At 41.5% G+C, this 63,866-nt stretch overlaps 1 protein-coding gene across 1 annotated transcript; it reads right to left on the bottom strand.

The window, feature by feature from the left end:
* Window positions 1–3,465: 3,465 nt before the first annotated feature.
* Cwh43 (cell wall biogenesis 43 C-terminal homolog) lies at window positions 3,466–59,926 on the bottom strand. The gene is made up of 16 exons (XM_008851561.1): window positions 59,884–59,926; window positions 58,092–58,283; window positions 53,519–53,639; window positions 52,415–52,569; window positions 49,575–49,776; window positions 48,137–48,231; window positions 40,178–40,435; window positions 37,284–37,409; window positions 34,907–34,986; window positions 29,911–30,016; window positions 28,119–28,254; window positions 25,310–25,459; window positions 23,110–23,254; window positions 19,008–19,069; window positions 15,355–15,510; window positions 3,466–3,673 (listed from the first exon to the last, which is right to left on the bottom strand). Exons 1-16 carry the CDS (start codon window positions 59,924–59,926, stop codon window positions 3,595–3,597), a joined length of 2,106 nt encoding a protein of 701 aa, XP_008849783.1. The 3' UTR covers window positions 3,466–3,594.
* Window positions 59,927–63,866: the final 3,940 nt, after the last annotated feature.

Genomic DNA, 63,866 nt, shown 5'->3' with positions numbered 1-63,866 from the left:
AAGAATCCAAGTGCAACCGATTAGAACTAATAATAATCAGATGCATACAGATTAGAGATGCATGCGCCAACATCTCAGTGTTAGTAGCAAAAACAATGAGTCTTTCTGCAAGGAACAATATATTCTAAAATGAAATGGAGATCTTTTTTAAAGTTTAAAGCCTCATTCAATTTTATGTCTTATAAGGTTTATACCGAGTACAATAATGTATAACTGTATTAGTTCAAATGTGAACCTAAAAATTTAGAGCCAATATTGAAAGAGAAGCGTCTGGAAATTGTTATTGAATATGTTAATGCTGTAATGAAATGCTTCTAATCATGTGGTTATTAAATAATTAAAAAAAAAGAAAAAAAAATTATTCTAGTTTGTTAGAAATTTGAGGGAGGTATAGAAAACCCAAGAAGAAACAGCTAACTACAATGTATGGTGGGGACAAGAGACTTATAAACAAAGAATACTAATTATTCTACATGAAGATGTTTTGAGCTTTTATAATGTAGCCCTTTCTCTGTCTTTTCAAGCCTTCAGTAAAACGTGTTAACCACTGAGACGTATAGGGTGTTTTATTTTCCTTAGTGTTCAGGAAGTTAAGGAGAGAGTCAAGTTATGTTCGTTTGCAATAAAACAGAAACTGATCTTGTTCCTGTGTGTGCATCTGCCGCCCCAGCACTCTGGGGAATACTGAGCACCCACCCACTGAGGGCCAGGCACTGTCTCTGTGCAGTAAATGCATTCTCTCTTTGTGTCTGTCTTGCACAGTAATGGAGCTCACGTGTCAGAAATGCAACCATCAGATCAGATATGAACTGGAATCTGACAGTGGAATGTCAGTGAAAAGTGTAACTGCAAGAATGTGTCTCCCCCTTCACCTCCCACAAGTCACAAAAGTCTAAAGGAGGACATTGTCTTCTAGAGAGAGCAGAACGAGGATTCTGACAATCTTATCCAGAGTTGAAGGATAGAGGGACCTCAGTTAGTATCCAGGATATATAAGCTTGCAGTATTTTCAGAGACATTGTTGGTAAAGCACCTAATTCAATAGTAGATAAATAATCCATAATTATTATGTAAGCGGTATTCATAACCTGTCTCCTACGTGGTATTTAGGACAGTATCTTTTTCAGTTATGTAACTCCTCCCACCACCCTTCTGTACTTAGCACTGCACAAAGGATATAATAAATACATACTGAAGATTATGTTTGTGATTGGCAGATTCTCAAAATTGCTCAAGTTCAAAAGCTGCCTTACTTCTCTACTGATGCCTAACGGACTGCCCAATACATAGTTGCTTAAAATAATAAACAGCTGGGGCCACCATGCCTTTAATCCCAGCACTCGGAAGGCAGAGGCAGGCAGATCTTTGGGAGTTTGAGGCCAGCCTGGTCTACATAGCGAATTCAGGTCAGATGGGACTATAGGTAGACCCTGTCTCAAAAAAGTCCAAAAAAAAAAGATCAAGAGAACAAATGATACCAAATGTTGGAGAGGATGTGGGGAAAGGGGAACACTCATCCACTGCTAGTGGGGCTGCAAACTTGTTCAACCCCTATCCATAGTGAGTTCCAGAACAGCTGGGGCTACAAGGAGACCCTGTCTCAAAAACACAATAAAATAATAATAATAATAATAATAATAATAATAATAATAATAAACAGCTGATATCTGTTAAGATTGGAAATGGCTAAAGCAGGTGGTCAGAGCTCAGTGTGTCCCGTGGAGTTGCAATCAAGACTTCGGACTGAAGTCATCCCAAGTGTGGCCAGAGCAAAAGTCAGTGCCTCACCATACGCGGCTGGCTTCCCCAAGATTAGGTAAGACTGAAACTTGTACAACCTGCACTTGAGGTGCTGCACCCTCCCTCCCACTGCATTTTCATTAGAAATGAGTCTGCAAGCCTAGCCTGCATTCAAAGAGAACTGAATTAGTCTCCAGCTTTTGAAAGCAGTGTCAGATCGTTTGTGAACATATTTTTAGAACTACCACAAGACATGGTGTTTTGTACAGTGTGTGTTTGATACACTTTTGTTAAGTTGTTCCACAAAGGCCCCTTAGCTGGTAATATAGAGCTTCAGAAGTTCCTTTCTAGTTTTTATCTCTGTCCCCAAAGATAAAGCAAACCCAAAGTCCTTTGCAATTCTAAGATCTTATATGTCTCCATGGCCAACATTCAAGTGATGATCACCCATAGAGAGTGCTATAGAGTCTTACTTGTTTGCTTTTGAGGAATATAATTCTCTTTATAGGTCCCCACTGTGTGTAATGTGTGTGCCTGAAAGAACAGTGGCCTGGCTATTGGAGCATCCACGTGGGTGTCATGTACAACCATGGAGTGGCATGGAAGCATGGGAGAGATGATGTCACCATGCAGGAAGGATGGCTCTGGGGCAGAGGCTGCTGCATCTGTGACAGCCACACACACATTCTTCTTCTAACAATCTGGCACAGCCTGTGAGCAATTTTGCCCTACTGTCTCCCAAGAAAGATTTCAGAGTTCTTGATTCTTTCAAGTAGTCTTTCCAGTGAACCAGTAAATCAATTTCCTACTTTAAGTATTAAAAAATAAGTCACATTCAAATGGTTTCATCTATACCAGTAAGACTTTCATATGTATATGTGTGGTATGCACATGTGGAGATCACAAGTGGACATCAGATGTTCTCCTGTACCTGTCACTCTCCATCTTATGTTTGGAACCTAGTGCTGACTGGCTAGACTGGCTGTCAAGAGCCCTCAGGATCTGCCTGTCTCTGTCATTCCCCAAGTACTGGGGTTATAGAAGTGTGCCACCACACTTGGCTTTTTTATAGAGGTACTGAGGATTCAAACTCAGGTCTTCATACTTGTGCAAAAAGCACTTTACTTACTGAGCCATCTGCCTGGCCCAGGTATTTCCAAGATAACTTTAAGTCAGTGTTTTCCTTTTTAGTTCCTGGCAGTGCTGTGGATTGCACCTAGGGCCTCACACAAGACAGGTAAGCACTCTCATTTAGCTACAGTCCCAGCCCTAAGACTTTCTTATATTACCACACACTCACTTTTTTTTTTTTTTTTTTTTGGTCTTTTTGAGATAGGGTCTCCCTGTAGCCCAAGCTGGCCTGGAACTCACTATGTAGACCAGGCTGGCCTCGAACTCACTTTTTAAAAACATTTTACTTATTATTTTCATTTTATGCATATGAGTGTATTATTGCCTGCATGCATATAAGTGCCCCGTGTCATGTAATGCCTGCAGAAGTCAGAAGAGGGCATTGGGTCCCCTGGAACTAGAAATACAGGTGGTTGTTAGCTGTTATGTGGGTGCTGGGATTCAAACCTGGGTCCTCTGCAAGAGTGCTCTTAACCACTGAACAATCTCTCCATTCTCCCACACACTCATTTTTTACCAAAGGTTTAACAAAAATAATTTGGAGAAATGCCTTTATTAAGCAGCATATTTTATGAATTGATGGATTTCCCAGCATATGATATCATATTTTTAACACCTGAGGTTTGTCATAAGACTCTTCCCATTTTCATGAAACTCTTCTTTTTGATCTTCTGTATTTTCCCCTTAGACTTGCACAGTTGATGGCTTCTTGTTTTAAGTTGTTCAAACAAAGTATTTGGGGGTACTCATGTGAAAATGATGGTTATTTTCATGATTGTGTCCTTCTTTGTAGGATCCAAATCTAAAAAAGGAAGAATTGGCATGTGAGGGCTATTCATAAACAAGGGATGTCCTCATGGAAAATTTCAATCAACTATTCTGGTTTTACTTATCCATCTTAAAAATGGGTATTGACCAATTTACAAAACCAGCAAGGGAAAAAAATCAGATGAAATAGAAATTAAAAGGATTGTGAGAGAGACAGAGTGAAATATTTTTTATTATATATATATATGTGTATATATATATATATATATTTGGTCTTTTTGAGACAGGATCTCCCTGCAAGCCCCAGCTGTCCTGAAACTCACTATGTAGACCAGGCTGGCCTTGAACTCACAGAGATCTGCCTGCCTCTGCCTCCCAAGTGCTGGGATTAAAAGCGTGCACCACCACACCCAGCTTTATTTATTATTTTTATTTTATATGTATGAGCATATTGCCTGCATGTGTATATGTGCACCTGTGTCATGCATTGCCCATGGAGGTCAGAAGAGGGCATCAAATTCCCTGGAACTGGAGCTACAGATGGTTGTTAGCCACCATATGGGTGCTGGGAATTGAACCCAGGTCCTCTGCAAGAGCAGCCAGTGCTCTTAATCACTGAGCCACCTCTCCAGCACCTAGGCTGAAATCTTAATCTCCACAGTTCTACCCGTGGTAATGTACCATTTCAAACTTACAACCTTACAACTGTTCAGGATTATCAGCTGACAACACTGCTGGTTTTCTCTCTAGTTCTGAATTTCATACTATCTACTTTACAAGCAAAGCAGTCAGGACACATGAAGGTTTATTCATGTACATTTGTGTGTGTGTGTGTGTGTGTGTGTGTGTGTGTGTGTGTGTGTGTGTATGTGTGTCTTGGCTCAGCTTCTAAATGGCCTGCAGGTGCTTTGCTGCAGATTCCCTGTCTGTTTCCCTGATGGGTTGCTAACCACATGGCCCTGGGTGGTGTGATGAAACATCCAAGGCACTGGGAGCTAAGACCTGAGAAAAGGAGGACAGGGACTTCCTTTTCCTCACTGGCAGCCATGACAGCCAACAAACCTGTGGACTGTAGGAGATGGGAGAGCCACTTACTTTGTCGTCTCAAGATGATAGTGATAAGAAATAGTAAGATTTTTCAGTTCATTTGACTCCCCTGTTCCATATCTACAACTAAATCCTCAGAAAGTAACTAAGGATGTATCCAAAGACACACAGGAAAGGAGCTCCTGGGAGATTTTTTGTAATAACAAGAGAATAAATGAACAAAATTAACCAAACTGATTAATATTTAATACATTTATACAATGGAGTATTATGCAATCATTAAAATGTTTCAAGTAGAGTATTATGGAAGGAAGGTCATGATATACTACTTGGAAGAAAAAAAATCAAATTCACAAATAGAATTCACATGCATATATGCATATATGCATACATACATACATACATACATACACACATACATGCTTCCTACATTTACAAAATCAGGAGTATCATGTGGTATATCAACATACACAAGAGTGAGTTCAGCGAGATGATGGAATGAGGCTTTCCAGTGCCCACCTCTTCATAGAAACAGTTTAAACAATTATCCACATGCAAAATTATTCACATGCAAAAATGCCTTCAGAAAAGCTAAGGAATTCCGGTGACCGATTATAGCTCAATGATAGCTATTTCTGTAACACAGAAATAAGAGATTCAATGAAGAAAGTATGAAATGGCTTCATATGACCTGCATCAACTCTCCCAGGTCCGGGTAGCACAGCAAAGAGGGGACACTTTCCATATGGGAGAAGGGAGAAAGCCAACACCAAGACCAGACTTTGTTGCAGACCCCATCACCAAACATACCCCTGAGAACATTTCACCAGGGTGACACCCACAGACCAAGCCTCTGCCACAACATCAAGCCAGTCCCCTATTAACCTGTCTTAAGGACAGTAGACTTTAAAACTGAAATCTTCTAACTCTAGTATGAAAGTACTAAAAAGAAGTCCAACTCTAATAATTTGTTAATGGGTACATGATACACAAGATATGTGAATTGTTTTGTAAATAAAATAAGATGGTTTAGTCCTGTAACATTTGTGCCACAATTGCACCAGTAGGCATTTCATGCCAGATCAGTCATTATTGTAGCTCATATGGTTCACAGATGGGTAAGAGTGCTGAACACTTTTCTCCCTGGCAGTGTAAATAGATCCTTCTAGCATTATGAAAGTTAGCCAGTAGGGTTGAAGCTTCCAGGTTGGTACCAGCTTGATTTCTTTATGTCCTATGACTTGAGTATGCAGTGTTTTCAGCAATAGGTCTTACCATCAAGTTCTGGAGAGTAACCAAGAGAAATGACAATTGGCTGTAATGTTGGGGGGAGGTCTATGGGACCCCATTGACCAACAGCTTGAAAAGAGGTAACCCATTTCTGGCACTGTGCTTTTTCTTTGATAGTCTATGGTGTCTGAAGGAGGCACTGCCCCCCCCCCGCCCCCATGATATGGTGACTCCATTTAATCCCCTTTTATATATTATATCTATATATTTTAGAATGCTTCTACAATAGTAATTTTCTGTATGGCATTTTCAGAGGTCTTTCATGTTAGCTGATGGCTGCTGTGGGAGGGCGAGTCAGTTTTCTCAGGAATGTGGCCCCTGAGAGGCTACCCATGCTCCAGTAGATGGTCCTACAACCATGCAATACAGGCAGCACTAAGTGGACTCTGTGGAATGAGAGAGAGAGAAAGAATGAAGTTGGTAGGTAAAAATGAAGATAGGGAAGGAGTTGGGAGTGAGGGAATGGAGGGTGGATTTAATCAAAACATAGTATATGCATGTATAAAACTCACAAACAATAGAAAAGTAAAATAGGAGTAAAGATTTTGTTTTCAAACAAAATTATTATAAGTTTGAAGTAGAGTTATGAGATGTTTTATGTAAGCCTCAGGTAACTACAAACATAAATCTTCAATAGATAAATCTTCAAGTCATAATGGAAGACAGCAAGAGAGGAAGAACACAAGCAAAGAACTGCAAACCAATAAGAAGGTGATTTTTAAATGGCAGCACTAAGTTCTCGCCAATCAATTACTTTAAATGTAAATGAATCAAATTCTCCACAAATGAAATACAGTGTGATCGATGAATTTGGGGGGGTTGTATTTTATTTTTTATTTTATGTGTATGAGTGTATTGACTGCATGTATGTAAATGCACCCATGTCATGCAATGCTTGAGGAGGTTAGAAAATGGTGTTGGATTCCCCTGGAACTGGAGTTACGGACAGTTATTAGTCACCAACAATGTGGATACTAGAAATCGAACTCAGGTCCTCTGCGAGAGCAGCCAGTGCTCTTAATCTCTGAGCCATCTTTCCAGTCCTTGTTTTTTTTTTTAAGCTCCAACAATATGCTGCCTATACAACTCAGTTTGGCTTTAACAACACACAGAGGCTGAAAGTGAAGGGCTGTAAGGAGATATTCTATGCAAATGGTAACTAAAACACAGCAGGGGCAGCTATACTAATAGCAGACAAAACTGACTTTAAATAAAAAGCTTTCACAGGAGACAAAGAAGGCCATCATATAATGATAAGGGGATCTATCAACCAATGGAATGTGACAGCTGTATATATATGTACACACTCAACACCAAAGCACCTAAATATATAAAGGGAAGTTACAAAAGAGGGCATTACTAATAGATGGCTTCATATTTCCAAAAATGAATCCAGATGGAAAATCAATAGGGACAAATTGGACTCAACACTACACTATAGAGAAAATGAACTCAACAAATATATACACTACATTCAGAAGACCTCACTGCAGCAGTAGAGTAAACATTCTTTTCAGACTTACATGGAACATTCTCCAGGACAGATCCTATTTTAGGACATGAGTCCTAATCAATGTAAGAATATTTGAATCATGTTGAATATCTTTTCTAACCACAGTAGTAAAAACTGGAAATCAATAGCAGAAATGGGAAAATTCACGAACATGTAGAAATTAAACAGCACATACATGAATGACCAGAGGCATCAAAGAAAAAATCAAAACAGGGGCTGGAGAGATGGCTCAGCAGTTAAGAACACTGGCTGAAATGAAAGAAGAAAAAAAGAAAAAGAAAAAAAAGTGATGGGGAGATATGGGAGGTATTGGAAGGGAGAGAGTGGGCATGGATTTGATCAAAACACCTTATATGCATGTATGAAAGTCTCAAAGTTTTTGTAAAAGTAAAAAAAATAATAATAAAGTAGCATCAGCCTGAAAATAAAAAAAGAACACTGGCTGTTCTTGCAGAAGACCCAGGTTCGAATCCCAGCACCCACATAGCAGCTAACAATTGTCCATAACTCCAGTCCCAGGGGATCCACAGCCTCCTCTGTCCTCCACAGGCATTACACAACACGGGTGCACTTACCTACATGCAGGTAATACACACTTACACATAAAATAAAAATAATAACTAAAATACTTTTAAAAATAAAAATTTAAATAATGATGTGAATTAAAATGGAAATACAAAATGCCAAAACATATGGAATAGAGCAAGAGGAGTTTTAAGACAGAAGTTTGTAGCAATATATGTCCAACTTAAAGGAAAAAGATTTTACAGAGCCTAATTTTATACTTTAGTAATCTAGAAAAAGAAAAAGCAATGCCCAGAGTCAAAAACAAGAAAGAGCAAAGCTGGGGCGGGGGGCAGGGTTGGCACATTTCTTTAATCTTAGCACTCAGGAGGCAGAAGCAGGTAAGATTGAGGCCAGCCTGGTCTACATAGCGAGTTCTAGGCCAGCTGGGGCTACAGGGAGACCTTGTCTCACAAAGACCAAATAATAAATAAATAAAATAACACAGATCAGAGTAAAATATGAAAATAGAAAAATGAAATATCAAGAGACTAAGAGTTGGCCTCTTGAAAAGATTTTTTAAACTGATGAAACTTTAATTACACTGACAAGAGAAACCTCAAAGAGAATTATGAATGTTAGAAAGACACATCACAACTGATGCCACAGAAGTCCAAAGGATCATCAGAGACCACTATGAACAGTTTTACACCAGCAGAGTGAATAACCTGGAGGAAACAGATTCATTCATAGGCACATACAACCTACCAAGACCAAATGATGAAGAAATGTAAAGTCTAAACAGTCTGACAGGGGGACTGAGTCAGCTACCAAAACCCTCTGTCCACCCCTCAAAACAGTCCAAGACCTGGTAGTGTTGCTGACTTCCATGCAATATTGAAAGAAAAATTAATGCTGACCCTCCTCAGACTCTTCCAAAACACTGAAAATGAAAGAACTCTTGCAAATACATTTCACTAGGCCAGCATCACCCTGACAGAAAGGCAAGGGACCCAAATAAACATATCTCAAAAGAAGATTTTCAAACAGCTAACAGGTATATGAAAACAAATGCAAACTAAAAACCACAAGGAAAGAGACAGACTACAGGCTGCTTCAGTGTGACCTGGTTAAGTAGCAGAGTTCACTGGACTGAGGCTGTAGCTAAGCTGTCAGGGTGCTTTCCTAGCATGCACTCTAGTCTTTGGTTCAGTCCCCAGAACCGTCTTAGTTACTTTTCTATTGCTGTGATAGAAACACCATGACCAAGGGAACTTATAAAAGGAAGAGTTTATTTAGCTTACGGTTCCAGTTCCAAAGGGGCAAGAGTCATGGTGGGGTAGCAAGACAGAGGTGGCTGGAGTGGGAGGGAGGGAGGGAGGGAAGGAGGGAGAGAGGGAGAGAGAGAGAGAGAGAGAGAGAGAGAGAGAGCACAAGAGAGAGAATATACTCTATTTCAAAGGGAGGGGGGAGCTTTGGAAATTCACAAAGATAGTGATAGAACAGTTCAAAGTGCCAAGAAAAAGATGAGTGATATACTGAAAAAGAAGCTAGCCGGGCTGAGCACAGCTCTGTCTTTATGGTTTTCCAGTGGTGGAGGGAGAAACAGAAGCCTCTTCCAGAAGGTAAAACTGGTGGTGAAGAGCCACTAGCCATGCTGCCCCTCAGGACAAGTCCATAATGCTCACAAGTCTCAAATCCAGTTACAGGTTTTGGTGAGATAGTGATTCCTTTCCTAGAAGGATCAGCAGTGGATAGAAATCCCATTGTTGCTCTATATGATTGGGAGGGTGGGGGTTTGGTGTCATATTGAGAGGGGCCCTATTACTTAAAACTAAGCCACCCTGAGCACCTGAGAATAAGGAACAAACCACAAGTCAGGAAGCCTGAATTTAACCTGCCACTGCCTCAAGGTGAGAGACAGCCTGGGAGGCAGTTGGGAACAGGAAGGTAGATGCTGACAAGCCAGAAAGTAAAGGTTGCAGGAAACCCAGCCCAAGCAGGGAAGGACACAAGGAAAGGTAGCCCCACCCACAGGGACTGGGAGCAGACCTCATCAGCTGAGAATAACTCTGGATCTTGACAACCCTGAGCTTGAGGTCAGCAGGTGGATCAAGCTCCAGAGCACCTGCCTGGTGTTCACTGCTGAAGAATCTGAGAACTCTCACGTTTCAGAGGGATACTCGCCACCCACTGCTGCATCCCTTAGGCAGGTGGTCAGTTTTTGAGGTGGGGGTGGGGTGTTTTGGGAAATATGAGTACATGTCCTTCACCTGTGGAGATCTCAGATTCATGGTTGCTTCACATATTCTTTTTTTAAAATATTTTATTCGTTATTTTTATTTTATGTGTATGAGTGTATTGCCTGCATGTATGTGAGTGCACCTGTGTCATGCAATTCCGCAGAGATCAGAAGAGGGCTTCAGATTCCCCTGGAACTGGAGTTAAGAACAGTTTGCAGCCGCCATGTAGGTGCTGGGAATCGAATCTGGGTCCTCTGCAAGAGCAGTCAGTGCTCTTAACCACTGAGCCATCTCTCCAGCCCCACTTGACATATTCTTGACACACTTGTAAGACATCTTCTAGATAGAACACTGACCACCCCAGTGAGGGAGGGTAGGATCTGGGGAAGTCTTGGGAGTCAGAGAACCTGTCCAACCCGCATACTGCAAAGCTAAGTGTGGCCAGCAAAGACCCTCCCCTGGTACTCTAAGAAGGGAAGCTACTTAAGTAAGACAGCTCTGGCAGACATCAGACACTTGACCTAGACAGGCTCAATACCAGCAAATACCATAAAAAGACAAGAACCCTTGAGTTCAACTGACACCTCCCCATGCTGATAACGGGCAGTCTCCAGTTACTGAGGGTCCTGACAGAAGCTGCTGATAACAAGCAGTCTCCAATTATTAAGGGCCTGGACAGAAGCTGCTGCTAACAGGGAGTCTCCAGTTACTGGGGGTCCAGACAGAAGCTACTGCAGCTGCTTTTCCCTAGAACTTCCACTTTTTTATTTTTACTATACTTTCAGTAGCATTTTCACCCAGTTGCGCTTTTTAAAAAACATTTTGTTTTTCAATTTCCTTTCATACACTCATCTAATTTCCTTCGTACATTTTTTTCATTATTGAGTAATCTTTACTCTTTTCCTTTCTTTGTGTTCTTTTATTCTTTCTTTTTTGTCATGTGTCTTTCACCATTTTCTCTTTCAGTTTTTCAAACACTGTATAGTTCTAGCACAGAAGAAGCAATGTAGACCAATGAACTAGAACAGGGAATCCAGAAATAAACCCACATGGCTATAGCCACCTAATTTTCCACAAGGTGTCAAAAACATATATTGGAAAAAGCCTCTTCAACAAATGGTGCTAAGAAAGCTAGATGTTTACACGTGGAAGAATGAAACTAGATGTGTATCTCTCACCCGCCCCAAGTCTATTCAGAATGGATTAAATACTTAAAGTCTGAACCATTGAAACTGACAGAAGAAAACATAGGTAAGACACTTGAAGATATAGGCACAGGCAAGGATTCTCTGAAAAGGACTCCAGTAGAACAAGAAATAATCTGAAGAATTGGCAAGTGGAATTAAATAAAATTTAAAAGTTCTGCACAGCAAAGAAAGCAGTCACCAGAGTACAGAGGCAGTCTAAAGAATGGGGGTAAAAATCTTTGCCAATGCCACACCAGACAGGGGATTAATATCTAGAATATTATAAAGAATTATGAAAAATCAAACATCAAAAGTCATCCAATTAATAAATGGACTAATGAACTGAATAGACAGTTCTCAAAGAAATGTAAAATACCAATAAATATTTGAAAAAGTGCTCAACACCCATAGCCATAAGAGACATGCAAATTAAAACTTTTGTAATTCTATCTCACCTCATTCAGAATGGCTATCATCAAGAAAACAAATGCTGGTCAGGACGTGGGGAAAGAAAAGCCCTTATATTCTGTTGGTAGGAGTGTAAACTTGTACAACCACTATGGAAATCAGTGTGAAGATTTCTCAAAAACCTAAAGATAGAACTGCACATGAGCCAGCTCTACCACCCGTGGTGTAGACCCTAAAGACTCTAAGTCAATATACCACAGAGACTCTTGCACATCCATTTCACAGAGCTAAGAAATGGAGCCAGCCTAGATGTCCATCAACAGATGAATAGATAAAGAAAATGTGGTGCATACACCCAATGGAATTTTATTCAGCCATAAAGAAAATGAAATAATGACATTTTCAGAAAAGTAGATGTAAATCATTGTTAAGCAAAATATGCCAGACTCAGAAAGACAAATACCACGTTTTCCTTACTATGTGGAATCTAGATTTAAATGTTTGTGTGTGTGTATGTGTGTAGATAGATAGATAGAAGATGATAGACAGATAGAAGATGATAGATAGAAGATGATAGACAGATAGAAGATGATAGATAGAAGATGATAGATGATTAAATAGATAGGCAAATGCATAGATACATAGATACATAGATAGATACATAGATAGATGATAGATAGATAAATACATAGATACATAGATAGATAATAGATGATAGATAGATGATAGATAGATATAGATAGATAGATGATAGATGATAGATAGAAGATAGATAGATGATAGATGATAGATAGATAGATAGATAGATAGATAGATAGATAGATAGATAGATAGATAGATAAATAGATAGATAGATAGATAGATGTGTGTCCGTCATGAAAATTTTAAAGGGGATCATAAGAGGGAGGAAGAGCACTTAACAGATGGGGAAGGGGCAAAAAAGGGGAATGTGACATGACTCTATTACACTCTCTGGAGGAGCAGGAAAGATGGAGGAGGGCAGTGGGGAGGGGGATGAATAAGAACCAGGTAAAATGATACATATGTTTAAAATGCCAGAATGAAGCACTTTACTTTATATGTCAACTTAAAACTTGGCTATAAAAAGAGCTGGGAAAATGGCTCTGTCAGTAAAAAGCTTGCTGTGCAAGCATGAGGACCTGCATTTGAGCCTCAGAATCCTCATTACAAAGCCAGGTATGGTAGCATGCACTTGTAATCCCAGTGCTGGGGGAAGCAGGGACATGCAGATCATAAGGGCTTGCTGGCCGGCCAGCCTATCTGGCAACTTCAAGCTGGTAAGAAACCCTGTGTCAAAAAACAAGGCCCCTAAGGAATTAGCAATCGACAGAAGAGGAAAGGAGGGCAGGTGAGAAGGGGGAGAAGAGAGGGAGAGACAGACAGATAGACAGACAGAGAAACAGAGAAAGACACAGAGGGAGAGTGTTCTTTTATATGCAGAATCTCTAAAAACTACAGAAGCAGAAAGTACAGCAGGGGCTGGGTTGGAGGAGACACAGGTCAAAGGAAATTATTTCAATTACACAAGGTGAATGAGTTCTGGGATCTGCCCCTCTAAGGCATTGTGACTAAAGTTAACAACAGTGTATCAGATAGTTTAAAGCACTGAGAGCAGATGGTGAGTGTTCTGAGCACAGCATTTCAAGGAAGGCAGGCCTTCTCCAGGGCCAGTCTTCTCGTCGCTGGGCAGGAATGCAGATCCAGCTCAATCACAGCTGTCTTGGCTCAATCTGCAGTTGTGGTTTGCCAAGAAATCTTTTATTGGGATTGTGCCACACTCCTAGTATATGAAGAGTAAAGGAACAAGAAGAATCTTTTCTGCCCAACCGTTCTACTTTGCATTTAAGAAGTGACCTCAAAGAGCAAAAAGAGGGAACCCTCACATCTGTTGCCACACTGCGTCATTGTTGCAACATGAGCCCTCGCCATGCACTATTCTAAGAAACGCCTGTGTCAGTCAAACCTCAAGTTACCTTACGCCATAGATGGCACTGTTATTTTTTTCCCCACTTTTAGCTGAAGGATTTGAGGCTTAGCTGAAGTGGCTAGCTATGCAGTCCTTGGCTAGCGCACGGAGCCTGACTTCACAACCACTTTGCACTTATGTATGTAGCATGAGAGAAACAGTGATGGAAACAAAGCAAGGCTTGGTCTTAGCTTCCCTTACATGTATTGCCTATGCTCTGGTCCAGATCTTTATTGTAAGTAGGGACAAGGAAATAAAGAAATGAAATGGAGAAGTGCAGCTTTGCCCTTGACAAAGTCTGAGACATTGCTCCAGCTACTGGCTGCTGACGCAGACATACTGAGTGATAATACTGTCTAGCACGTGCTCGGTGTCCAGGTTTATGTGGAAGTCCTGTCTTACCCAGTGCAACAGTGAAAAGAGCACACACTCAAATCATATGCTTGGCTACAAACAGATCTCAGATAACTGCTACTAAAAACTAAGCAACACAAAATCCAATATGTCTTAGCAGAATATGTACAATCTAAGGGAATTCTTCATGCTCCATAGTCTCAGTTTGAATTGCACATTAGAATAACGTGGAAAGAACTTTTTTAAGTCCCAAACTCAAGAGTCACTACAAGGAGTCCTGATGAATTGATGTGAGGGGCTCAATGGCAGTTTTCAGATGCTCTCAGGTTGAATCAAAGATGCAGCCAGTGCTGAGAGCCACAGCAATGGGCTAGTATAGTGCTACTGGGCTTCCTTCCTACTGAATAGCTCTGTCTTTGATTAGCCACATAAGCCTAGCAGTGTAGTGCACATTCCTCAGCCTGACTTTTCTTCTAAATAAAATATTGTCAACTAACTCAATGAGGTAAACTGAGACAAGACATAAAGATCCAGAACAGGACTGGGAATGCTCAGATATTCACTCTCATGGTGGCCATGATAATGTTGATGAAGATGATGATGAGGTGGTGATGATGATGATGATGATGGTGGTGGTGGTGGTGATGATGATGGTGATCATGGTGGGGGGATGATGATGGTGGTAGTGATGATGGTAGTGGTGATTTTAGTGATGATAGTGGTTGTGATAGTGATGGTGGTGGTAGTGATGGGGATGGTGGTGGTGGTGGTTGTGGTGGTAGTTGTAGGGATGGTGGTAGTGGTAGTGTAGTGGTAGGGGTGATGGGGGTAGTAGTGGTGGTGATGGTTATAATGATAGTGGTAATGGTAGTGATGGTAGTGATGATGAGGATATGGTAGTGGTGGCAATGATAGAGATGGTGGTAGTGGTAATGGTGGTGGTGAAAACATTGTAACCTTTACCCAGAGCCTAGAGCTACAACACATTTCTCCATTCCAGAAAACAAAGACTGTGACTTCAACCCAATCCGAATTTTATAATCTTTACCATGGATTCCCTACCTGGAAGGTGCCTCTAGAATCTACCACAATTTTTAGCTCATTTGAGGAATATTTGGGTTCCCTAGGAGGTGAGTGTGGTAGCTCATACCTCTAGGCTATAACTGAAAGGAACTCACTTACCTGGGATTGAAATGAATGTTCTTGGGAACTCCTGTGTCATCTATGACCACTTTCTTGTTATCTCTATAATTGACAGGATCATCAGGGATCCTGAATTTGGCCATCTGAATTTCAGAGTCGCTCAGTTCAGCATGAGAAATTCTCGCATAACCCAACCTACAGCAGAAATAGAAAGATTTTTAAAGTCTTATTATACAAAAACCTCTGGTGTGTCAGCAAGGACCTGGAGTCAGTCTTCAACTTCTAGTCAAAATCCAATGAAGCCAATAAACAGCCAAAGATAGCATCTTCATTATTAAGCCAGTTTCCATTTTTTTGAAACAGGGTTTCTCTGTAACTCCAGCTGGCCTGGAACTTGCTATGTAGACCAGGCTGGCCTCAATCTCACAGAAATCTGCCTACCTCTGTCTCCCAAGTGCTCAGATTAAGGGTATAAGCCCCCCCCCCGGGCCAGTTTTCTTTTTTTTTTCTTTTTTTTTTTTTTTTTTTTGAGACAGGGTCTCCCTGTAGCCCCAGCTGGCCTGGAGCTCACTATGTAGACCAGGCTGGCCTTGAACTCACAGAGATCTGCCTGCCTCAGCCTCCCGAGTACTGGGACTAAAGGCGTGCACCACCTCACCAAGCCAGTTTTCATTTTTTAACTTGACTATGTATCACAATTAGAATAAACTTGATTTGTTGCCCTAAATGTTAACAGAAATATTGCTTTTATAACATTGCTAATGAATAAAGAATATGTACATATACTTAATTAACTACACTTAGCAATCTTTCTTTACTTTTGTACATGAATGAATGTTCTGTCTACACAAATTGCTCCCCATATAATTATGTTTTGGGTTAATAAGAGGATTTCTTCAGAATGACAAGAGTGTATGCTTCAATTTTCTTACCTTTAAAAATTCAAATACCACATGCATATTTTCAGGCACATTTACTGGTCTAAAATCAAAGATTTTATTTGTCTAAAAAATTCCACATCCTGTTTTGCTTAGAGCTTTCTTTCTAGTCTGGAAAAGTCAAAACACTTTATAGACATTATCCAAATAGTTCTGACTGAAGTGCTCAGATGGAGAAGTAGGGGAAGCACAGCAGCAAGGAATTCATTTTCATTCCTTTATATTTTGCCTCTTCCAAAAAAAATAATTACATCAGCTTCACTCATTTGTGGATCTGATGCAGCGCCATTTTAGGCATTGGGGGCACAGGGGGTGTAATAAGTCCTAGCTCTCATGGACCTTTTGTTCCAGTTGGAAGACAAATTAAACAAAAGTGTCTTTTATAAAATCTATCAAATGGTTGCAGATAAGTGCCATGGGAAAGTACAGAGGACAGGAGTGCTGGGTGGCCAAGATTGCTATTTTACAGGATGGTCAGTACGTACCTCCTTGGAAAAGAAACATTAAACAAGACGTTGCGGTAAGGAAGCAGGCAAGGCAGATGCCGGAGCAAGGGTGTTTTAGAGAAATGGGATAACAAAGGCAAAGGCTCTGAGTTAGAAATGTGCTTAGCATTTCAGTGAACCAGCTACACCAGGACTGAAAGGGGAATGTGAAAAGAGAGGAGCTTGGGGTAGAGTGGGAGCAGATGCTACAAATCCTGTGCAGACTCAGCACTGTGAGGACTCAGATTCAGACAGGAAGATGAGGAAGGAGGGACTCTGTTAGAGGGGTTCGGGTAGAAATGTGTGGTGGCTACTGTGTAGAAGGTACACATCATTGAAAGAGTCAAAATGGAGAGACTAGTGAGGAGGCCACTGCAACAATTTAGGTACAAGAGGATGGGGACTTCAGCCAGAGAAGGAGGAGGAAAAGTTTAAAGCCAATACTGACTAAACCCACAAAACAGAAACAGGAGCTACAGAGCCAGTGTGGGCAGAGGCAGCAAAGTCTGCCCACAGTGAAAGGCAAGTCAGAAGCTGCAACCAAATGTCTTATGGAGACCTGAGCTGTCAGAGAGGGCAAGACATTTGGCTAGTTCAGGAATTACAGCTCTTGGTAATTCTAAGGCACTGTCTCTTATAAATCTAGGTTATTTCCCAGGTCTCTATGATCAAAGTTCTAACCTGTTTGGTAGATATAACCTTCAAAGAAATTCCTAAAGTCCTTGAAGATAAGGAAATGTGACAGTATGAATCTTCCAGTAAAACAGGAAGTCTCCCATTGTTGTCCAATTAGCATTAAGCACCTACTAAGTGCAAAAAAAGAGCATTTTATAAGCACATGCTAAGAAAAGGTCATATGAGCCTAGAGAAGAATGCAGCCACATGAAAGGGAAAGTCTTTATCAACCCTGCTGGGACCTTTGAGAATAGAAATGCCTTTTATTTACACCACTCAGTCTATGGCATTTTGCTGGGACAACCAGAGGTAGATCAATAAACAAGCTTTATATATGAAACTATGCTTGTTGTTCTCATATATATGAAACTACACACACACACACACACACACACACACACACACACACACACTGGTTACCATAAATACCACTGTTTCTTGATAGTCAATTACTTTTGCAGCTTAGAACTGTTATATGTATTTCAGTCTGCCTCAAAAATTGTTTTCTAGGGCTGGAGAGATGGCTCAGTAGTTCAGAGCACTGGCTGCTCTTGCAGAGGACCCAGGTTCAGTTCCTGGCACCCACATGGTGGCTAACAACTGTCTGCAATTCCAGTTCCAGAGGATTCAATGCCCTCCTCTGGCTTCCATGGGCATTGCATGAAACTGGTGCACCTACATACGTACATGAGCACTGCATGAAACAGGTGCACCTACATACATATACACATAATTTTTTTAATTTTAATTGTTTTCTAGAATTCTGATATCCTATCAAAAATACTTGAACATAGAGCTCGACGGAAACAGTTTTCAACTTTACATATAAAATACTTCATGAACAGTAGGTTCTCGTCTAGCCTCACTCTCTGGAAACACTGAGACAGTAGTCAGGCTTTCTCTCCTGCAGCTATCTTGGCAGGTGCTGGGCTTCTTAGGGTTTTTGAACCAGTGTTATAATCAGAATGACCTTACAACATCTCAGGGGCCTCCTGGACCTCCCACAGTAAATACATGAGCCAGGCAAGTGAGTTGTTCCAGCTCCTAAGGTCACCCTTCTACTCATACTCCAAGTCCTTAGTAAGGGTCTATAGAACGTCATAAGATCTGTTCCCTCCCTCACTGACAGTATCCTTCCTTATGCCATCTATCTTTATTCCCAATACACACAGCAGCTACCCTCCCCTCACTGTGCCTGGACTGCCAGAGCTCCCGGGTTAGGATCTCTGCACTGTTGCTCCCTGTATTACCTTCCAGATAGCTATATCACCAGCTTAGAAATCGACAGACCTGGAACTCACACCCAGAACGTTCTCATTCCGTGGTTTATGCTGTTTTTATCATGATAACCAGTCAAAAACTACCATTCTTACTATGTGATCCCTGTGTGTTGCTGTGCTTAATAGTTGGCAGTGTTCTCATGATATCAAAAATTCGCTTAACCACCTATGACTTCTTAAGCTATTAGGCCATGCCTTGAAAAAAAATGTTACATAGTGTAAACAACAAAATCAATGTTTATAAAAATCCAACTGCTTCCGTGAAGTTTTGCCTTCTAGGGATTAATAAATATTTTGTTAATGCCCATGCTCACCTTATCAGCCCCCGATACATGATGTATTCACACCACCTGTCATGATCAGTGCTGTCGATGTCCTATTTAAAGAGCAGAGACAAGACTATTTAAAACACAAAATTAATGCTGTATTTTTTGCCTGAAAAGAAAAAGAAAAAGGTGAACTAGAGTACAGACTATTTTCTCATAATAACTCCTACTGATTGTTCATGGGGAGAATTAGTCATTCATTCTAGACATGGCTTTTAAATATCTACTCTGTGTCCCTCTGAACTGGATGCTAGGAATACAGAGATGAAGGTGGTCTGTCAGCAGTAGCACTCTGGTCTCGCGTCCTACATCTTTCCAAGCCTATCATCCCCAGCAGAGCTGAGAACCTCTTCAGTCACCAATCAGCAGAGGCCAGGCTCTGAATACCAGCTACACCCGGTGCCACGGTTGCTTGGTCCTGGGTCTCCTCCCTGCCTTCCTGTTCAGAGGCACCCCCACCTACTTGAGCTGCCTGGTACTTAGCAAGACGCTCAGTGTTCACCAGGTATTAAGTCTATATTTGTTCAGTCGAATCATGGAAATAAATACATTCAAGAGTGATTAGGGTTCACTTGATGTCGAAGACGTAAAACCAGTTCAATTTTCAACAAAAGAGGAGAAGGGAATAGATTTTTTTCTTATAATATATTGGGAAAGCTATGAATATGGAGCTTTTAGGACAAAAGGAAAAAAGTCTCCATTTTCTTCCTTTTGAATACCCTATAAACAGAAATAAACATGACTTTTTACCACCTCTACATCTTACTATTAAAAATAATTTAAATATATTTTATATCACTAAAAGAATGCTCTACAATTTATTATTTACTTTTCTTTTCTGGACACATGGATGCTAGTCACTCTTTATTAGCATTTACACCTTTTACACACATTAGAAAATGTAAATAAACCTTAAAAATTAAGTTAAAAATTTAATAATGAGCCAGACATGGTCGCATATGACTTTAATCCCAGTACTTGGGAAGTAGAAGCAGGCAGATCTCTGTGAGTTTGAGGCCAGCCTGGTCTACATAGCAAGTTCCAGGCTAGTGAGACCCTGTATCAAAAGAAATTTAATAATGATAAAAAACAAACAAATAAAAGAAGCTGTATTCTGGTTTGCCTTGGGAAAGATAAAAATTTAATCATTTAGCTATATATACTGGGGACTAATAAACTATGAATCTGCTTAACTATTATTTTACTTTATTAGGTTTTTAAGCGATATTATAAAATTTTAAGACTAGAGAATTTAATTACTCATTTCTTAAAGAGAAAAAAATCTGTTCATCTAAGCAGATATGATTAACATTCCTCTCCACACCAATAAACTTTCTAGTACAAAAAGCAATCTCACACTCCATTGCCAGTCTTAGCACAGTTTTAACCATTGTACTAGAAGCCAGCAGAAGATCAAATGAAAAGCAGTTTGTGACCACTTGAGACACAGATAGCTGACATACCTGAGATTCTGACCCCCAGGTTTTTCTTTGACTCTTCTGAGCTCCCCCAGGCTCTTTCTGAGGCCTGCTGCCTTTTCTGACCATGACGTCTGTGACAACCACCATTTGGATATGATTTGAGTGAATCCTCCACATCCTCATGGGATAGAAGCTTTGTCTCCATTATGGCTATGCTGAGGTGTGGAAACTTTACAGGGCAGGGCCTAGTGCACAACGGTTAGGTCTAGGGAGAACCTCCTTCAGAAGGGATTAATACTGGTCACAGAATGAGTTACATTTTGCCAGAGCAGTTTGTCATAAAATGAGGCCACTCCCTGCACTTGGCCCTTCTGCATGTGGACATTTTTCTTCTCTCTCATCCACCATGTGGTGATGTGGCCAGGATGGCCTTCACCTGACACTGAGCAGACAGGGCAGCCTGATCTTACATTTCCAGCCTCCAAAACTGTGAGTCAAGCAAACTTTTTCTTTATAAACTACCCAGAGCCGGGTATTCTGTGTGGCAACACAGACCAGATCACAGAGCAGCTTCTTAGGTCTTCCTTCTGCCCTCTTGAACTCTGTAAGTAAGACTGCCCATTTCCATGGTTGGAAGAGTGCCTGTAACCTTGTTCCCTGTCTCCAGTTCTGGTTGCCTTCCTGAATTCCACACTATATATCTGCTTGCCAGTTGGACAGCTCCACTAGGCCCCACACATGCCTCAAACTCAGCCCACAACTGAGCTCATCATCTTTGCAATACTGTTCTTCCACATGTCTTATTTGTTTGTTTGTTTTTGAGATAGTTTCTCACTATGTAGCCCTGGATAGTCTGGACCTTGCTATGTAGACCAGGCTGGCCTTGAACTCACTGAGACTTGCCTGGTTCTGCCTTCCAAGTCCTGGGAGTAAAGCCATGTGCCACCATGCCCAGTGTGTCTTCTTTATAACAAATGTCATCATCACAAACCTCCTGACCACAGCCAAATGAGGAATCATGGCTCTACTTCTGCCTTGTTCATGAATGCAGAGACCCACTCATCTCCCAAAGCTGCCTTTCTAGATATGTATGTAACCATCAAGACTGATTAACTATGCCTCCAGCCTTCTACCTTGACATGTAGCCACATGGCTGAGTTCCAGTCCATGAAATGTAAATAGAAGAGTCAGTTTCCTGGAATTTACATCTAGAGATAACTTGCATACACTCCATCTTCCTAACTAGACTATGGGTGTTGTTTACATGATGGGACCATGGGAGTACAGCATGGGAGCAGAGGCCATGGAAATAGAGGCAATGGTACTGGAGGTCTGGTTGCATGCAGCCACAGCCAAGAAACAGCAATTCCAGATACTGTGGAGTGCCACACCAGTGCTGATTCTCCATCAAGATTTCCACATGAAGAAACATGCTTCTCTCTTATCCATGCCACTATCATTTGGGTTTTCTGTCACATGCAGAAAACCTTCATCACATCTGCTCTCTGTCATCTTTTCCAGTGCCGCATTCTAAGCGAGGTTAAAGTAGTAAGATCAATACAAGAGGCATAAGCCTTTTCTCTACAGACATTATCTCCAGATAAGAGGTTATAAACAAGACAATAAGGACCAAGAGATCTACATAACCTTAGTCAAATATAGCAATTGTGTTTCTCATTCTAAATTTATGTGTGTAGTGTGTAGTATTCTGGTATATGTATCAGTCTCTTGGGAATTTGATTTGCGTATCATTTCCTCAGAGCATGATTATGTCAGGGTAGACTGAATGAAGAATTGAAGAGTTTTAGACCAGGGAAGGGAAAGACTAATCCAGAGTCATTGTGAGGCCCTCTTGGGCCCATCAGCTGCTCTCTTACCTGATATTCCATTTTGTTTTTCACTCTCAGGAACATAGTTAACTTTTACAGTGTGGCAGATTGTATTTTCTAAGTACAGTTACAATAGAATCTCACTGTCCCTGTGGTATTCCCTTTTTATTTTATTTTATTTTATTTTATTTTATTTTATGTGTATGAGTGCATTGTCTGCATGTATGTAAGTGCACCTGTGTTGTGCAAGTCAGAAGAGGGTGTCAGAACCTTCTGGAACTGGAGTTATGGACAGTTGTTAGCCATCATGTAGGTGTTGGGAACTGAGCCTACATCCTCTGCAAGGGCAGGCAGTGCTCTTACCACTGAGCCATCACTCCAGACTGCCCTCCCCCATGGTATTCTTACCAGGTGACTTTGACATTTCTGTCACCAAGGAGTGAGGTTTGGTCTTTCAGGTGAAGGTGCTCTGACCTATGAAGACACCATTGGTGCTGTGTCACTTAGAAGGCAAGTCCTACAGGACAACCCATGCTCTCATCTTGGATACTCACTCTGGAACCCAGTCATCATGAAGGGAGGAAGCCCAATAGTCTATGCATAGGAGCCAGGTTCCCAAGCCCAAAGCACAGTCAACCACACAGGACAGCTTAGAGTGTCCTGAGGACCATCTCATTGACCCTGTATGAAACACAATTGATCAGTCTCCACTGAGCCCTGCCCATAGTGCATACTGGTAAGCAAGTACATGTACTCTGCTACTGGGCTGGGTTTTTTAAGCATGAAAAATTAAGAAGAATTTTACTTAATGGTTCAGAAATCCTATTAACATTATATTACCTTCACGTTGCCATGTTCTGTGAGTTGTAGGTAATCTCTGGAACCAGGTGCTGAGGTGATATATCCCAGAAATATCACTTTATTTGAGCAATTTTTTAATAGTTTAGAAACAGCAATAGCCTGCAGCTTCCTGTCAAGGTCATCTCTAAGAAATGCAAAAATAATGAAACTATTATATTTATAAAACAATATTTTTAAACATGTAACTAAATTCCCAAACAATATCTTCAAACAAGTTACAGACTCAGAGCAGTCTCTATCTGGGAAAATGTCTAAATGTTTTGCAATGAATGAGGCATTGACACAGAGCTTCAGTTGAATAGACTGACAGACTCTTGACTAGGAGAAAGCATGTTCTTTCTCCAGAAATCATTTGCGTCAAATTGATTTAAATATCTATTCTGGGGCTGAAGAAATGGTTCAGCAGTTAAGAGCACTTGCTGTTCTTACGGAGGACTAGAATTCGGTTCCCAGCACCCATGTCAAGCAGTTCCCAACTGTCTGTAACTCCATGGACATTCACAGTCAAATTCGCATACCCATACACAAGCATACACATGTTCACATAATTAAAAATAAAACAAATTTTTAAATATTTATTCTAAATACAGAATTTGTTCAACTTTCTTCACAATAAATCATGGCAGATATGGGGATATAGCTCAGTGGTAGAGTGCTTCCCTCATATGCAAAAGGCCCTTTCTATGTTCACTCTTCAGCACTACAAATAAAAATAAATACACAAATTAAGGAAGAAAGCATGGCAGTTATGTGAGACTTGGTCATCAGTACCATAACTAAAGAACTAGTAGCCAAATAAAGAGCCAGAAATACTGTTAAGAAGAGTCCTAACATTCACAGAACACCCCAGGCTTGTGTGACCTATACTGTCCCTTCAATGGAGTACTTTCTGAAAATCTCCTTGGCTATCTTGCCCAAATACTAGCTAGACATGTTGTTTTTATTATACTAACTACTGTAGATATAATACAGACAAACAAGCAGGGACCTCAAGCTTTTGAAGGGTTTAAAGTCTGAAAAAAAAAGAACATCATATTTTATATGATCCATCCAGGAAAATGGAAGCACCACAGATGTTTCAAATGGAGTGAGTTTAATATAGGGAATTGGGAAGCCAAACAGGGACAATCAGAGAACAAGGAGAAACTAACACCCTCTATACAGCTAGAGGATCGACAGGCAGAGGTGATATGACAGAGACAGAAGCCAGCACTGGCTAGTGGGAGATGGACTACAGCAGAGGCTTCCATGATGGAGCTGGGACCACCCAGGAAGGAGCTGCAGTGCAGGTGAGACTCAGCTGCTGCCAAAGACACCAGGGGAAGCACAGAGAAAGGATGAGAAACACTCTGGCTTTCCCCCTTTTCTTTCCTTCCAACCTTGTGCCTCTCATTGGCTAAATCCACCCAGAAAGCAGAAGGCAACGGACTTTGGAACGTGTCACCACTTACTAGGGATAGCCAAGGATAAGAGCAAGGAATGGATCCAAGAGTCAAAGCTCAGCAGGCATTTTCCTAGAAAGTTAGCCAGCAAGTGAGTATTAAGGAAAAGGGGACAAAGCAAGAAAGAGGGAGAGCACCAGGAACTGAGGAGATCCGAGAAACACTGCTGAAGGGGGCTCTGAAGACAGGGCTTGGCAGAATAAATACGTGTAGACACCCAGTTGTTTGGGAAAACATGAGGACAGAAAGGAATGCCATTTAGTGGCCTCGAATCCTAATAGTACAGCGATGTGTGGGCCCGTAAGAACAGAGAGTATGTCCTTCTGCAGTCTGGTTTAATGTGCTCTCCCCAGCACCTGTGAGTTCTGAGTTTGGTCTGACATCTTCCTAGCTTTATGGCCCCGGTTGGATACATCAACTAACCTCTTTCCACCTAACATCTTTATCTGTAAAATGGGGCCAATATGGCACTTAGCCTATGCAGCATAAAGATTAAATACAGTCACACATTTACCTGGAAAGCTACTGCACAAGTCCACAGTCGTGAGCTTATATAACCCCTATTACACTATACTCTGATACATTTCAAATGTACTGACTAGTACAACCAGACACACGGGGAAAATAAGATTTTTTAAAAATAGAAAGCAAGAAAAGTAATTTCATAGAAATCGAAGTAATATGTTAATAACATTTCTTGACATTTATACAATATTAAGTAAACCAAAGAAACCCACTCATGATTCCCAAAGTGTGTCACCACAAAATCCACCAGTGCGGCAGAGACATTAACAGTCAGGGTTATGGCTGGTGCAATCTCGCCCTCTGGTGATGGAAGAAGGTGATGTTCTGATTTCACAATTGGGTATCGTGACAACACCATAATCCTGCATAGAAATGAAAAACAGCCTCAGCATATCAGGCAGACAGGATGAAGGAAACGCAGGAAAACGTCATGTTTCGGGACAGCCATCCACTGAGGGACCCTCAGAGCAGGAATGCGGCAAGACTTCTATGGGAGTCTGCTGGTTCATTGCCTCTTCCTATTTGGTTTGTTTTACTGTATTACTGTGTGTGTCAGTAAATGCTATGGAGACAGGAAAAGGGCAGCATTGGCAAAACGAAAAGCCCTCTTCACTTGCATTACTACTCTGACAACATATACGTGCACCCAATTCTGTTATTATTCATGCTAATGATTAATTATGGGACTGTATCTGGTCAATTAGTACACAAAGTAATAATTTGCAAAACTAAACACCGTTCCAAAAACATGATAAAGGTGCCACCTCAAAGTCAAATAATATATAATTATATAATATTAGATCAATATTATAATCAATCAAATGAAAAATACTGTTATACATAATTATAAGGAGAAGCAGAACTCAGGAGCTCAGCCTGTCTGTCTTTCCTAGCTGCACACACTTTCTGCAGCTCTCCATGGAGTCTTTCAGGCAGGTCTGCCTCTACCACAATACCTAAAGGTCTATCTCCAGCCTGTCCTGCCTATTCAGCCCTCCAGACAATACACTGGAGATCACTTGACTGCCCCAGGGCATCTCCAACTTAACACATACATGTTGCTTTCCTGGGGGGTTCTCATTCATTAAAGGCATCTCCCACCAGGTATTAAGATCAAAACTCCACATGTCACCCTTGATTCTTTTCTTCCCCATCCCTGACATCTAAGCCATCAGTAAGTCCTGTCAGCTCTATTCCAAAATAGTTCTTTGTTTATTTTTTATTTTATGTGTATGATTGTATTGCCTACATGTATGTAAGTGCAACATGTGTGCAGTGCCCACAGGGGTCAGATGATGGTGTCAGATCCCCTGGAAATGGAGCTAGGGATAGTCGTTAGCCACCATATGGGTGCTGAGAACCGAACCCAGGTCCTCTGCAAGAGCAGTCAGAGCTCTCAGCCATGACCCATCTTTCTAGACCCCCAAAATAGTTCTTCACCCCACCCTCTTCTACATCCCGCTGTCACCTTCCTCACATGATACTGCACCCTCTTCATCACTGTCTCCTAGCCCTCACTCTTCTCAAAATGACCTTTTAAATTGCAATACAGATCAGAACACCTACCTTTAAAATCCTCCAGTGGCATTTGGGCACAGCTGGGTGAGGTGCCCTCTCTGGTCAGGCACTCTAGGTTGACTTCACTTCTTTTTTTTAAATTTTATTTATTATTTTTATTTTATGTGTATGTGTGTATTGCCTGCATGTAAGTAAGTGCACCCATGTCGTGCAATGCCCACAGAGGTCAGAAGAGGCTGACGAAACCCCTGGGACTGGAGTTACGGACAGTTGTTAGCTGCCATGTGGGTGCCGGGATTTGAACCTAGGTCTTCTGTAAGAACAACCAGTGTTCTTAACCGCTGAGCCATCTCTCTAGCCCCCTGACTTCACTTCTTACCAGCTTATCCTGAATTCTCTCACAATAAGTACCACCAGCTCCATCTCGCCTCCATGAAAGTAGCTGCTCCCTCAGTTCTTCCTGGGGCTCATGCTGGGTTCTTCTCAAAAATGACATCTTCAGAGAGACTCCCCAGGCTGCCTTGCCTTGCCTGGGCCACCAAACCGTGGGCAGTGCTCTCTCTCTCTCTCTCTCTCTCTCTCTCTCTCTCTCTCTCTCTCTCTCATTTTCTACACACATCATACTTACCAGAATCTCAAATTGTCTTATATTTCTTTGTGAACATGTTTATAGTTGTCCTTGAGTATCTACAGAGGATAGGTTCCATGATGCCCCACAAGTACAAAAATGTGTGCTTAAGTGTCATATAAAATCATGTCATGTTTGCATATGTTCTATACAGATCTTCCTAAGCACATCAAATGTATCTTTGGATTACTTATAGTATCTAACTTCATGCCCATACATTGCTTCATTCACATGGATTCAATTGAGAGTGGTAAATTTCATCTTACTTTTTTGAAACGTTCTTTTCTTAAGACTTATTTTTATTTGTGTGTGTGTGTGTACATAGGTGTGTGTTGGTGCACCCATCTGTGTCCACAGAGGCAAAAAGAGAGCATTTGGACAACAAGTGTTTGCATGCCCAGATTGTTATATATTTGCTGGGATCTGAGCTCTGGTCCTCGTGATTGTGCTGCAAGCACTCTTAACCATTGATCCATTTCTCTAGCCTCAGTTTTTGGAACTTTCTAGAATCTTTTTCAAATATGTTCTACCTCAAATTGGTTGAATCCAAGAGTGAAGAAGCTGAGGGCATGGAGAGCTAATAGTATTCTTGCTTTTTTGCATAAGAACATAAGCGACTGGAGAGTACCAGGGCGCATGGGCCTGACTCTGTAACCTCACTTCCACCTTTAAGGGCGGATCCCATATGGTGTAGAATTGTTCATATCCATCTGAGCCACTCTGAAAGCTGGTGTCAACGAATAGCACCAGTACCTCCCGACTTTCCATGTGGCAGCACTGGGGTATATTCACAGGACAGCCTCAACTTGCCACCCAGAGTCATGGCTGCTTACCCCCCTGGACCTGTGTACAGGGTTAATTCAAGGCCTACTCACCCCCAAGTGTGATCCCTGGTGCTTGGACCGAAGTCTGTATAGAAGCCCAACTTCTCCCCCAGCCACATAGTTAAGTCATTGTTCCCCATGTAAGGCTTAGAAGCATCACTCTCCAAAATTGTAATAAAATCTGCACCTGTTTGGGGGGGAAAAAGGCAAAAAGTACAGAGTAAGGAAACACAGTGAAGTACAAAGGAATCAGCAAAACTTCTAAAGCTTTTTTGTTGTTGTTGAAGCAGTGTTTCACTTTTGTAGCGTAGGCTGGCCTTGAACTCATGATCCTCCTGCCTCTACCTTCCAAGTGCTAGGATCAGAGATGTGTACACCATACCCAGTGAAACTTTATTCTTGACTGTAGCCTTTTCGTGTTTAGTCATAAACCCCAAAACAAAGTCATTCCTTAAGAGTAACAAACAGGAAGTGGTCCAAATTTGAGTTGTAAAGGAAGATTTCTGTGTTTGGAATTGAATTAAAATGTGGGAAGGAGAAAAGCAGGAGTTTTCTACATTTTCAAAATATTAACACTTTCAGAATTTTAAAAAATCTTAATGTCTTTCACAAATACCCAATTTATGTTTGGAAACAATAGACTGGTACATAATAGCCATTTATTTATTGCTATTTGTTTATTTATTTATTTATTTAGATATGGGGTCTCGTGTAGCCCAGGCTAGTCTCTTAATGACTTTGTAGCTGAGGGTGACCTTGAACTTCTGATTCTCTTGCCTCAGTCTCCAGAGTTCTGGGATTACAGGTGTGTGCATCATGCCCAGTTTGTTCAGTAGTGGGGATCAAATCCAGAGCTTTGTGTATGATAGGCAAACATTCTACCCACTAAGTTACATCTCCAACCCCACAATGGCATTTTATTTCAAGGCAAACAACTCCATTGGCATAAAAATGGGTTTGTTGGGACTGAAGAGATGGTTCAGCAGTTAAGAGCATTACTGCTCTTGCAAAAGACCCAGGATCAGTTCCCCACACCTACATAGTAGCTTGCAACTGTCTAGTTCCAAAGAATCCAATGCCCTCTTCTGGCTTCTAAGGGCACCAGGCATGTACATGGCACTCATACATACATGTAGGTAAGACACATATGCAAATAAGATAAATAAACCTTATAAAAATTAGTTTATTAGGGTATTTTAGACTTTGGCCTGATGTGCCTGAGGCTTCTAGCAAGACAAAATAAGGACTAAAAGCCAAGATAAAGCTTGAGTGGCACCAGGTTCATGACTCCACTCAGGCACTTCTCCAGGGGCATGCTTCACATGGGGACAATGAGATCCATTTAGCCCTTCACTATCTTGCTTGCACACTCCATAAAGCTGACTTAAGATCCAAATTCCCACAAGCTCTAGAATACTTCATCAAAAGCAGAACCCCCTAAGGGCACAGAGACAGATAAGACTGACTCTTGGGCTTTTTGAAAACAACTTTTTACCATCTGATATTTGACTCTTACTACTTTTTAATTCAATAGTTTTCTGGTCCCCACCAGAGGGTCCCAGGGTGGCAAGAGGTACCAGCAAGGAGCATCTCTAACAACAGGGGCCTGGCACAAACTTCATGCAGATACTCGGTGGGATGGGTTGTTCAGCATCAGTGAATTAATTGCTCTCAAAGACAACTGTGGTGTAGAAGCTTAGCCCTGAGCAGCCCATCAAAGCAAGGCCTCTTTAAGAGCCAAGTGCACAACCCAGCAAACCCTCCTCCTAAGACCTGGGGACTTGAGGAAAACAGGAAGACCAGTAGTTTCTCAAAACCCAAATCTAATTCCAGGAAGACTCACCTGTCTGCTCGAGCAACTGAGCTGACCTCTCTAGATTGGACCATCCCTCATTGTCATACCCGAACCGGAAAGGCCAGATGGCGGCAGTGACCACTTTTGCTGGTGCCTGTGGAATTGTTGAAATGGTACTTTAGGATAACTGTGATCAATGGGTATTGTTGGGGGGGGGGTCCCAGTCTTTTCTACCTCTCCCTATCAAAATTCATATTTCAGCAAAGGAATTTCCTTAGACATTTACCTATGTTTGATTCATAAAAATAAGTTGGAGCTTACCCTATGGTCCTCTCAAACTGTGAGGAAAGTATTTCTAATAAGCACTGTTTATAATAGCAAAATATTTAGAAACAACTTAGCTTTCTGCATAGGAAAAAGGACAAAAGTGTTGTTACATACATATAATAGAACATTACCTATCCCTAATAAATTAATCCCACAAAGGAAAAGGTAGAAACAAATTCAGTTACATACACATAACAGAGCCCTACATAACTGATGGTCTTAAGTAAAAATAAGTTGCAAAGTATATGTCAGATGTCATTTAAGTGGAATTAAAAACACAGAAACAACACTATTGTCCAGGGATCTATTTTTGTATAGTAAAAACGTAAAGAAATACATTTAAAAGTCTTTAAAAAAAAACACACACACACACACACACACGCACACACTTTACTCAGTGTTGCCTAAATGTGAAATGTCCCCATAGGCTCATGTGTTTGAACACTACATCCCCAGCTGGTGGGGCTGTTCTCGGAAGCTATGGAACCTTTTGGATATGTAGCCTTGATAGCAGAGGAAGGACTCTAGGGGCAGGGCTTATAGGTTTTTATATGCCACTATCTGCCCAGATGTAACAAGTCACAGAGTAAACTCTCTCCGCAACAGAAAGAGTCCCAACCACCACATATGTGTCCCCTGCCATGAAACTGAGCTGGAACAAATCCTTCTTCCTTCAAGTTGCTCTGTCAGATACTGTGTCCCAGCAACAAGAAAAGCAACTAATCCACTCCAGATAAGTTGTCCTTGTAGAAGAGAAAACTCAGAACAAAAAGATAAGTAGAGTTCTTAGTCACACTTACAAAGTGGCCAGCCTATTCTAACCTAGGCCTGGATGGTGCTACCCGCCAGCTGTACTGGGAGGGTCAACATTTAACGACACAGCCCTTCTAAAAGCTCTTCTTTCAGGTCTATAAGCTTGCCAAAGAATACACTACCCAACCCAAGCCATCCATCCAAAAGAATACCAACTAACCACAACTGGAAAACTCAACACAACTCATATGGGACCATACATGCTTGGGTCGCCACTTTATTGAGTAGGTTGGCATGCCTGTGCTGCCAGTCATGAGCTGAGCATTTCATCTTTACCTAGATTATGGGACACAGTGAATGTCATGAAAAGAGAATGAAACCATCACCAGAGATTTCCAGGGATGTGACTGCATTCATCAGGCTGTTCTTCCCCACACAACCATCCATCTATAATTAATTCTGCATTTCATCACTCCAAAACCTGTCACTTGTCTTCAGTCTTTCTTTTTAAAACTTTTTATTATTTATTTATTTTTATTTTATGTATATAAGTGTTTGCCTGCACGTAAGTGCTCTCATGCATGCAATGCCCATAGAAGGCAAAAGAAGGCATCAGATTCCCTTGAAACTGGAGTTAGAAATGATTGTTAGCCACTATGTGGGTGCTGGGAACTGAAGTTGGGTCCTCTGCAAGAGTAGCCAGTGCTCTTAACCACCGAGCCATCTCTCCAGCACCTCCTTCATTCTTTGTCTCAGTAAATGCCACCTCCCTCTGTCTGGGAGCTCAAGCCAAAGGTATAGATACCATCCTTGAGTCCTTCCTTTTTCTCATCTATTATTGGCCAACCCTGTTAGCTCTATTTTTAGAATGCAGTCTAAGTCCCTCCACTTCTCAGTGCCACATCAGTCAGCATCCCTATCACCTCTCTCTTGAATCACACAAACATCTCAGGCCTCCTCTTTCTGCTCTGCTTTTATCCTCCTATAATCTTCAGTCCCACATCAGCCAAGTTCACAGCTATCATTTCTTCAAATCCTACTTGAGGGGCTGGGGAGTTGGCTCAGCAGTCAAGAGCATTGGTTGCACTTTCAGAGTACTGGGGTTCAATTCCCAGCACCCATATGGTAGCTATCAACTCTCTGTACCTCCAGTTCCAAGGGAATCCGATGCCCTCTTCTGACCTCCATGGACATTGCATGACACAGGTGAACTTACATACATGCATACATGCTACTTGAGATTATATACATACATCCTACTTGAAATGTTTCACTGTGGCTTCCTCTGGGAGTAAAAGAAAACAGACACTCCTCACTGTGGTCGGTGAGGCCCTGGGTGATGCCGACCTCCCCAGCCTCTCTAATCGCATTTTCCACCACTCCAGTGTCTCAGTTGTGCAGGTCACTCTGATGCCTTTCAGTCACTCCAAGCTGCTTCTCTCTCAGCCCTTTATACGTGCTTCCTCTATCTGAACCCTAGCTTTCTGAATAATGGACTTTTGCTCAACTTTCAAGTCTCATTTCAAATGCCAGCCTCTCAAACTCTAACTTCCCACTCCACAATCCTGCTTCCTGAAGAGCCACCTGGCCTAAAGCCATAGCCTTTCTTCATTTGTTTTCATGAATACTGTCTGTCTGTAGTAGAGTGTGGGGATGGGGGTTGGAGTAGAGATCTTGTCCATCTTTTCTCATGTATCCCTGGCACCAGGCACATCAAGAGGCATTCAATAAACACTTGCCAAATAAATGTATGAATTAATTAATTAATTAATTAATGAACAAGCAATAAATCAAAATCAAGCAACTCCCTTTAAAAAGAACATTTGGCTGACATCAGATAGCCTCTTCACATGGACATTATATTGGATGGTAAGACCAATAAGAAAAGAGCCTCCAAAGGGAGTCTGGGTAATGGTTTGTAATTTTCTACTTAAGAATAGTTACTGGGATTCAATTCCTGGCACTGCTGAAGGGGAAGGAGAGCAGGAAAGAAGAAAGAGAGAGACAGGCAGAGAGGACAAGAGGAGGAAGAGGAGGAGGAGGAAGAGAGAGAGAGAGAGAGAGAGGCTATGAAACACTATTTGCCAAACCTTTACTGAGTACAGAAATGAAGCAGAGAAACATGGTCTCCATCCTCTGTATAGCTTTTTATTTGATGTGAAAATGTTTCCCCAGTATTACCAAGTACTAAAATTCAGTGAGAATTCTCAAATTCCATTTTATCTCAAACTATACTCTGACTGCACTATGAAACACAATAATCTTTTACCAGAGCAGAAAGAAAACACAACATTGTAATGGTTCACTTTTGCTTCTGTCTCTTTCAGAATAAGGAATACCAAAACATTTAGAATTACAGAAAGCAAGCAGTATCTACAGTACGTCAATATACAAGACACTCATAATTTGCAAAATCAAGATTTGTTTGTCAGATTTCCCTTGAATCAAAGAATCTTATATTCACATCTTCAGCAATATATACCCATTATAAAATACTTCTTTATTTTATAATTTCATATTAAATCATGAATGGAAAAATAACTCTCTATATCAAAAGCATGAGCAAGTTGCCCTTATTACATGGGTCTATCCTGGCTCAGAACCCAATTTCATAAATAAGTCCAATATACAATCCACCTAAGATCTAAAGCAATGGGACCCATGGTCCTAAAGTCCAACCTAGGTCTAGCATTATATCAGAACAGTGATGTCCAAAATGCAATGGAATCCATCAGTGGAGCGAAGAGAGTCTCCACAGTGGGAGAGAGTCTTTGTCAGCTATACATGTGACAGGGGATTAGTATCTAGAATATATAAAGAAGTTCAAAAAGTTAACTCAAAATCAAATCATTCCATCAATAAATGGGCTAATGAGTTGAACAAATAGTTCTTAAAAGAAGAAATACAAATAGCCAAAAAATATATGGGAAAATGTTCAACATGCTTAGCCATCAGGATAATATAAATCAAAATTACATTAAGAGTCTATCTCACCCTTGTGAGGATGGCTATTGTCCAGAAAATAAGTGACCACCAATGTTGGGAATGAGAAACCCTTACACAGTACTCATGGGAATGTAACCTTGTGCAGCCACTTACAGAAGTCAGTATAGAGAGTCCTCACACAACTGAAACCATAAGTACCGTGCAATCTAGCTCTTCTGCTTCTCGATATATACCTGAAGGAATCTGAGCTAGCACACCTCAGAGATAAACACACATCCATGTCACACTGCTCTCAACAGTCAAGATTTGGAGCCAGCTGGGATGACCATCGACAGATTAATGGGTAAAGAAAATGTCACACAAATGGGCCGGGTGTGGTGGCACATGCCTTTAATCCCAGCACTTGGGAGGCAGAGGCAGGTGGATCTCTGTGAGTTTGAGGCCAGCCTGGTCTACATAGCAAGTTCCAGGACAGCTGGGGCTACAAGAGATCGTGTCTCACTCAAAAGACCAAAAAAAAAAAAAAAAAAAAAAAAAAAAAAAAAAGAAGAAGAAGAAGTCACACATATACACAATGGAGTTTCATTCAATCTTAAAAAAGAATGAAATTACATCATTTGCAAGAAAATGGATGGACCTGGAGGTTATTATATTAAGTGAAATAAGCTAGACTCAGAAAGACTAATATTTCATGTTTTCTCCCATATGCAGAATCTAAACATATACATCTGTATGATATAAAAGTAGAAGGTTGGGACTAAGTGGGAAGGAAGGCAGGAAAAGGGGGAGAGAGGGAGATGAAAATGAGTTATGGAGTAAACATGTATGCGATATGTATGTAAGAAATTTTCACAATGAAACCTATTATTTTGTATGAAAACATTTTAGCAAAAGAGAGACAAATAGAGAAAAGAAACCAAGTGACAAAACTTGGCCAAGTAGATAGTTTAAAACAAAATAGTGATGGGTAAATATATACATCATATAAAATTCTATTTCGAAAGTGTTAATTACTTACCCCTTTGCCCAATTTCCTCTCATAGGTTTTATGCCGTAATCCTAATCCTAACAACCCCAGTCCAACAAGCAGCCACAAAACTAAACAGAAAGAAGAAAAGATTGTTTAAAAGAAACTAAAATTACTTTGAAAACAACTTTTTCAGAATTACCATATCAATAGATCAAGGAATTTGTGTGAATGTCTGATTCTTGGATTAATTTTCATGTGTGATATGCATATATAACCCGTACTTTAAACTCACGCTTTCAAAGAATATTCCCTGAAAATGTTCCAAGGACTATGAATATAAGTAAAAACAAATTATAAAATATATAAGAAAACAGATCTCTGTAGACAAGAATTAACAAGAAAAGACAGCCTACAAAACCAAGCTCACAAAGACTTCAGATGTGGGAAATTTAAGTCAGAAACTGAAGTGTGCGTACCTAGCATGTTTAAAGAGAAGGGCAGGCGAAAGAGGGACTAAGGAATAGAAGCAATCAAGAAAGTTTGTGAAATCAAAAATATATAATTATAATGAGTGAGATAAAAAAATTTGGTGGGCAAGATGAAAAGCAGATTAGACACAGCTTAAAGGAGAATTATGCAAAAAAGTCACACAAAAACAGAGGTAAGAAAGAGGCCAGCAAGATGGCTCAATGGGCAAAGGTGCTTGGAGCCAAGCCTGAGGACCCGAGTTCAAGCCCCAGGACCCACATGGTGGAAGGAAAGAACTAACTTCCAAAAGTTGTCTCCGACCTCTACAGGAGCAAAAAGTGTGTACACACACACATACACACATACAAAGTAAAGTAAAATGTAATTAAAATTTTAAAAACAGGTACTGAAGAGATGGTTCAGCGATTAAGAGCACTTGTTCATGCAAAAGAGCCGGGTTCAGTTCCCACTAACCATATGCTAACAACCTTCCATAAGGCCAGTTCCAGGGGCATCTGTCACTCTCTTCTGGCCTCTGTGGGCACTGCATACATGTGGTACACATATATTCAGGCAAAACACATGCGTAAAATAAAAATGAAATTCAAAAAAATTTTTAATAGGCAGGAAAAGTGAAATTAGTTAACAACAGACATGGAGAACAGAGTAAGAAGGTCCAATAGGCAACTAATTGGAGTCAAAAAGGAAGGAGGGGAAAGAATGAGAAAGCCCCTGAGGGAAACAACGTTGGGAGGCTCCCAGAAACGACAAACTCATCACTCCTTAGAGTGGAAAAGCCCAAAGACTCCCAAGCAGGATGAGGAAAACCTCCACTTCCAAATATACCACAGAGACTCTGTGGACTACCAAGCAAATGGAGAAAAGCTCAGTTTAAAGCTGACCTTTTCAAGGTATGATGAGACATGCACAGCAGGTTTTATAAAATTGCACTGTTCTCTGTGTCATATCATTTAGAAATATTTTTAAAATCTACATAGTTTCAATTGTTGTCTATCTCTTTACATACATTATTTTGTATCCTTTAGTAAGATACCACATCCTGTATCTAGTGTTCTATCTCTCTGTAGCCTGCATAATAGTCACCTAATCTATGCATGGCATACTTTCAATAAATACTTATATTTAAAGCTGGGTGGCATGCACCTTTAATCCCAGCACTCAGGAGGCAGAGGCAGGCAGATCTCCATGAACTCGAGGTCAACCTAGTCTACATAGAGTTCCAGACCAGCTGGGGCTACAGGAAGACCCTGTAGCAATAAATAAATAAATAAATAAATAAATAAATAAATAAATAAATAAATAAATATAATAAATAAATATTTGTATTTAAAAGAAAAAGAAGGAACACTTAAAATTCTTTTTATGAAGCCAATATTACTTAGATGCCAAAACCAGTCTAAGGTCATAAAATACACAGGACTGAAGAGATGGCTCAGTGGTTAAGAGCACTAGCTGTTCTTGCAGAAGACCTAGGTTCAAATCCCAGCACCCACATGATAGCTAACAACCATCTGTAACTCCAGTTCCAGGGAATCCAAGGCCTTCTTCTGTCCTCTGCAGGCACTGCACAACACAGGTGTACTTACACACATGCAAGCAATACACTCATACACATAAAAAATAATAAATAAAAATTTAAAAAATAGGATACATGCTCTCAATTATCAGAAGAGAGTATTTCAGAAATTCTACCTGCTAAATCATCTTATCTGTTAGAAGTGAAATAAAACTCTACAGGGTATTTATGATTGAATGCCACCATATCAGGGATTTACTTTAATGTGTTTAAACAAACATAAAAAGGTAGGAAGGCAGCTGGTACCAAACTGCCACAGCTAGGTGAAGGGTGCCGGAGGTTTCATGGTACTCTTTAATTTCATGTTTGAAAATATATACAATAAAAATTTGTTTAAAAGATAGTTAAAACTGAACTTACGAAGATTCATGTATTTTTTACTCTTTCTAAAAAGCACTTTAGGACTGTTTTTTGTTTGAAGAAGAAAATCAAGATTTTTCTTAGGTCCAAACAGCATACTCAGTCCAATAACTACCACCATGGTCCCTGTTGGGAGAGAAAGGAGGAGGAATCAGGCTACAGCTCAGTGCCTAGCGCACATGAGGCCCTAGGTTCAGTCATTAATATCACAGAAAAAAATTTATTTAAGAGTGAGATCGGAGCTAGAGAGATGGCTCAGAAGTTGAGTGCTTACTGCTCTTTCAGAGGTTATGGGTTTTGTCCCCAGCACCCACATCAGGCAGCTCACAAGTGCCTGTAACTCTAGTTCCAGGGCATCCAGCATCCTCTTCTAGCCTCACGGGCACCTGTATACATGTGGTACACATAAACCCATTCAGGTACACACATGCATACACACAATAAATAAATAGATAAATCTTATTTTAAAAGAATAGGGGAAAAACACTATGATTTAATCCAGCAGTCCTTCCAAGGGCATATTCTAGGAGCCAAGATTTCTTTTCAATAAACATATCTTGGTAATTCTGAGTTAATTTATCTCAGTGCTTTCCATGTAGTAACAATCAGAAGAAACAAGGTGGGGGGACGGGGCCTCTAGGAATCATGCTGGAAGCAGAATGACCCCAGCCTTTTCCTGATGAGGTATGTCTTTGAATTTCCCCTTTCCTCCTGGTGAGGCTGCTGGTGGTGTTTGCCACTGACTGTTGAATGAGCAGGAGAAAACAGACCACAAGAGAAAGGAACCCCTGAGCTGAAGAGAGACTCAGTCTGTCACCGAAACACCTTTACATGCAGCAAGCTGAGGCACACAGTGGCACACATGGGAGGGCCTGATGGGGCAGTGCTTGTCACAGGAACTGTGCCCTGGGCTGTGGGCACTCTGAACGCCAGTCCTGGCAGAGGTTGCACTCCAGAACTCACAGTGTGTCAGCGGGGCAGCTGACAGCATTATGCTAAATTGGGATGCACTGCAAAGTAGCTGCATACACTCTACACACTTCGAAAGTGATGCATAGATAGGGTATGATATGGAAACCAGGAAATGTCAGTGACAAGTGAAGTTTAGGTAAAAGGTTAACAAAAGAAAGTTATGTTTAATTTTCCAGGAAAGAGCAAGCAAAAGCTTGAGAATAAATTTATACTTATTTCTGATAGCATACAGAATCTTTTCCATCCAGTTAAATGAATAGCTACTCAACTTTCCCAACATTCCTTGCCTTGTTACTATAATGCCACTCTTACTGAAGAAAGTTCTTATTTATATGAAGATGTAATTATGAATGACTCTGCAGTCCCCAAAAACTCTTCATGCATCACACTCTAAAAACAAAGCCAGGCACAGCACGGTTCTTACTTTCTTTCACTGGTTTTCTTCACCCTAAGCAAGCTGGAGAAAGAAAAACGCAGGACATTGAACAGGAGAGGAGAGGTAGACAGGGCAGAGCAGACCCACCTGAAAGAAACCAGAATACAAAGTCTGCAAAGCCAGGTAACCACAGAGGAAACGCTGCGAAGTGTGCCTCTAAGGAGGTGAGAACTTAAGCGCCACTGGAGATAGCAAATTCTCAAGGCTGTTTGTCAAACCCTAACATCTTCCCAAACAGTCAGTCCTGACAGACATCTAGCTCCTGGGGTAGGAAAGTGGACATGATGATGTAGGGAGGCTGGAGAACTGTGAGGGAAGGGCAGTAGAAGCCACGCCCTCGCATGAGTCACTCACCCTCCGGAAATTTCCTAAGGATTTGTTTCATTGATGTGTGGTGCCCTTCCTACCAAGGAGGTTCCAGGTGGGCAGGGACATCACGTGCTTTTCATCTCCAGCACCTGGCACTTTGCCAGGGGCACGGCAAGTATGTGATAATTATATAAAACTAAATGAGCAACGTAAACACAAAAGCATGGACAAGCAGGAATCAGATGCCACACTAGCGCACACTTGCTGCCTCATTTTCCAAGATTTTATTGTGGAAGGATTTGGCAAGCTTTATTTAAACTATTGATAGCTGATCACTGCTGGGTGAGGGAGAGTTGGTCTTCTTTAATGGAGTAATGCTAGATGGGCTGACCAGGCTCCAGTGGATAAATTCACCCTGAGGGGCGTATGGGGACACAAACTTGACTAGTTAGACCTTAACATATATGACAGAATACATGAAATTGGGGGGCGGGTGCTAAATGGAAGGGCTCAGGTAGGGGAGGGAGTCTAAATATGATTAAGAAGCAGTGTATGCACAAATATCCAATAAAAAGCATTGTATGAAAAAATAAAAAATAAAAAATTTAAAAAACAAAAAAACTTCTAAATGATAGCCCCGAGTCTAATGACTCAGACTGTATCCCACTATGTAGCCTGGTTTACATAATGAACTCCAAACCAGCCCAGGCTACTACAAAGGCAGACCCTGTTACAAAGAAAAAAGAGAGAGAGAGAGATTGATAATAATGGATTTGGGCATAGCTGATATAAATCGGTAAATTTCATTTTTCCATAAAATAATTTTTAAGGTATTAAAATGAACTTTATGAAAGTTTAATTTTGGTGAGTTTATAACCATTGTACTTTACACTTACACTTTATTATGATTTGAACATTTTTCTCAACTCATTTTAAAGGTCTGTAGAGTAATAAACATTATGGAAGTGCACTTAATTTGAAAAACAAATAACAAAATTTATTTTTAATTACAATTTAGACATTCTTCTAGACTTTTCTTTTGTCTTTATCAAGAGTCCATCTTACTAGGAAAGTGCAATTGTCCTATGTATTTCCAGCAGTCATGTGAAGTGCTAAATCCTGGCCAGTCCTCAGGATTTCTGGTAGTTTCTTTACCCCGATCGTTAGAAGTACTTACCCAGAAGCACATCAGATCTTTCTCTAGCGTAGACACCCCCAGGGACAAACTTAAAAGCTGTGCACCACGCACAGAAAAATACTTCTAGAAGATAAACTATCATGGCGGTGGCCATGGTTTCCCCGGGGCTTGTTCCTGAGCTCACAAGGTGTCCAAGCATGTGAGGCCACACGGACCCAGTAAAGACAGCTAATACACAGCCGGAAACAGCAGCTGCCCATGTGCGCAGGTAAAGGAGACCCATGGCCGAGGCTGCTCCTGTTTGAAAAGACCAAAGAAGAAAAGAGGCTGTGTCAGGCAGAACAGCAAAGTTCATGGGATGGCCAGTTCAGAGCTGGTGAGAACCAGAAAGGACCTCAGGAGATTACTGGTTCAGTCTCAACTCAGAAGCAAACCAGGTGCAGCAAGGTTAACCTGATCTGCTCAAGGTCACAGCCCAGTCTCTGGCACAACTGAAGTGGAATGCAGTCTAGTAAATCTCAGGCCAATGCAAGTTCTTTAGGAACGGTAGGTGTGTGTGTGTGTGTGTGTGTGTGTGTGTGTGTGTGTGTGATTTCTTGAATGTTTTTGTTAAGGCACTTTCTAAAGTAATTTCTGCTCATTTAAATGAAACATATAGGACCAGAATGATGGCTCAGTGACTAAGAGCACTGGCTGCTCTTGCAGAGGACCCGGATTCAGTTCCCAGGACCCAAGGGTAGCTAACAACTGTTCATAACTCCAGCCCCAGGGAATCTGATACCCTGTTTTGGCCTCTGTGGTCATTGCATGCACATGATGCACTTACATGCATGCAGGCAAAACACTCATATACATAAAATAAAATTTTTAAACAAATAAAAATAAATAAATAAATGCAATGTATGTATGCCTACTTCTCTAAACACATGGATTCAAGAGAAGGTGTGAGATCAGGACACGGACTTGCTGCCTAAGCAACTGCAGTCTGTTCATTCGCAATCCACAGCCTGCCAGGTATTGGGCTGTGGGTTCTCCCTGGTCCACTGCAGGCTGCAGAGCCAACACTGAGCTCATAGAACCTTCCTAAAAATCCCTGTGAAATCATCTCTGAACCACATATACAAGGCTTTACATAGTCAATACAGCATTTTTTAAAAAACATTGTTTAGGATCCATCCTTCAAGGTGTCTATAGCACACATTCAATTATTTGGAGCAAGAGTTTCTGAAAGGATTGCAGAGCAAAAAAGTGGCCTGAACCAGCTTCTGAAAGCCCAATAGTTCAAATCCATCACAACTCCAGGGTGATTCCTTGTGACCATCCTTTCCTTCCTCCTTCAAAAAGAGCATCACTCAGCTAAACACAAGAGCCACAGTTTAACTTCATAGTGAGACCTTCCAATACTTACATTCTGCAATGGTGAATTCCCATGTTGAAATACAACTAATGCAGTACTACAAGGAATGTTTTAATACAGAACTAAAAAAAGTAATAAACAATTGCCTAAGGCTTACGTGACTACAGCCAATATGGTCACGCATCACTTAACAACGTGGGTACATTCTGAGAAACACACCACTAGCAATTCCATCATAGAATGTGCTTACACAGTCCATGGTGCAGCCAGACACATATCTTCCTTATATGGTATATATAAACTTGTACTATGCATTGCTGCACTGAACACTATAGACAACTGTAACCCAGTGGTAAATGCTGTGGATCTAAACATGCCTAAACCTAGGAACAGCACAATGCAGTAAAACTATCAGGTATTAGGGACTCTGTTGCACCATTATTTTTTTTACGTTTACTTAATTAATTATTGTGGGGAGGTGCATGTGCCATGGGACGTGTTTTGAGGTCAGAGGACAACTTGGGGGAGTCAGTTCTTTCATTCTGCTGTGTAAGTCCTTGGAATCAAACCAAGGTCATCAGATGTGAGGGTAAATGCCTTTACCATTGAGTCATTTCATTGGCCCTTGTAGTTCCATTATAATCTTATAGGACCACTATTAAATATAAGGCACATGACTGATCAAAATATTATATGAAAGATGACTTACTTTTATGTATTTGCCCTAAGGCTTTTCCTACTTAAGTATTAGAAGTATTTTTACATGAATGAAATTATATCACCATATTAAGGCTTATATACTACTGTGTATGTGTATACACACGTGTGTGTGTGTGTGTGTGTGTGTGTGTGCCGTATATGGGGGGCATGTATACGGAAGTGCATATGAACACGCATGTGTGTGTTTGTAGAAGTCAGAGGTCATCATCAGGTGTCTTCTTTGTTTACTCTCCACATTATTTTTTGAGGCAGGGTCTCTTAATGAACCTGGAGCTCACTGATTTGGCTAGACGGGCTGGTCAGGGGACCTCAGAGATCCTCCTGTCTCCATGCTCCCAGCACTCAGGTTACAGATGCACACCACCACACCTAGATTTTGGGTGAGTGCTGGGATCTAACTCAGGTCCTCATGCTTGCACAGCAAGTACTTTATCCACTGAGCCAACTCCTCAGTCCCTAAATGCTGCTTTTTATGTGATGTTATATGCAGAATATTTTTCATTATTAGTTTCATTCTAAAACATCTTATGTATAATAATATTCCACTAGATAAATGTACCAGAATACATGTAATCATTTTCTTACTGTTGGGCATTCATGAAATCTCCGGTGTCAAGCTTTTAAAAACATCAGTGTGATGCAAATCTTTTTCTGTCAGTAAATCTTTCACCACATCTTTTATATCCTTAAAATGAAATACCCTGTAAAGCCTCTGTCAAAAGGACAAACATTTTAAAGTAATTACTTGTGGTCAAGCACTTCCCTGAAAGTTATTTCCACCTCCGGAAAACTCACCGAAATCTCCACACCTTTGAAATCCTGCCAAAATCATCTTTCTAAAAACTCTTCATCAAATTAATGATGAAAATGAAAATGGTATGACTTTTTTTTTTTTTTTGTCTTTTTGAGACAGGGTCTCCCTGTAGCCCCAGCTGTCCTGGAACTCACTATATAGACCAGACTGGCCTTGAACTCACAGAGATCCGCCTGCCTCTGCCTCCCAAGTGCTGGGATTAAAGGCAAAACCGCTCTTCTCTGATTATTAACACTGAATTCCTCTTGTTTAATAACTTACAACTATTTTTAAAAGGATGAGCTCAAATTTGTTTTAAAAATATTAGAATTACTTTGTTATCTTTGTATTACTACAGAGAATTACCTGGAAGGAAAGAAAACCTCTTGTTAAAGTTCCCTGGACTGTCATTGCTTTAATTTCTAATTTAGTTCCTATTTTAAAATGAACTCTACAATTTTTTTGAGACAGGGTCTCACCATGTAGCACTGGTTACTCTGGAACTTGCCATATGGGCCAGGCTGGCCTCAAACTCATAGAGATCTGCCTGCTTCTGCCTCCTGAGTGCTGAGATTACAGACTAGCACCATCACACCTGGCCAGGCTCAACATTTTTAATCTGAAATTTATGTTTAAGTAGGTTCCATGTTCTAAGCCCAACAAAAATGGTATAAAATATATAACCAATATAAGGGTTTTGTTATAACTTTAATTTTACTAATTTACAGAAGGGGTCTTTTGACTCCTGCCATTACTGTGTGCCTTTAGGGAAGACAGCCAATGTAAGTATTTATTTCTGCATCTTTCTAGAGAGACTTTATGTATGTAAAAAAGTGCATGCATGTACATTTCCCTCCGTTTTTGTATACTAGTGGTAGCACACAGTACATACTGCTAATGTACCATTTGGCCTTTTTCACTCAATTGTATACTTTGTAGTGTTTGTTTGTTTGTTTGTTTGTGACTAAGCTCTTTCAAAAAATCTCCTCTAAATCTTTACATATAAAACTTCAAGTAGAAAACATGGTAGCTGATAGTCCAGTAACAAGCATAGGAACTGCTGTAATTTGAATATAAAGCACCTCCCCCATGCACCCATGTGTTTGAATGTTTGGTCCCTGTTCTGGTTTGTTTCTCATTGCTGTGACAAAATACTCTGACCAATAACAACTTGGGGAGGAAAGGGTTTATTCAGCTTACATCTCCCAGGTCATAGTTCATCAGGGAGCCCAAGGTAGGAACTCAGGGCAGGAACCTGGAAGCAGGAGCTGGAGCACAGGCCATGGAGGAACACTGCTTACTGGCTTTTTCCCTTGGCCCCCTCTCTGGCTGCTTTCTTATGCAACACAGGCCCACCTGCCCAGGGGTGGCACCACCCACAGTGGGCTGGGCCCTCCCACTTTACCCATCAAGAAGATGCCCCTCAGACATGGCCACAGGCCAGTCCAATAGAGGCAATCCCCCAATTGAGGCTCTCTCAACCCAGGTGTGTCAAGTTGACACTAAAGCTATCCAGCACAGTCCCCAGTGGTGGCACTGTTTAGGCAGGTTGTAGAACCTTTAGGAGATGGAGCCTTGCTGGGGGAAGTATGTCACTGGGAGCACGCTTTGAGGTTTTGCACCTGGCCCCACTTCCTATTCCCTCTAAGTTTCTGGACTGCTGCTGCGGCATGTCGACTGCACCATGATGGATTCTGTCCGTCTGGATGTGTGAGCCAAAATAAACCCTTTCTTCCCTAAGTTGCTTTTGTCATAGTATTTTATCACAGCAACAAAAAAAAAAAAAAAAAAAAAGAGACTAGGACAAGAACTACGTGTTTTTAGTAGATCAATTTATTCATATGAAAATACACGTGAAGTGTTTAGTACCCTGGAGTCCTATCCCTGTGTTGCTACATCTGTCATTTTTTTACCTATATGATTTGGAGTTTACTAGTTTAATTGCTATAAAAATGTGCTTTTGTTTTTGAGACAGAAGCTCAAGTATCCCAGGCTAGCCTTGAACTCACTGTATAATCGATGACCTTAAACTTCTAGTCCTACTGCCTCCACCTCCTGAGTGCTGACATTACCAAATACCGATAATGCTGACATTATCTAGTGGGAGCTAGAACCCAGGGCTTTTGCATATTAGGGAACCATACTACCAACTGAGCCATACCCCTAGCCTTATTGCTATCAAATTTTAAAGCTCCTATATCCTTGTTTTTGTTTTGGTGTGGCTTGGTTTTTTTTGGGGGGGGTGTTCTCCCTGTAGCCCCAGCTGGCCCGAAACTCACTGTGTGGACCAGGCTGGCCTTGAATTCACACAGATCCACCTGCCTCTGCCTCCCGAGTGCTGGGACTAAAGGGATGTGCCACCAAGCCCAGCTTATATTCTTGTTTTTATGAAGTTCCTTGGTTAGTGCCATAATTAATTTCACAGGAGTCCTCAGTTGGGGTTGTAAACTTAGAACTAAAATGGAAAAATGCTTTTAGCTATCAAGGGGTTTCCAGAGATGCATCACAGCAGAACACAGGCACTGTCTCTAGATCATTAAGGGTGAGCTCTGGCTTACTTCAGATGAGCAAGAGATCAGAAAAGAGATGGAGCTCATCAAGCATGCCCTGGTTTTCTCCCCTGCAAATAGCCAATTCCAAGTCTTAAATCTGTTTACCTTCGGAGTCTTTAAAATTACTATTTAATGCTGCTGCAGAGTAGCAGCAAAAATAGATGATCTAATTTAAGTCTCAAGAATGTGACTTAACTTACCTGGGGAATTAAGTATCAAACTAGTTTTCCTTTTCTTTAACAGCTTATATTTCTGTATCCCTATTATTCTGGGTTTAAAATGAAACTGTTAATTATCTGCATAATAAGCAAAGTCCTATATTCCATAAGAAAAGGCATGTCAGCCCAGGCATGGCAGTGACTGCCTTTAATCCCAGCACTTGAGAGAGACAGGGGCAGGCAGATCTCTGTGAGATTGAGGCCAGTCTGGGCTACATGAGTTCCAGGCCAGCTGGGGCTGAGGCTACAGGGAGTCCCCCTCACAAAAAACCTAAAAATAAATAAATAAAGGAAGAAAGAAAAGGAAAGACATGTAATGGGCTCAGTGGGCAAAGGCATCTGCCACCAAGCCTGTTGATCTGAGTTCTATCTATTGGACCCACATGATAGAAGGAAAAAACTGGCTTTCACGGGCTTCCTCTGACCACATGCTGTGGCAAACAATGCATGCACCCCCCCGACACACACACACACACACACACACACACACACACACACACACAAGCACAGTAGAAATAAATAAAAATGTGATAATTTTTAAAAGATTATTATAATCTTTTATTATAATGCTGAATGAATTTCGATGCATTTCATTTTCCTTTTCCAAACTACACACATTAAGATGCTGTCTATGTAGTTTGCAAGCTCAGTGTTAATGCAGTGATCTGGTCTTTTTCCTCCAGAATCTCTCGAAGCACTTCCCTGATGAGATGAGAGGCTGCTCTTATCTACACACAAACCTCCAGACTCCAGATGGAATTCCCCTCAGAAAACACACAATGGAGCAAAAGCAATCCAAAACAACTGCAAGTTTGCTCATACAACTCTTAAAGGAAGAGGACCCAGCCAACCTATTAATTTCACAGAATTTTTTAATTGCATACACATTTCCATGCAAATGGATGGTGCTTAAGCTATGTAGAAACTTACTATGTTTTTCATCCCACATCTTACTGATAAAATCTCAACATCTAGGGCAACACTCTGACTCTCCTGCTTAATCAATATGTACAAGAACATGTCTTCTCACAGACCAAATACAGTATTTGCTCTATGAAAGAGAACTTGTTTTACTTAATGTCAGTAATGACTACTGAAAACCATTTCTGCCTTTTAAGTGGAGGGTAAGTGGCATGCTTCAGGAAAAGAATATAACACTCGTTCATGCTCAAAAAGTCTCATGGGAGAAGGAAAAGGGAGAGCCCAAAATATGATCCCCTTTACCAGTTATTTCTAGGATGCTGAAGGGTGGGAGTAGAAAGAAATCATACAGGCCTTTGAAAAAGCAAACATGAAGGGGGGCTGGAGAGCTGGCTCAGAGGTTAAGAGCACTGGCTGTTTTTGCAGAGGACCCAGCTTTGATTCCCAGCACCCACATGGTGGCTAACAACCATCTGAAACTCCAGTTGCAGAAGAATCTGATGCCCTCTTTTGACCTCCACAGGCATTGCACAACACAGGTGCACTTACATACAGGCAGGCAATACACTCAAACACATGAAACCAGACTCAGCAGGTTCAGTAGCCCAGAATAGGATAGTTGGCTTAGAAAACCTCAAATTGAGTTATTCTCATTTACCTGATCAATTAACCTTGTTGAACTATGCTTTCGCATTGTGAACTGGGTTGGTGATAATAACTCTTGCCTTACAAAATTATTGGGAAAATAAAATAAAAATATTTCCTGCAAAACAAAACAAAAATAATAAATAAATATTTTTTAAAAAAGAAAAGCCAGGCGTGGTGGTGCACGCCTTTAATCCCAGCACTCAGGAGGTAGAGATAGGCAGATCTCTGTGAATTCAAGGCCAGCCTGGTCTACATAGTGAGTTCCAGGCCAGCTGGGGCTACAGGGAGACCCTGTCTGAAAAAAGACCAAAAAGAAAAGGAAAGAAAGGAAGAAAGAAAAGCAAACATGGAACCCTAGGGTGGACAAAAGAGTGAGGAACAGACTTGTCACATGTAAAAGAAAAGTGAAGCTCATGATGGAACCCAGTAAAAGGGCATCTGTGAAAACAGGGAAGCAAGGAATCTCCAACAGAGGGTCTGGCAACGAGCAACTAGCAAAGTCAAACCGTGTAGGATGTGCCATTTACACATGTGCTGTGCCTTAATAGTTCTGAAGGGAAGCCTGCAGGAGTGGGGTATCCACAGTGGGGGAGAATGAAATAGAAGGGTGAAGACAGTCACCAGAACCTTAGTGACATCTAGGTTATACTTGCCACAGCTGGTTGTGACAGCCTGCTTGGCCAGAGTACGTCTTTGCACGGCTGTATCTTCCTCCAATTTTGTTTCCCACATGCAAGTCAACTGCAAGCAAGCTCAATGGTGACGCATCTGCAGGTCAGTTCTACATACCTATAATCCACCAGCCTAGCCTCGACCAAGCATCACAAAACCACGACCAAGCCGAAAGCATCAATCCACTTGCCAAGCCCAGCAGAACTGCACCTCTGTTAAAAAAAAAAAAGAAAGAAAAATGACATGAGACTCATGATGTCATTAATATCTCATTGTTTCAAACATAAATCAGAAACCTATCCCCTACTTCCAGGTACATCTAAGAGATAATGAATATGAAAACAACCAATGAGGTAACCAGAGCCCAGTAGGAAGCAGTATTACACACAGTAGGGCTAAGATGCAGCTCAGCAGAAAAGCACTTGCTTAGCATGCAGGAGGCCCTAGATTCAATGCCCAGTGCCAAAAATAAATATCTCTGACAAATGGAATCTAGCCTTTCATGGTCAAGATAGACACTACAACTGTGTTTTCTCAGACTCATACGAGTCATCTGACAATTCCTTTGCCAAAGACCAAAGGAAAAAGTCATTGTTGGCCAAAGGAAAGTCATTGTTGGGCATGGTGGTACACAGTTTTAACCCCAGCACTGAGGAAGCAGAAACAGACCATCTCTCTCTAAGTTTGAGGTCAGCCTTGTCTACCTAGAGAGTTTCAGATTAGCTAAGGCTATATAGTGAGACTGTCTTCAAAAGAACAAAGTTGTTGGCAATATTTGAGTAGTTCTCCTTCTTTCTTTTTATGCCTCAGTACTGTTTTGATCTAGTGTCTTCCTTTCTAAAATCAACGGCAGTTAGACAGCTATATTTTTTTAACTGCTACTAACTATTTTATTCTTTCACTATTTTTGCAAAATCTTACATGAGAAACAAAAAGAATTTAAATAAACCTCAGTGGGCAATGGACTTGGCAGCAATAACAGCTACAGTGTAGGATTCAGTTAAGTAACCGTAACTGAAATTAAGCTTAAAAACCAGCACTCATTACAGACGAGGCACTGTTTCTGGATTGTCACCTGTGCTATGACTCACTTTACCCTCACAAGTCTCTGAGGGAAATGCTACTGTTCTGTCCAACAGCAGAGGAGAACACAGGTAAGATTATTTCCTGGTCAAGGCATTGTGGTCTATTAAACAGACGTCTGCCATTATGGTGGGAAAGGCTGGGAGGAATGGCTAGCAGATGCTCTGTGTTCCCTGCCACCCACAAGGCTCTTTGCAGCAAGGATTCTTCATACTGTGCATACAGGAGCTCAGAGGCAGCTTACACACAGCCCTCAGTTCCCCATCAGCTATCTTAAATCCTCCTGCACAGAGCAGACACCTTTTGGCTCTTCATCCAGAGCTCTCCCACACTTTCAGGCAACGTTTCTGACATCAAGAGAGAATGGAGGTGAACTCTCTAGCCAGCACAGATTGGCTGTTCAACAAAGGCCAGGCCCCTTTTCTCCACCCAAAAATGATAGTATCTTGATGGTTTCTAAACCCAAACTCACCCAAATGGGTTGGGATCCGGCCCTGGGTGAGGATGACCACTCACTGCCCATCTAGAAACAAGAGACACCTCGCCAAAGATCCAGTGTGTGAGGAACATGAGGCTCCCAAAGGCCGCACCTGCCAACAGCCAATTGGGTCTAGAGGCCGTGCCCTTGGCCACCTCACTGGACTTCTTCCCCTCAGGATTACTGCAGTCACCATCTATAATTTTTTAAAAAAGGAAAAACAAAGGAAAGAGGGAGGAAGGCGTTAGAAAGGAAGGAAAGGATGGGGGAAGGAAATAGAAGAGAGGAAAAGAAGGTGAGAAGGGGGAGCTAGAGAGATGGCGGGCACAGTGGTTAAGAACACTGACTGTTCTTGCAGAAGACCCAGGTTCAAATCCCACCCAAATGTCAGCTAACAACTGTCCGTAACTCTAGTTCCAGGGGATCCAACAGCCTCTTCTGACCTCCACGGGCATTGCACGACACGGGTGCACTTAGCAATACATGCATACACATGAAATAAAAATAATAAAATTTTAAAAAAAGGAGAGAAGGGAGAGAGGGAAGGAAGGAAGGGATGGGGGAAGGAAATAGAAGAGAGGGAAAAACGGAGGGAAGGGAGAGAGGAAAGAGAGCCAGTCACATGGAAATGCATCCTCTTTAGCAGACTCTTGGTAGTAGGAAATGGTCCCTGGCTTCAAGAAGCTTTCTGTAGTAACAGGAGACGTGCACCTATAAGAAGTTAAATGTGCCCCATATACTCGGTGGGAGAGAGAGTTTCTGGCTACATGAAGGGTGGTACAAGGGAAAGCAGGTATCTGGAAATCTGATGAGTAAATGTGGAACGCTCCTAAGATCCTGCGAAGGTAACAGTGAGCAGATAAAAGTGAACAACGCATAGAGGGAACAAGCGGCTCCAACTTGTGTACAACGTTCTAGAGGACAAGCTGCTTCCTTCCCAAAGAACAGGGCTCTCGTTGAACCCCCTGGGCACCCAGGATAATAACTGTGCACCCATGAGCCCGGGCTCTATGAAGCCCTCTTCTTTTATACAAACTCGCTTTGCCTGTACAACTTTATAAGGTGTGTTCTATTACTAATCCCTTTTTACAGCCCAGAGAGATTAATAACTTGTCCAAAATCACACTGCTCGTAAAGAGAAGCTCATTGGCACTTAGGAAATGTGCCTCTTAAACTAAGTATCATGTTGACCCAACCCTGGGTACTTTTGACTCAGACTTTGTCATCAAAGCCTTGATTTGATGAAAAATTGCAGCCACCCTGGGAAATGTTGGCAGGAGAATTTCTTTGTAGCAATACAAAGAGCCTGTTGGGCAGATGTTTTGCAACATAGTAAAGGCGCCCAGGAACAGAAGGAAGTCTTGGGGTCTGCCTGTAGGGCTAGCAGTCAGATTTCCCTGGAAGGAGGAAAGCTACTCTGACAAGAGGGGGATCCAAGAAGAACCGGCTGAAAGCTGCAGGAAGGAATGGGGTGGAAGTGGGTGAAGACACAGGGCGGTCTGGGCCTGGGGTCCAGCCTGAGAGTGTGAAGAGAAGAGATTTTCTAACCTGTGTTTGCTAAGTAAACCTTAGTCAACTGCAACAGGTGACTCCAACCACAGGACCAGCCACATCTTCAAATATTCAAATAGAAAGACAAAAAGCACTCCTGTATTCAGATCCCTAGTGACAGTGATGAAGGAGCTGTGGTTTGGAAACAAGGGCACGGTGCAGAAGCAGAGGAAGTCACGGACAGCCAGCAAGGAGGTCACATAGACTTAAAACAGGTGAGAAAGAGAAAACTCAAGCACCAATTGCAAGCCTTGTCTGAAGAGCAGATCAGGATGAGCTAGCCCTGAGGAACGGGCTGCCCAACTTGCACATCTATGTGGGAGGGTTTTATAGTGTGGAAAACACACAGCCAGGGATGCAGCTAAGCAATGAATGGGTGACTGTTGAAGTCATGTGACATGCTTAATTTCTTCCTGTTCTTCATATCTCAGTTTCAAGCCAAAATCGGTGCAGGAAAGGAGATTATATCAGAACTTTGTGTGCATACTGGCCCATCATTCTCCATTTCAATAACCTATGGGATTTCTCCCTGTGTTTAGAAGAGAACTGACTTGCCAGGAGTTAACACTAGAAATCAGAAGCAAGTTCATTAGATTCCAGTAACACTTCTCGCTTGTTTTCAGAAGAAATCTCAAGCTGGTTTATAAAGCAAGTATTCAAAGTAGGTACCAATGTATCTCAGAGAAAGTCAACTCCTGAGACAGGGAACCCGAAAAGTGTGACTGTGCAAAGATATCCTTTCCTCTCAAGCTTCAGATTTGGAGACTCAGATTCAGGAAGGGGAGGCATACTCCAAGTTGTTGCTCCACCTGGACAGAAGCAATTTTGCAGTCTTACTAATGTCCTGGGGTCAGGGTGGAGGCAGAGGATGGACCGTTCCATCCTAGTGCAAAGGAAGGAAAGAAGACAGAGGTGAGTTGAGCTAAAGTATAGGCCCTGCTTTGACACAGGACATCCCACCATGGTTTCCTACTTGTTTTCTACCAGCCCTGTCTGCACTGGCAAGGAACGGGAGCCTTCTGCTCACACAATAGTCCACTGTCTGTGTCACTGTTCCAGAGGAGGGGAAGCTGCAATGAAGCAACAGTGCAGAAAAACTGTTTCTATAAGTCATCTCCAGGCTGGGGGTATAGCTCAGTTGGTAGAGTGCTTGTCTAGCATGCATGATGCCCTGGGTTTGATCCTCAGCACCATCAAAACAAAAGTTCTTTTCCAGATGTGCTATTTCATACAGAAGAGATAAACTTCACAGAGATAAACTTCATATAAATGAACACACTCACCTGTGCCAATTCGGTCAAACACGGCTATGGTACTTAACGTCAATATCACTCTGTTAGACTTCTGGTAACTCCATATTGGGTTTAGTGACGTATACCATATGCGGAGAACAAGAAGAAGAATGTGCCCCAAAATGAACCCCCAGATTCTGAGGTACCTGCAAATAAAGAAAACTATATTAAAGATTTTTCCCATCCAAGTACTAACCAGGCCCAACTCTGCTTAACTTTCGGGATCAGACAAAATTGGGAATGTCCAGTGTGGTATGGTTGCAAACATATTAAAATCTTTCAATGGTGGATTCGATATATGTGTCCACTGTGAATTCATTTCATAGAACATGTATTTGCAACTGTCTTGTTGGATATCTTCAGTAATGTGCTTAATTTAGCCTTTATGGATTCCAGTACCTAAGCAACTTACAATGTATGTTTCTTAAAACTTTGGGGGGGGGGCTGAAATTAGTAACACTTGCTATTCTTCCAGAGGACCCGAGTTCAATTCCCAGCACTCACATGGGAATTGAGTGCTCCCAGCTAACAACCATCTATAACTCCAGTTCTAGGGGATTCAACACCTTCTTCTGGCCTCTGCAGGGCATTGCACACATGTAGTACTTTACATACATCAAAACACTCATACACATAAAATAAAAATAATAACATACTAAAAAACTATTTTAAAAAAATTTATTAGAGGGCCAGTGACATGGCTCAAGAGGTTAAGGTACTTACTTGCTGCTAAGCCTGATGACCTGAGTTCAATCCCTGGAACATAGTGGAAGGAGAAAATTGACTACCACGAGTTCTGAATTGCACACACACACACACACACACACACACACATACACACACTTGACTAGGTCAGGAAATACAGCTAAATAGCAGGGTATATACTGAATTCCCACAAAGCCTGGGTTCAATCCCCAGCATCAACAAAACAAAAATGAGATTAATGTCAAGTATCTGCATCCTCATTTTGTGAAAAGGAAAAGAAGGGGATTTTACAGCAGCATATAGATGGTAAAACTATACATTAAAACTGCTGAATGGAGTTTCCCTCTGATCATATCTGTTTGTCTGTAGGTGCGTAGACATGAGCCATACCTTTGCAAGCCACTTCCTGACCACCAGGTCACTGATTGTACTATCGACGAGGAAGACACACCAAGTGCAAGGATCGCCAGTCGAAGCTTAGCATTTGGAGCCTCAAAGGAGGCTATGCTGCCTAAGAGTAAAGAAAGGAGAACTGAACACGTCTGGCAAGCATGTGCCAGCACTCAATGATTTTCATTTGATAAACATTGTTTCTGAGACCATCTTTATAATCAAGAAGCTAGAAGTCATATATACCTATACATATATCCTTAATTTTTCTTTATCTAGATAGAACTCACGTACCATAAATTTCACCATGTTAAAGTATACAACCTAAAGTTCTTGGTGTGTTCACAAAGTTTTGCAACTACCACCACTCACGTCAGAACATTCCCACCACCCCCAAAAGAATCCCCCACTGTCTTTGGCATCACCCCCTCCTCCTCTCCCATGCCCACAGCACTGTCAAACACTAAACTTTCAATATCCATAAATGTTTCCTATTTGGGGCATTTTATATGAATATAATCAGATAGTATGTGGTCCTTTGTGGCTGACTTCCCTCTCTCACCCCAATGCTCTAAAGTCCATCCATATTGCAGCATGGATTAGTGCTTTACTCCTTTTATGAATAAATAATATTCTATTGCACAGATAATTTCATTTTGTTTTTCCATCTATCTAGCTATTGATGGACACTTGGTTATTTCTATTTCTTTTTTAATATTTTTTATGTGTATGAGTGTATTGCCTGCATGTATGTATGTAAGTGCACTGTGTCGTGCAATGCCCAAGGAGGTCAGACAAGGACATCGGATCCCCTGGAACTAGAGTTATGGATGGTTGTTAGCCACCATGTGGTTAACACATGGGATTAGAACACAGATCCTCTGTAAGAGCAGCCGGTGCTCTTAAAGCTGAGTCACCTCTCCAGCCCCTAGGTTATTTCTATTTCTTGGATTTCATGAATAATATTGCTATGAACACTTGTGTACAAGTTTCTGTATGAACAACCACTTTCACTTTCCTTCAGTATATACTGAGGAGCAGAGCTGTGGGTCCTATGATGGTTAAGTTTTACATCGATGGCACTGATGAACAGGCTCCCAAAGCAACATAGCACTATAAATTTCTTGAATTTCTACCAACGATATGTGAAAATTCAGTTCCTCATCATTTTTTCCAGCGCTCGGTAATGTTTTTCTTCTTTTATAGCATTCCTGGTGAGTCAAAACACTTATGATAAAAAATAATCTAAATCACTGAGTGTAAACTAATTTCATAGTTAATTGCATAGTAATTAGTTTAAATGCCTGAGGTGCCAGAGGAGAGATTGCCTGTAACAGTCAAATGTCTCTGTGTAAAAATCACTTAAGGCTCTAGAAACTCCCTGTCAGACATGCCCAGGAGTTTGTCTCCTAGGTGAGACTAGATCTTGTCATGTTCACAATCAATATTAACCATCACACCATTTGATTACAGTACTTCCTGTTGTTTCCCCACACCACCGTGCTTCAGGAAAACCTATCACTCTGAGTGGGAGCAGAACTGCACTTGGAAAACTGAGTAGGTAGTCTCTCAGTTGGGGGTGAAGAGGACATTGTCTGCCAAGTACAGTCCTGGTAACGGCTGATCGTAGCTGAGGCTATGGAGAGCTTGCAGTTGGCCATGATTTGCTTTGAAACCCCCTTCACAAGCTCTTTAAGGAGCGGAAGCAACTTGGGCATGTCTGAGAGGGATTATCTAGAGGAGAAACCAAGCTGAGCCCCAGCTCTCATCTCTCTCTGCTTCCTGAGTGAGGGAAATGTGAGCAGCTGCCTCAGTTTCCTGATGTTGTGCCTTTCCTGCCGTGATGGCTCACACTGTGAGCCAAAATAAACCTTTCTTCCTGTAAATTGCTTTGGTCAGATATTTTGTCACAGCAGCGAGAAAAGGAGACCATACCCACCCCAAATGTATTTACTATTATATCAAATTTATGGTGTCATTGATAAGATCCCATCTAGAAGCTAAGTTGAACTGTGATAAGAAAGTTAAGTTTTGTAAGGCTGATGCCACAAAGATTCTTATAAGGATACTGTAAGCCAGCTGCAGTTCAGATCAATCAGCTATCGCATAGTGCAAGTGAGCACCTTCATTCCCTTATCTCTGGAGCTGACCGTTTCCTGAGCATTACACCTTTCAATACCTTTGGACGCCATCTTTATAAAGGGAAGCTTCCCCGGGAGTCTTTCCCACTATTCCTTCTAAGCCTTAGTTGTATTAAAAACAAGAGCTCTACACCTCACAGGGAACCACAGAACCCAGAGCATGGTGTTCTGCCTTCTTCAGGGATTGACAGAGAGAAAGGCCAACTATATTTTTCCAGGGATGCTTGGCACTGCTCCTGAAAACATGACACATTGGCTTCCAGACAGAAGAGCTGCCCAGTGTGGTCACCAACAGATGCCACATGGAAATCTCTGAGAAACCCACTGGGTTGTAACAGATGGGGAAGAAGTCTGAATTTCAGCTACAGAATTTTTCCTTTTTAAACCTGTTCTCTATAACTTCATCTTCTTACTTTTTTACTGCCAGTTGTTCTCCAAGTTTTCTCAATGTGTATTAAAACTTTTTTAAAAATTTCGGTTCTTTGTGGTAGCAATATACACTTAAATTTTTATTATTCTTGGAAATATATACTTAAATTCAGAATGCAAAGGTATAAAACATACACAGTCCAAAGTTCCATCTCCAAACCTGACTTTACATATCACATTATCCACTGTCACAACAACTAAAATGTTACCAATTTCATTACTTTTAATTAATTTGTTGTTATTTTATACATATACGTGTTTTGCCTGCATGTATATAAGTGCACCATGTGCATGCAATGCCCATGGAGGCCAGAAGAAGGTTGTTGAATCCCCTGGAAGTAGAGTTACAGGTGGTTGTTAGCCACCATGTGGGTGCTGGGAACCAAACCTGGGTCCTCTGCAAGAGCAGCCAGTGCTTTTAACCACTGAGCCATCTCTCTAGCCTCTAAAATCGTTTTAGAGGTACCTAACTATGTTCAATCAAATGCTAAATATATTTCCATCTGTACTTTTTTTAATAGAAAATTTAGCATTCCATGTGCATTATTTGGTACAAACTTGTTCAAAAAATATTTTTGAAAAACACTACATTTTATTATATTAATAATAGTCTCTGTAGCTGCATAGTATTCCAAGTTTCATAATCTTCATTTATTTATTCTATCCTTTAAAGGTGGCATTTGGGTTATTTCTAAATCACCATTATAAGTATCCCTGAAATGATTAAAGAACATGATATGTTCACCATTTTATGTATTTATGAGTGTGTCTTTAAGAGACAATCCCAGAAGTGGAATTGCTGAGTGAAAGGTTATGTGTAGATTTGTAGTTTGGATAAATACTGCTAAATAGCCTGCAGTAAAGTTGGTGCCAATTTACATATTCAACCAGCAATGCAAGAGTACCTGACTTCCCAGCCTAAAATACAATGTTATCATATTTTTCTCTACAATCCATTTATGATGCTATAAATATTGTGCATAGTTCATGTTCTGTAAGCTTTGTTACTTTTAAATTTTTATTGCATTTATTTATCATGTGCATGTGTGTGTACATGGACACACATGCCATGACATGTACATGAAGGTCAGAGAACAAGTTGTGGGAGTCGGTTCTCTCCTCCCACCAAGTGGGACCTAGAAAACAAACTCAGGTCATCAGGCTTGGCAGTGAAAGTTTCACCTACTGATCCATCTTGCTGGCTCTGTCTTATTATTTTTATTTTTGAGAACTAATTGTAGTTCACTTACAGTGACAGAAAGCATCTTTTGCCACTTTCTTGGTCACTTGATCATTATTGGTCTTTTATTATTGGTTTATAGAAACCATATATATTATAGAAATCAGTCTTTTGAGTTTCCATCTGCTGTTTGACTACTTGCTGTGGTGTTTGTGATACATCAGTCCCATCTTTCTTTCCTTCTTTGGTTTTTTTTGAGAAGCTCCCACCATGTAATTAAAGGTGTGTGCCACCAGGTCCGGTCATTCTTATATCTCAGATACAGTGCTGTTTAGTCATCTTTTTCATTACTTCTAAGTCTGTCCTACTTGATCTGTTCTCCAAAGTGCATTTTTCCTCCCACCTTATTTCAGTGAATTTCAGGTTTTTCCAGTCTGACCGAGATGTTAGAAAGATAAAGAACACATTGACTCCCATCTAGTCTTCCAATTGTACTAAATTTTTTCCAAGGCAATAATGAAGCTAAGAAACTGGAGGGGTTTTTTGTTTTGGTTTTTTTTTGGGGGGGGGTGTTTGTTTTGTTTTGTGTTTTTGAGACAGGGTCTCCCTGTAGCCTAGAACTCACTATGTAGCCCAGGCTGATGTAGAACTCACAAAGATCTGCCTGCCTCTGCCTCCCAAGTGCTGGGATTAAAGGCATACACCACCACACCCAGCAAACCAATGATTTTTTTTTAAGGATTTAATCATTCCGTATGTGAAGAATCTGTACCATTTCACTTAATTTTTCACTAACAGAAGGATCCAAACACTGAAATCTTACCAACAGTGACCATCCTCAGCAGGGCAAGCATCCATCTCTTATTAAACAGGTTCCAGAACAGAGGCATTGTTAATAGTATCGGAGAGAGCAGGGCTATGCTAAACACTTCCAGCCCTGTGAGCTCCAGCGTTTGCAAGGGAAAGTAATAGATCATGGGCCCCAGGTCATGATAGAGAGACCAAGAAACATAACCTACAAAAGACATTTAGGAGAGAAAACATAACTTAGAACAAGACTTCGGCTTTGTTCCTAAAAGCAACATGCCACTCCACACCCCTCTGGGTTTCTTGTCTCTGGTTTTAACTGGGTGCTGGTAAGTCAATCCCTCCCCAACCCAGCAGGCAGGGTGGAGAAGGCTGTCCTACATCTCAGCATCTCTTGTCTGCTCCCATAGTCATGTAGTCATACAATCATGTTGATGCCTGTAGGTAGTCCCTTTAGTAAGCTCTCTTAGTCTAGACCATCTGAGATGAAACTGACTTCCTGATAGGACCTTGATTGATAAAATCCCTTTATCTCATTTGCCCCCATACATATGTAATGAGAAATAAAATTAAAAACTAGCAAGACTCCCTCCACCTACCCCAAAAAACACCCTGAAGCCCTTCAGTTAGGCAACAATTTTTTCTTATAAGTAGACCATCTTCAAAACCAGCCCTGACTGCAGGGCAGGTAATGGAAAGCTCGAGAAGTTGCAGCACATCTACCAGCAACAGGCTGTGTGAACTTGGGCAAAAAATGATGATTAAGGCTGAGGCACTGGTGTGTGCCAGGCTCAGCTGAATGTTAGCACAGATCTTATTCCCCATGCAACCCTATGTCCTAAGAGTTGAACACTTTCTCGTCCCTCTTATCAATGCAGAAACAAACTCCTGAGACCCAGAAGTTTAATTGATTGCCTGCTGTGCCCAAGTAGCAAATGGCACAGGAAGTTTAAATCCAAGAAGTCCACCTCCAAGGCAGGTACAGTGACTGTCTCCCAAGTTCTTTCTCAGCATCTCTTTGGTAATTATCAGGAATTTCACTACCTCACAGTTCTCAGGATGGGAACAAGGTCAAGTACACCTAGCCTCAGAAGAACGCGGTGTGAATCTCTTCACACCTCCCAGTTTACAAGACAGAATGAAGCAAAAGCAGACAGCCTCAGGCTTCCCTGAGAACAACCGGTTCCCAGAGACTCACGTTCTCAGGAGGGTGCCCTCCTCAGGCCAGGATACTGGCTTCGGGAGCTATGGCGCTTCAGCGAGTTCCCAGACTTTTATTCAAGCACTCAGTTTAATGACACGTCTCGCGCAAAACTACAGCAATAAATTCCCAGCACTTCCGGCAAAGCTAAGTGAGCCCACGATGCCAGCTTCAGACGCTTAAGGGGCCAAGGCGAAGGGCAGCAGATACCGCCCTGGGTTCATCTACCACCCCTGAGGGAAGGAGGTGCCCTTTTCTTGGGAAAGTTAAGTCCAGTACAAGCTGTAGTAAATTAAACTTAAATGTCACGGCGCGACCGAGTGTTGTACGAGACAAGGCGCACTGGTGGAGAACTGGTGCCCCTCTGGTGCAACGCCAGAGCGGAGTGAATGCTGCGGAGCCTTGGTGTCGGGCCTTGGATTTCTCTGGGTCTGGTGGATCTCTTTGGATTTGGTGGATCTATCTCGGTCTGGCCTCCTTCCCTTCGTTCCCAGGACGCGATAAGCATCTCGAATCCTCGAGCCAAGCTCGCTTTTCTCCTTCCCCGGCTCCACACCTCCACTGGGATTCGGCACCCCCAGCGCGCGCCTGGGTGGCCCGGACTTACCCAGGAGGGTCTCCAAGATGACTGCTCTCCACAGGCTGAGCATCGCTGCAGCCACCTGGGAAACTGCCAGGACCTTCCTCCGCGTTCCCCACTCTGCGGCCGCTGAGTCCTCTGCAGCCCGCTCAGTATCCCTGATCCCCAGGGTGCCTGGAGCCCAGGCAGGGTGGGACCGCCTCCTCCAGGCACACCTGCGCCGCCCGGCCCTACGCCACCTGTGCTTCACAGCTTTAGGGGACGCGCCTCCTGGCGAGCAGACCTGCGGGCTCCGGACCTGCCATCTCACCCAATCCAGGTGGCCTTGTCCCCCGCATCCCACCCCACCCCCAGGGGGGAGCCGGGAGGATGGAGCGCTGCCCAGCCTGAGGCGGGGCGGGGCGGGGGGGAGCTCCTGGATTGCAGAAGCCCACGAGGGTGTGCTACGTTTGTGGCTAGGTTTGTGGTAGAGTGGTAGAGTGTTTGCAGAACGCAAGAAATCTTGGACTCTACCCTCTGCACCGCATAAACCCGGCCTGGAAGCACACAGCTGTAACCTCAGCATTCAAGAGATGGAGGCAAGATCAGGAATTCAAGGTCATCCTCTGCTACGGTGGTGAGAAGGCTGGAGACCCAAAGGCCGTAACTGCCCAGCTGTGATTGCAGAAGAGCGCCGGTGACACCCACAACCCCTCTCCGATTGGTGCAAACTTTCAACTACAGAGGCTTGCCTGTACAACGACAGCCACCTGAGCGCGCTATCCTTTTTGTGAACTTTCTTAGTAAACACAGCTCACAACTTGTCAATTGCATTCTGGAAAAATTAGCCAGAAATTCTAGTGGTTGCAAGATTTTCTGTGGTTTTTCGGGGACACCCCCGACATTTGCTCAGTGGAGAGAAGACAAATTTGAGATGCAAACTCGGGCTTCCCTGACTTATAAATGACGCTATTAGGGTGTCCATTCCTTTCTCAAAGCAACTTAATTCACTTTTATCTTTAAACAGAGCATACCCCTTTTCACTTGGAGAAAGTTGGATTTGAAATTAAACTAGGAAAGGGTGCCTTAAAAGTAGGAAATAGCTCAAAATAATCGTTAGCAATCCGCAGCAGTTTTGAACTAGGAGTAACTAATTGCTTACCACCACCCAAAGATAGCCGTATAAATCAATGGAATGAAAGGGAAAGTCCAGCATCAGTCCTTTTGTCTGGGATCAAGTGATTGTCATGAGGTTGTCAAGACTGTGACAGGGGATGATATACAGTCTTTTCAGCAAAGAACCTTACAAGGACTAACTACCATGCACAAAAAGATAAAAGTTGAACCCCAACCTCATACTGTACACAAAAATCAACTCATAACCTCTCAAAAAATAAAAGGTAGAAAATCAAACTATGAAGCTCTTTGGAGAAAACACAAGAGCAGAGCTTCATGCTTCTCAGTTAGGTAGTAGGTTCTCAGGCACAGTATCAAAAGCATAAGATACAAATAATAGATAAATAAATTGGCAGGAGACAGAGGCAGGCAGAGTAGAGGCCAGCCTTGTCTATATAAGAAGTTCCAGGCCTGCAGGGCTACAATGAGACCCTGTCTCAAAAACACCAAAAAAAAAAAAAAAAACCAAAAAAAAAAAAAAAAACCAAAAAAAAAAAAAAAAACCAAAAAAAAAAAAAAAAACCAAAAAAAAAAAAAAAAACCAAAAAAAAAAAAAAAAAAAACCAAAAAGTAGATAAATTGGATGTCATCTCAGATTCAAAGCTTCTAGCAGGTGCAGCAGTGTGAACCTGTTGGGAGGTAGTTGGGGAGGCTGAAGCAGGAGAATCATTAGCCCAGGTGTTCAAGGCTGGCCTTGACAGCAAAATAAGACTTCATCGCAAAAATAAATAAATAACCAACAAAAACATGAAAAGAATTTTGCTTCCAAGGACTCCATCAAGAAAGTGAAATGCAAAGGCTGGAGAGAGGGCTCAGCAGCAAAGAGCACAGGCTGCCCTTGCAGAGGATTCTAGTTCAGTTCCCAGCACCCACATGGTAGCTAACATCAACCATCTGTAACTCCAGTTCCAGGGGATCCAATACCCTCTTTTGCTAACAATGGGCACTGCATGCACATGGTACACTTATATGCAAGCAAAACATTCATACAAATAAAATTAATAAAATATTTTTAAAAGACATTAAAGAAAGGAAGTGAAAAGAGGTCTGTCAAGGTGGATCAGGGGGTAAAGGTGATTGCTGCCAACCCTGATGATCTGAGTTTGAATACAAGGCACCCACAGGTTAGAAGGCTAGAACTGAATTCTGCAAGCTGCCTTCTAACCTCCACATGTGTGCTGTGGCATCTGAGCACCTACATACATACACATGTATGTAAAGAAATAAATGTAATAAAAAATTATTTTTAAAGTGAACTGAATTGAAGTAACCCAATTATAAAGCATGTACTTAACACACCCCAGGACCTGTGTTCAAACCCCAACACACATGTGCATATGCAGAGAGCGAGAGAGAGAGAGAGAGAGAGAGAATAAAGCCCAAACTGGGAGAAAACACTTATCAGTCAGGCATGTATACTAAGGGCATTGCATCTCCCTTTGCAGCAAGGTGTGCCCTGAATCCTCCCACTGAGATGACGCTCTGGGCTTCCCCACTCTGAGTATTTCACATAGATGGACTCATACAATAAGCACATGACCTTTCACCTCTGGCCAGAAGTCCTTGGGTTATATTGTGAAAATATAATGCAATTTTAGAAAAGCCATCAGTGGTATTGATTGCTCTGTTAACAAGAAAACAAATGGAGAAGAGTGGATGATCTCTTTTGCCCTTCTTAGCTTGACTTCTAAATCCTGCACAGAGATGAAGGCATCTTAGAAAACAGTCTAGCATTAAGTGTACTTTTTCCTCAAGTGTATAATTTCAACAGTTTGTATACATGTCAAGTCACATTGGGCAGTAGTTCTGAGTGAACCATACCTCCATTATAGGGTGGAAAATTTGCAGCACACGAAGTAAGGCTTCCCGTGTGTCCTGCAGACAGTGGGCTCTCCCTGCTGCTCTTAGAGTTGGCCTCAAAATTCTCCTCAGTAATGACTTGATAAATAAGTAGGCAGAGGAATATTACTCAGTCATAAAATGGAATAAAATACTGGCGCAAGCCCCAAGAATGTAAAGTATCATGTTAAGTGTAAAAAGCTAGACACCAAAGGCACGTCATGGCCTGAGTACGCCCATATGAAATGCTCAGAACAGGGAAGTCTGTAAAGGCAGAAAGCACTCTGGTGTCTACAAGGAGCTAGGATAAGGGAGAATAGGAGTAACTGTTTAATAGGTAAGGCTTTTATTTTAAGAGATGATGAAAGTAGTTTGGAATTAGATTGTGGTGGTAGATTTATAACCCTGTGAATATAGAAAGCCATTTGACTTTACACTTTGAAAAGGGGAATTTAATGATATGTTCATTTTACCTAAATTGAAAAAAAAAAAAAAACAGCCATTGGGTATCCTGTATCTATTTTAAAAGTATTAGCAGGGTATGCACTGGATGTGGTGGTACATGCCTTTAATCCTAGCACTTGGGAGGTGGAGGCAGGTGGATCTCTGTGAGACCAGGTCAGCCTGGTCTACATAGTGAGTTCCAGGCCAGCTGGGGCTACAGGGAGACCCTATCTCAAAAAGTCCAAAAAAAAAAAAAAAAAGGTATTAGCAGGATATGGTTTCTCAAATTTGTAATCCCAGTACTTCCAGGTTTGAGGCAGGAGGGTCAGGAGGTCAAGGCTATCTTTAGCTACATAGTGAGTCTAAGCCAACCTGAGAAACATGAGAACTCAGAACTCAAGAGTACAAAGGTAAATAACCCAATTTAAAGATGGACAAAGGATGTGAAAGAAATTTCTCCAAAAAAGATACACAAGACCAATAAGCACAAATGTTAAACACAATTTCACTGGAAAAATATGCTTCGTACTCACTAGAGGGTTCTGATTTTTAAAAAGATAACACGTGCTGTT

This window comes from Nannospalax galili, unplaced genomic scaffold, assembly GCF_000622305.1.
Source record: "Nannospalax galili isolate Female #2095 unplaced genomic scaffold, S.galili_v1.0 scaffold1586, whole genome shotgun sequence".
NCBI classification, from domain to species: Eukaryota; Metazoa; Chordata; class Mammalia; order Rodentia; family Spalacidae; genus Nannospalax; species Nannospalax galili.
This window is presented reverse-complemented; position numbering and strand designations above follow the sequence as displayed.

Excerpts from the sequence above, each read along its gene's own strand:
- Cwh43 (XM_008851561.1), bottom strand. The coding sequence starts at position 59,926 with ATGCTCAGCCTGTGGAGAGCAGTCATCTTGGAGACCCTCCTGG. Across the intron at positions 52,570-53,518 it reads TCAGGAAGTGGCTTGCAAAG|GTACCTCAGAATCTGGGGGT; the intron begins GTATGGCTCATG and ends CTTTATTTGCAG. Across the intron at positions 48,232-49,574 it reads CCGGATCCCAACCCATTTGG|AGGTGCAGTTCTGCTGGGCT; the intron begins GTGAGTTTGGGT and ends TTTTTTTAACAG.